Below are 72,089 nucleotides of genomic sequence, written 5' to 3' on the forward strand. Positions count from 1 at the left end.
ATATTACCAATTTGGGCTTTTTGTGCAGTAGATACCACAGAAATCGGCTTTTCCTCAGATGCTACTCATTGTGGGGAAATTCTTCAAGACATTTCTGTGTGACTGTGACATGTTTTGTTTCAGGCTAACTTTGTAAGGTTGTTTGCCTGTCAGTCTTACTAGTTGATGGAATATCCTTGGGGTAGAAGCCAGATTTGTTTCCTAATCAAGATGATAAATACTGTATTTCAAACTGGGACAAAGGTTGACTGTGTCAGTGAGCATCACACTTGATAAAATTGGGGGTTTCTTAAACTGTTGTTCATAAGCTATAACACAAACATCTACCTTGGCCCCTTTGCACTGTATCCATGGACCTGGGTGACAAAGAGGACCAGATGCAAATCTGGGCTGCCTCATCTATGAACAATACAGCCCTTTGTCCTTGACTTAGGAAATTTATGTCTTTAGCTAGCATGTATGAAACTGGCAAGTTAAGGTATCAGGGCCAGGAGGATTTTTGCTACCAGCCACCAGTTTTGGAAGTGGGAAGAAGCCAGACTTTAAAATATCCCGTTCCGGGCCTAGGATTTAGCTCAGTGGTTCCGGCGCCTGCCTTACAAGTGCAAGGTCCCAAGTTCAATCCCTGGCACCAAAAAACCCCCCAAACAAACAAAATATCCCGTTCCCGAATTCTAACGCAGTCACTTATGTGCCTGGAGATCTTAGACATGAATAACCTTGTTTCAGTTTCTCCTTTCATAAAACATACTAATGTTTTTTTTTTTCCATTTTAGGATCTTTTATTATACCATGATTACACACACGCACACACACACACACAAAACCCCCCAAAAAGGTATGATGGTGCTAACTTTCCTTATAAATATATATATTTTTTGTATTAAATTCTTTTATTGGTACATTGTAGGTATACAACACAATTACATTTCTCATTGGGAATTGTACCTTTACATAATGCATCTTGGTTCTTATTTTTTCTCCATTCCTAGCCCTCCCTTCACGCCCTCCACCCTTCCCTATTTACAAAGACTTTATTTCCATTTTTTCCATTTCTCAGCATTTTTTCCTTTCCCTTCTTTCCTTTCCCCTGCCCCTCCCGCTACCCCTACCCCTTTGGACCTTTTCTTCCTATTTTACATTATCGATTATTCATTCTAATAATTGGTCCATTTTAGGTATACAATATAATGACATTCATCATTGGAAATTTGCACCTTTACATAGTCTCTCTTGGTTCTTATTTTTCACCCTTGCCCAGCCCTCCCTTCAACCCCTCCAGTCCTCCCTATTTACAAAGATTTTGTTCCTATTTTTCCATTTTCTCATATTAATCCCATACTAATGTTGTTTTTGAGGGTTAGAAAAATGCAGGTATATACACCAGCATTGTGTATTTCCTGGATGTTTCAGATAAGGACAGAAGCCAGGATACCTGGTCTTCAAATTCATGTTCTTTCCATGGTGTCCTGTGGATCTGACAGGAAATACCATTCAATATACATGGTGTGGCCAAGTAACATAACGAATGTTTAAATTAAAAACAAACATATCTCTTCTCAGCCCTTTGGTTAAGATTAAGTGTAAAAAAAAAAAAAAAACTATGACAGAAAAGACGCTGCCCCCAGTCACCTTCAAAATACTCCCTCTCTCTTCGAACACATTCAGCCTATTATTTTTGCCACTCTGGGTAGCCGCTCTGGAAGCCCTCTCTCCGGAATGTCTTTAGTAGTGTTGTCATTGCTGCCTCGATGTCCTGAATTGATTCAGAACATTTCCCTTTTATGATCATTCTGACTTTAGGGAAGAGCCAGAAGTTTCATGGTGCCAGGTGCTATGAGTAAGGTGGATGAGCACACACTGTAATGTTTTTATTTCATAGAAATGATGTGTGTGGAAAACAGCCCATGAAATGGGCATTTGGTTTTATCCTACATCATGACAATGATCCATGTTGCACATCACCTCTGCTCAGAAAACTTCTGTCGAATAGAAACATTGCAGTGTGTCCTCATCCACCTAGTCACCAGAACTGGCACCACGCGACTTTCAACTGTTCCCCAAAGTGAAAATGACATTGAAAGGTAAAGGTTTTGAATTGATTTAGAACATCTAGCCAGTCACAATAGCACAACTAAAGACACTCAGGAAAGAGGACTTCCAGAGCTGCGTCAGAAAGCAACAAAAATAGTGGGAGAAGAATGCTCAAAGTGAGGGAAAGTATTCTGCAGGGGATTAAGGGCAATGTCTTTTGCTCTAAGGAATTTTTTGAATTTAAACATTCACTACATTTTTGATCATATCTCTCATACACACTCTCTCTTTTTTCCTATTCCATAAATTTCTGATGTAGTAAATAAGTAGTTATAACAAATAAATAAATAATTATAAATAAACTTTCAATGTCTCCAGTTAGTTTTCCATTTGACAGTTTTAGAGAAGAGAGGTATTTATATTAATTTGGAGTTCTTAGTTGAATTGAGAACCTTGCCTCCTGGACAATATGGCATTTTGCCTACATGATGTATTTATCCTTAAAATGTAAAGAAGTCTAATTCTTCAAAAATTTCTCCTCCTTTTCTTTTTTGCATATAGAAGATATTCAAATAGTTTTTGCATTTCATTTTTACTTTATGCAGTTCTTGAGGTAGATACAGTATGATTTTTGGCAAAAAAGTTTCCACTCTGCAATTATTCACTTAGCCCTAAAGCCTTCCTCAAATCTACAGAGAAGCTGAGCAAATACCTTGTGTGACTAATTTACCCTCTTAAACTATGGCGACTAGTGATTCCAGGGAGAACTGCTGTGTGCTTCCTGGAATCAGTGTTCCATGGAGGCACATCCCTCGTATATGCTCTTTTTAGAAAAACATTCACTACGCTTGTCATTCTACTCTGGGTTGCACCATGTCTACAATGAGTTCAAGTTGTAAAATGTTTATGTCATCTATTTTATTTTCATTGTTTTAATTTCATTTAGGGTTCTGTTCAGTTACTACCCTCCCTGCCTGAGTCTTCTCCCTGAAGGAAAGGTATGCAACTACACTTGCTGAACCTTAAATTATACAACTTTTTTCTATACAGTGAATAGTTTAAATCCTATTTTCTTGTATGGCTATGATTTGGGAAAATAAATAGAGCTTTCTGGATTTGCTCCTGAATATTTATGCAATTTCTATGACTTGTTATTTGACAATATGCATGTATTTCTGAAAATTGTGGATATGTTCACCTATCAATTCATCTGATGATGCTGGTACCAGAGTTTGTATGATACCTAGTTCTATTTTATCACTATTTTGTTTTATTTAATTATTCTTAAGTGGATGAAATAATGTTCATTTCATCTTTTCATTTATTTATTTGTAAGTTACCTTATACCAAAAAGGATTAACTTTATTGAAGTTACCAATGCTATAAAAATATCAAATTATAAATCAGGAAATTGTCACAAAGAGAAAAGAACCATATGTTTGCCTACAAGATTTAAATCATAAATGCCACATTTTCTTTACCCATTCATGTGCTGATGGACACATAGGTTGTTTCCAAGATTTAGCTATTATGAATTGTGCTGCTATAAACATAGGTATGCACACATCATTATGACATTATGTCTTTAACTCTTTGGGGAAAGATATCTAGAGGTGGAATAGCTGGGTCAAATGGAATTTCTACTTTTCATCTTTTGAGGAATCTCTGTACTAATTTCCATGGTGATTGTATCAGTTTATAGTTGCGCCAATAATGGAGAAGGGTTCCTTTCTCTCCATGGTCTCAGCAGCGTTTGTTATTGGTTGATTTCTTGATAGCAGCCATTCTTTCTGGAGTGAGATGGAATCTCAGAGTTGTTTTAATTTGCATCTCTCAAATGGTCCGTGCTGTTGAACATTTTTCCATGTATTTATTGGTCATTTGTATTTCCTTATCTGAGATGTGTCTATTCATCTCAGATGCCATTTTTTAATTGGGTCTTTACATTTGGGGGATCTAATTTTTTGAGTTCTTTATATATTCTAGATAGTCTTTTTTCTGAAGAGTATTAGCAAATTTTTTTCCCATTTTGTAGGTCACCTCTTTACTCTGTTAGTGATTTCTACTATGAAGAAGGTTTTAATTTGATGGGAATCCCATTTACTGATTCTTGCTATTATTTCTTGTGCAACTAGGGTTTTGTTCAGAAAGTCTTTGTCTATACTTGTGTCTTCAAGAGTTTTACCTATTTTGTCTTCCACCAGATTAAGTGTTTCTGTTCTTATGTTTAGATCTTTGGCCCATTGGTGGTATACAAAATGTAGTACTACTCTGCCATAAAAAAGGATAAACTTGAGTCATTTGTAGAAAAATGGATGCACCTTGAGACCATAAATATGTCATAGTTTCTCTTAGATTAAAAACTCAACACATATGTACATATATATGTATATATAGATGATGAAATAAAAGACTGATAATAGAAAAAAGAGAAAAAAACACAGTGTAATCCAGAGTAGACAATGCATCTGAAAGTGTACCTTGACTTAGTACAATTGTCTTACATGTTTTATATGTTCTTTAGCCTATCAGTCTGGTTTTCAATCTATATATATGATTGTTAACTGTATAAGGTCTTATATGATAAATAAATGAATCTGGTGCTGGAAAAATAAAAGGGAGATGGGAGGATAAGGGAATTGAAATATGTTATACACATGTACCAAACCCCTACAATGAATGTAATCATTATGCACTGCAAATATGTATCAATAAAAGTAAAAAAGCAAAACAGTAAAAGATTTCAAGCAAACAAAGGAAAGGACTTTAGTGATTTATAGCATCTACAAGAAAATAAAAAAGGTAATTTTGTCCTCATTTCATAAAGAAATTTTTATTCCCAAATGTAAACTGTGATGTAATTAGCAATATTCCTAATCAAATCATTGTGGCAAAATGTTTCATAGGGCTGTTTCTTATGAAACCCTTCTGGGTAGGAGCTGTGGTTTGGCTGAGTGTCCCTCAGACATCTGTGTGTGGGCCTTTAGGAGTCCAGGCCTCATGAAAGGCTGTGAGGATTTGCTGCAGAGGGGACTATGCAACCCCAGCACTGTTCTCTGTCCCTGGCTCATTGTGTGAGTAGTTTGCTCCATCATGTGTTTCCACTATCAAGTGCTGTCTTCCACAGGGGCCCAGAACAACAGTGCCAACCAGCCATGGACTGAGACCTCTGGAACCATGGGCCAAAATAAACCTTTTGTCTTTATAAATTCACTACCTCAGGTACTTCATTAAACTAATGTGAATTGAACTAATACAGAAAACCGTTACCAAAGAATGGGTCAGCTATTCCTATAATTATACCTGAAAATGTGGAGGAGCCTTTGGAATTACTTTATGGGAGGAGTTTGGAAGAACAAGCTGGACAAAGCTTAAAATACTGAGTAGAACTTGAGCTGATGATTCTGGGGGAGCTCAGATAACCCGAATGCTGATAGGAATGTGGACAGTAAAGGCCATTCAGATGAAGTTTCAGAGGAAAATGAGGACTTTATTGAGAATGCAGCTAGAGGCCATTTGTATATATTTTATCTGTTTTCTAGTACTCTGGGAGATGCTAAGCTTAACAGTAATGGATTAGTTTATCTGGCAGAGGCAACTTAAAGGCCACAAAGCACTTTGTAACATTGGGATTACTGCCTTCTTTTGGTTAGTTTTACAGTGAGAATAAGGAGAAAACTGGTGCAAAGTGGAAAGATTGGAAAAATGGTTTGGTCAGAAAAGAGGTGGTGTATAGGTGTCACAAAGAAGGTGTCCTCCCTACAGAGTTTAGCACTGAGAAAAAGAAGCCAAGTGCTGTGCCAAGCTGTCCTGGAAATCTGCAAGGGCCCTACAAAGGTCATGGCATGGAGTTGTGGTAATGCAAATTATCTTCAAACTTTTTCAGAGCACAAAAGTTTCAGAAAAGAGGATCGGCACCTGGCTCACCCAGAACCTCCTCAAGATTCTTTCACTGGGATTTGTTTCCCTACATGCTGCTGGTAACATGCTCCCAGGCTGCTACAGATGTGGTTTAAGTGGATGAGGCACAGCTCCTTCCAGCAGCAGACAACAGCATTATCCACCTGGTGCTGGCTTTGAAGACATGTAGAATGCAAAGATTGTGGGGTCTTGAAGGTTTTCCCCAAGTTCAAAGGAAGTCTTGGGGTCAGGAAGTGTGCTGTGGGTCAGAGCTCCTACATGCAGCTCCTGCCACAGGGTCTTTCCACAGGACAGCTGTGGGATGACACCGGAAGTGCAGTGGGGACTGCCGGAAGGCAGAGCTACTGGGAAGCTGCAAGACCTACCAAGGAACCCCCAGGCTGTGCGCAACAGCAGCTTGTAAACACAGCTGTGTGGACTGCAGTCCATGTTGCAGGTGGGGCTGGCCAAGCACCCGGGGGCACACACCCTGGTAAGTTTGCCTGAGATATAGAGTTTTCAGATGTCACTTTTGCACTACCAGCTTTCAGACTTGCCTTTGGTAGATCCTTCCTTTCTATTGTCATACTCCTCACTGTGCATTAGAAATGTTTACTCTGTGCCTGTCTCATGATTGCATCATGGAAGTATGTAGTTTGCCACTTAAAATTGTTTACTGGGGTTCACACTTGAGTTTGCCTTGAATCTAAGAGGACACTGGACTTGGATTTTTGAGCAATACTGGAAAGGTTGACCTTGGGGCTTCTGATGATAGAATGAATGCATTTTGCAATGTGATATGGACATGAACATTTAGAGGCCAAGGTCAGAGTGCTGCGGTTTGGAGGAATGTCCCTCAAAAGTTCATGTGTTTGGGCCAGGGATTTAGCTCAGTGGTTTCACCACCTGCTGCGCAAGCGCAAGGACCCGAGTTCAATCCCCGGTACCAAAAAAAAAAAACTAAACAAAACCAAAAAGTTCATGTGTTCAAGGCTTAGCACGGGCCTCCTGAATGCCCTATTGCAGGTGTGATGGACCTGTGAGAGATGAGCCCTATGTGAGGTCCTTCGGTCATTCCTGATGTGCCTTCAAGAGGGACTTTTGGACCCCAGCATCATTCTCTCTATTTCCTGGATTATGTGACTGACCTCTACTCTATACATGACAAGTAACCCTCACCAGAGGCTCAAAATCATGGTGCTGTCTGATCTTACAGTGGAATCTTCAGAATCATGAGCCAAAATAGCCATTTTGTCTCTGTAAGTTAATTGTTTCCAGTATTTCTCTGTAATAACACAAAGCTGACTAGTACAGTACTCAGTGGGACTGTATGGCATAATACAGGTAAGTGCATAATTGCTGTTTATATAAAAAGTATGCTTAAATTTGGAAATCATGTAAATATTTGCCAGTTAGGTATTTGCTAAAGAGATTATGATATTTTCATATGACAAGTATTTTATGTAAATATTAAGTATTTTTGTTCTCAAAATTTATTAAGGTACATGAATAATGAAATGAATATTAGTGAAAGAATAAATATAGAAATTATCTCTGTCTCACATTTCCAGTTGTACTAACACCATTTGTCTGTAGAGGAAACATAAGAAGAAAATATTAACAGTGAGCATTGCTGGGAAGGATAATTTAGAGTGATTTATTTTTTCCTCTGTAATTAAAAATCTTCTGCTTATACTACTTATATGTGATTTTTGTAATTACTTAGGAAAAACTCAGTAAATGTTAAAAAAAAACAAACCCAGACTCACTGCTGACTATGAAAGAAATACAACTTTTGGCTTCAGGACCTATTTCTCATCCTCTTTTCTGATTTCCCCTTCTTTTCATAAAGCTCGCGACCTGGCCACGCTGTCAGGTGAGCAGGTATTCTTGCTTCCTTACTATGCATTCACGCTCTTAGCTCTGCCCACTCCAGTAACCCTACCCTGCCACCTCCAATTTCATCCGGTGATGTGCTTCTTACACTCTGCCAACTTAGCAAAACTTCCCCAAATTCCCCCTGTACACATCCTTCTCACAAATTCCTAAGTCACTTTTGTCTTTTTGTAGAAATCATCTCTTACAAGGAATTATCAATCCTGAAAATGTATTTTTCTTCCTTGAATAGTTCCCTTAGATAAATCTTCTCAAACTTGCTTGAGGTCGTTTGTGGTAACTAGCATGGATACAGCAGGTTCTAGTTATAGTGGTTATCTGATGCTGGAAAACTGACCACCTAACACACAGCGATAGAACACAATAACTGGATTTAATGGTCCCTGAGTTCTGGTCCCTGAGATATTTGCTGGGATTATAGTTGGAGGTTCACTCGGGTTAGCACGCACAAGTTGGCGTGCTGCATCTGGGCCGTTGGTCCCAGCGCTTGGTGGGAAGCTCTGTGAGACCGGTTTGTCCAGGGAGCAGGAGCCTGTCTGAAGCTGGAAGAGGAAGTGGGCAGCACACGGCAGTCCTCGAGTAGGGAAATAAAAACTGAGTCCTCTGAGAGCCGAGGCCTGGGGCCGTCACAGGGACATTTCTGCCACCTTTGATGGGTCAAGTAGACAGCCAGATTCCAGGGAAGGAAAACTAAGTTCTACGCCGCAGTGAGGTGAGTGAACAAGTACTTGCTGCTCTATTAAATAACTGCAGCGGGTTTATCTATTCAGCCAGCACCGGGAAGGAGCTGTGAGCATTAGTGTAGGCGCTGGGAGAATGGCAAAGAAAAAGAATCACACAGCAGAGTCCTCTGCTTATCGTGAGGCTTTTATTGCTCCAGGAAAAGGAAGAAAATATGCACTGTATGAGGAGGAGAGGGCACTGCGAGCCAGGTGAGCACCGCCACAGTGGGCCCAGTCCCTGCTTGCCCGGATAGACGCTGACAAGATGCCCTTTCACTTCCGAAGGGCCTCGTTGTGAATGCACATTTATTTGGCCTTGCTACGGTGGCAGAGAATGCAGGAATGCGATGTGCAGAGGGCTACGTCTCTGAGAGCCTGCACAGTGAAAGACGGCTGCAAAAGGGATACATCACCGAAGGTCTAAGAGAGGAGGGGGATGTTGGGGTCCTATTTATGTGTTCAGACAGCTGAAAATTAGAAAGTGACACATGACAATGAGGAAAGATATTTTACCCTTTAGCGTATGTTACTTCGTGGATCAACTTGCAGGTGAGGCTGCTGCTGAAGTAGCATGTTGTGACACTGATTAATTCAAGATACCCAAGTCTCATATTTCTGATTTGTTTCCAGAAGTGGAATTTTCATCATACCTAAAAATAACTCTGGTACTGGAACTGTTTCTGTTATGAAGAAAATTCAACCTAGGCAGACACTTGAAAAATCAGATGCGTTACTTTGAACTTGTCAGTTGACTTTGTTTAAGTCAAGTCATTTCAACTGATCCATAAAAGCACAGAAAGAGAACATGTCGACAGGGTGACAGCCTCCTGACACTTGTAGACAGTGTGCACTGTTTAAGTCGGTTGAGCTTATCTGTCTCCTCACGTTTGTCATTTCTCAATGGTGAAATATTGGAAATCTTTTCCTAGCTGGTGAAATGCACAGGACGGTACTGTCTCCTACAGTCACTCTGTCATGTAGCAGCACACCAGAACTCAGGCCTCTCCTGGAACTTATACCTAGTGAGCCTGTCACCTGCATTATTCTGGAGATAATTGTGAAATACAAGTTTTACTCGCCAGAGGGAGCTGAAACCATCTGAAACGAAGTGGGCTGCATCACAGCCCAAATTTCAAGTACTGTGTAGTTTGGGCTTTTATTTTGGGATACTTAATTTTAAAAACAGTTTCCTTTTTCTTGTCTCCAGCAACTCCATCCAATATATATCATCTTAAGTCAACGAATATTAAATCCAGTTGAAATCAATTGAGCCATAAGTATGGATAGTGACCATGCACCAGGAACACAGGTAATTCCCAGAATGTACTGGCATGGTGAACGAATTCTGTATGCTAACATACATTGCTTGCCTTACATTTAGTTCTTGTTTTTGTCCCAAAAAGCACTGAATCTAGTTATTCTATAATATCCTCTGAGTGAATAATGTATTATTAAATATTAAATAGACTATAATAATATTCCATGTTTTTTTGCCCATGAGGTAAAGTTCAAAGTTTATATTCAAGTGAAGCAATAAAAATATCTTGGCACCATAAATTATGAGGAAGTCGGAACTGAAAAATTACTTCATTCCATAGAGCAAGGTCACCCCATAAGGCAAGATTTATACTATCTATAAATATAAATAATGTTAGTATCTCGCTCAGAGGGTTGCTGTTAGTCAGCTTTCGGTTTCTATGACTGTGACCAAGTACCTGAGAAAATCAAACAAGGGAGGAAAAGTTTATTTCAGCTCATGCTTTCGAGGCTTCAGTCTGTGACAGTTGGCTCCATTGTCTGGGTCAGTGGAGAAACAGAACTGCTGGTGGCAGGGTCGTTTGGACTTTGAGGAAGAGCCGCAAGCTACCCAGTGCAGGATCCAGTGAGTGGGGGGGCTGGGGACACAGTGTCCTGTTTTCACGAGCTGCCTTCCCTGGAGGGTACACAGTGCAGCATTCGCCATGGTAGTGATCACGACTTGTAAAGACGCCCACAGAAGAGGACTTCCAGAACTGCTTCAGAATGTGACAAGAACTCTAGGATAAGCCTGTGCAAGGTGAGGGGTGTATTCTGATGAGAATTCATGAATGTGTCTTTCACTACAATAATTCATAAATAATCTAAATAGTGACTGTATTTCTCATTGACCAAAGAGCATTTATTATGGCCCTTCTCAGCTGGTGCTTATGGGTGTTCACGGGATGGTTGTGCCATTGGGTCAGCTCTGTCAGTCTGTCAGTAGGTCCAAGATTTCTCTGGCTCCCTCTGAGATGCTCAGCCAGGTCCCGTTTGATTTCCCTCACGTTGGATTTTCTTTCCTGAGGTCTAGACTGGCTTGGCTGTGTTTGTTCCCTGTTAGGCTCTTTCCAACCAATGTCCCGAGACCTGGCCTGACCCATAGGTGTGGATTTTACCCAAATCCCTCTGGACAGATTATGAGTTGTCCTTCCATGTGCTCACTGAGGTGGCTTTATTTTACTGTGGTCTTTTTTCTCTACTTATCAAAGTAGTAATCTCCATTAGAGAATGATTTGGAAATCTCTCAGCTCGGTAACAGAGTGGGAGCAAGTTAAGCATTTATTGAAAGCGTAGACTGTGGCACTTGTTCACTCTGAGGCCATGTTCTTTTGAAAGCTTGGAACCCTCTGCAGGTCAGTTCCAGATCCAGCTTACTGCCTAGCAAAAGATGATTTGCGATTTTTTTAAATCCATCCAAGTTTCCACCCGTAGATGAATTCTGCATCTCTCCGAGTTTGCCCTAAGTTCCTTCTCTCACAGAGGAAGACTCTGCCCCACAGACGCTAAGTGAAGCCCCAAGGGTTTACTCTGGCAGATGTAATCCCAGGGTAGAATGTGGGGTTCTGATCTTCAAGCTTGCTGTGATTTCCTCCGCTGCATGCCTCTCTCTCCTATCCCCGTCCTCCTTTGCTGTTTTGACCCCATTTCCCTCAGAAGGAAAGAAAACAAATCTCCCTCTTTCTCTGAAGAAATAACTCAGCCCTCTTTAAACACTGAGTTTTCTATTTTACATTTCTTTCATTATTTAACTTTTCATGAATATTTTTCCATGTAAATGAAAACTTTGTGAATAACATTTTAATGACTACCTTTTATTCTACTTCATTGGAACAAATAACTTTCTTAATCAACAATGGTTTGAACATTTAAATTGTGTCCAGCTTTTTACTTTTCTAAATCGTATCTGAAATTAAACATTTCTTTGTGAATACGGTTTGTCTCACATCTCAGACAAGTGTTTGCTCAATAATAGCTTGATAAAAGCAATTGTTTCACTGAAAAAATTATCATGACTTAGTCCTATAAAAAAGAGTCACCATAAACTCGGACTATTTATTTCCGCACACCCCTTCATTTCTAAATCAGTTCTCACCTGTGCTGGTATTTTCTGAAGCATAGGCTCACGTTAGGTCTCACCTGTAGGAGCTTGTGCTACCTGAGTTGATAATAAAAATCAGGTAACATTAGCATTTACAATATTTGCACTGTTCATCTTCCTTTGGAAGCTTTCTCTGAATTTCTCTTCCAATACTTAATGGGCATGTTAGAAAAGTAGTAACCTTCACTACTAGGGGACTGTCCTATTAGCTAAAGTGTGAGCTACTGTTGAGAGCCAATAATGAGCTATGCATGAGGACTTTCTGGTGAAGACCAGGGGCTGATTGTCCATCTAGCTGTGGCCATGCCAGCACTCTTATTTACTACATCAGGATTGTGTATCTAGGACTTGGCAGAAGCTTCCTGAAACTTCTTACATTTAGAGTAAGAACACAGTAATAAAAATTCCAGAGCAATGAGTACTTACTCTATTGGGGAAAGTGCTAGGTTCTTGACATTCTGCAGTGTAACTAACAACATTATTCCTATTTTTTTTTTGCAGATGAAGAAACACAGAATTAAGCTTAAAAAATTATTGTGAATTATTTATTGAGAGGCAGAGGGAGGAATCCATGTTGTTTTTCATTTCAAAACATGCTTTCGCCCTCCACACTCCGCTCAGGTAGTAAGTGAAATTTGTGAAACTTCTTATGAGCTGTGGATCTAAAATTTTTGTCTCCATATTAATTCTCAAAAGTCCTGAAATACTTGCCTGAAGGTTAGCTTCTCCTGGTCCCATGTGCCACCATGTTCCAGGTCTCAGTGAGGGCACCAGGAGCCCAATGTCACCCTCAAACTGGATAATCAAATCTGAGAATAAGAGTGTCGATTATGTTTGGTTTGTAATGGTTTACAATTGTAATTCTAATAAAATGCAAGTGACCAAAATATCTTTCCAAGGATCCACAGCATTTTAAAGATAGCTGCTTTTAACAGTGAAATATATTTTGCTGGGTCATATAACTTTTCTCCTTGTTGTAATGAGTGCTTTTATGGTCACAGAAAGTACACGAAACTGGCACCTTCTGAGAGCAGAGACTGGTGTTGGCACGCTTTCACTTTAATGAAGCCCTTCTAAGAGTCCAGACTGCATATTATTTGCCTTCAATGGCTCACTAGCAAAGCACAACATGCAGGGCCTTAGTCCCTAGAGGGTCCCAAGGGTGCTGCTGAATTTCATTCTTAGACATTCAGCAAAACTTTATGGAAAGGATTTTCTAAAGGAAACAATGGATTCATGTGGAATTTCTTGTTCTCAGTGCCATTTACACTCTAAACATACTTTCTGCTGCCCAAGTATAGATGTTGTGGTTTGGATCTTAAATGTTCCCTAAGGGCACACATCCTCCAGCTCATGAACCATCGGGAGGTGCTGAAGTCTTTAGGGGGTGGGAACCAAAGGAGGAAGTGAGGTCTCTGTGGGTGTGGCCTTGGAGGGGTAGTGGAAAACCAGCTGTCCTCTCTCTCTATTTCCTTGCTATTGTGAAGTGCGAATCTTGCTCTACAACACACTCTTTGCCATGATCTTTGTCTTAACACAGCCCAAATGCAGTGGAGTCAGCCAACCATGGACTGACTCTTTTAAATCAATGAGCTAACATCAATCTTTCCTCCTTTAAGTTGATTTTCTGAGGTATTTTGTCACAGCAAAGGAAAGCTGACTAAAACAACTACCATTTTACTGATGAGGTTAGCTATCAAGACACTACGAATTTAAACAACAGAAAGTCAAATATTTGGATGTATGAAAAAGGAAAGCCTTCATCTCTCACTTTTTCTCCACCTATATTTTTAATTATTTAGACATTGCCAAGTATATTATTATATATAGAACAAGTCACCTACTGTCTTTCTTATGTTAAAATGCAAAAATAAATGCGGAACATTGACTTTGTATTGAATTAGGTTCAATAACCTTGTTGGCCTTTGTCTCTAAACCCTTTATTATTGGAAGTAATAAGCTTTTGCTATGTTGTAGCATGTTCTGTTGTCAAATAGCTTTTCATTATATGAGTGTATCATAATTAGCTGTCAAGTCTCCACTTGATGAATCCACAAAAAGTTAATAGAAATAATGAATAAGTTCAGCATTGCCACAAATGATATGTGAAAATTATTTGTTCTTCTATGTACTAATAATGAAGAATTCAAAATTGAAATTGAGTAAACAATGCTATTAGCTTAGGAAAAATTTAACAAAAGAAGGTTAAGACTTATACTCAAAAATACAGAACACTGTACAAAAAGAATAATGAAAACTACAGAAAAATATGGAAAGAAAATCCAAATTTATGGATTGTAAGTAGGTATAGTTAAAATGAAAATATTTGAAAATTAAATCTATAGATACAACACAATCTCTACAAAAATCTCAGAGGCCTTTATCTGGAAATTAACACACTCATCCTACAATTTATATAGAACTTTAAGAGAACCAAAATAACTGAGACAATCTAGAAAAAGAACTAATACTTTCCAATTTCTTCATTAACTCCCCCCCTCAAATAAACCCTCTACAGTAACCAAAACTAAGTGGTGTTGGAATAAAGACAAGCATTTACTCCAATAGAATAGAACTGAGAACCAGAAATAAACACATGAACAATAGATTTTGATCAAGGGTGCCAAGAGAATTCAATGTGGGGAGGAATAGCCTTCAAAAAATGTTTCTGAAACAACTGGCTATCCCAAGCAAAAGAATGAGGTTAGATCTCCCACTGTACACAAATATTAACTCAAAATGTATCATAGGCTTACGTGAGAGCTAAAACTGTAAACGTCTTAGGAAAAAATGAGTAAGTATTCATGACTTTTTGTTAGGCAATGATTTCTTTTATAGGACAAAAAAGGCACAAAAGGCAAAATAGATAATAGGTAAATTGGAATTAACTGAAATTAAAAATGTTTTGGCTTCAGAGGACACTACCAAGAATGCAAAACTATAATCCATAGAAGCATGAGGAAATATTTGGAAACTACATAGATATCATGAAAGACTTGTACCCAGAATAATACCCTAAAAATTCAATCATATAAAGATAAATAACCTAATTACAACATGGGCAAAGGGTTTGAATAGACATTCTACAAAGGAGATAGGCATATGAAAGGATGTGCATTATCATTAACCATAAATGAAACAGAAATCAAAAAATGAGATAAGCCTGCAAACACACTCTAGCTATAATAAAAGCTATAATATACATAAAATATGTTAGATATGATTTGTATATATACACATGTGTATACATATACATATGTATACATATATGTATAATATATAATATAATAAAAGCTATGAAAGAAAGTGTGAGGGAATTTGGAAAAATTTAAACTCTCATCCACTGCCTATGTGAAGATGAAATCATGCAGCTACTTTGGAAAACAGTTTGGCAATTTCTCAGAAAAGATAAGCAGAATCATTTTAGTATGTAGGAGTTTCATGCTTAAATATTTGCTCAAGAGAAATGAAACTTATACAATCAGAAAAACTTGTAGACAAATATTGGCAGCAGAATTATTAATAATAATGCATTAATGCAAAGAAGAAACATCCCAAATGTACATTAACAGAATAGGTTAATGCCATAGTCACACAGCAAAATATTTTTTGGCAATGAATGAGAATAAAGTACTGGCATGTTACCACACAGGTGAACCTAGAAAACTGTATGCATAGAGAGGGAAGCCAGGCGCAAAAGGCCACCTAGTATACAATTTCATTTTTAATCAAATATTCAAATATTCAAAGGCAAATCTAGAGATGGAGAGTGGATCTGTGCTCGCCTGGTGCTGTGGGGAGTTGAGGAGCGGGTAGTGCATCTTAAGGAGAGTAGGGGTTCTGAGGGTTTGATCGGAATGTTCTAATATTAGATGATGCTAATAATTGCACAGTTCCCTGAAGATGTTCAAAATCAGTGAACTATACACTTTAAGAGGAAAAATTTATTATTTTGTGAATGAAGTATATGCATATGAAGTATGCTGTGCATCAATTAAGCCATTATAAAAATCACCTGAATATGAAGATTTATTTTGGGCTTACAATTTGATCCACTGAAATAAATGCCTGTCTGTTTCAATACTACATTTATACAATTAGTGTAGCTTTGTAGTAAGTTTTATGGTAAGCTTGGAAGTTAAATAGTTTTCCAACGTTGTTCTTCTTTTTCAGCATTGTTTTGGGTACTTTGCTTCATTTGCATTCCTAAAAATGTTTCAGAACCACCATCAATTTCCACAAAAACGTCCACAGCCTCTTGCAGATGATTACCCTGTGACAGCAGTGAGTCGTGGAATCCACCAACGTGGCTTCTCCATTTATTCAGATCTTTAACTTATGTCAGCAATGTTGTATAGTTGTTAGTATACAAATATTGCAACTACTTCTGCCATATTCACTCCTAAGCATTTTATCTTTTTTGGTGGTTTTGTGAATGGTGTTGCCTTCTTATCTTAATTTTTAGATTTTTATTGATAGTGTATGAATACTGTTGTGGTCGGGGCTTGCAAGAGAACAGACTTAAAACAGGACACATAATTTATAGTATTATTTTATAATAGTCACCCAAAAAGTCAAATGCAGAGGAGTGCAAGAGATCTAACGGTCCACTGGAGACTGAGAGAATCCAGCCGAGGGCCTAGATCCCATGGCAATGTCCTGCACAAGTCCAGTCAGAGACCTAAGCCCACGGCAATGTCTCATGCAAATCTGTATCAAGGACCTGCACCAGGAAGGGCCGAGGGCCACTGGTGGAAGCTAGTGTGTTGGGAGGGTGAAGGATCTGTGCCACCAGGCTGGGCATCTGCACTGGAGCCAGGAAGTGATGCTCAAGGTGAGAACCAGAGCCCCCTGATGAGATCGGCACCCAGTTCCCAGTGACAGCGAGGACCTAGCTCCTCCAGCGGTGAGAGAACAGCCAAGTTCACATGAAGAAAACTACCCGCAGCAAGCTTCTCCAAGAAAATCAACAGCCAAAGATCTTCCCCTTCAGTTTTCTTTCTATGCCAGTGGCATCAATCCTCAGGTGAATCTTCCATGCCCAAACCATGCTGATTCAGTTCAGTTGGACTTTCCAAGTTGACCAATAGTTAATCCACCACAAATACCATTGGTTTTCATTCCATTAGCCTTGTATCTTGCAGTCTTCCTCAACATTTTTGCTAGTCTAGATTGTGTGTGTGTATTTTGGCATTTTCTACATAAAGTGCATGTTATGTGTGAATATGATAGTTTAATACTTTTTCTTTTCAAATCTAGGTCTCTTTAATTCCTTATCATCCTCATCACTACCCTCCTCCTCCTTATCTACATTTAGAACTTCCCATACAATGTTGATAGGAGCACCAAGAGCAGGCTTTCTTGCCTTATCCCCAATCTTTGGAAGAAAGCATCTGGTTTTTAGCAATAATGATGATGTTAGCTGTCAGATTTTTGTACATTCCCTTTATCAGGTAAGAAATTTCCTTTCTATATCCACTTTGTTATGAGTTTTTATTAGGACTGGATGTTCTGAGTTTTCAGATACATGTTCAGCCTCTGTTGTGATCATGTGGGTTTTGTCTTTTATTCTGTTACTGGCTTGTATTACATAACATGAATTTGGATGTTGAAGTCTCTTTGCCCTAGTAGGACAAATCCTTGGCTATGGCAGTTTGTAAGTATTGCCAATGTCTTACTAAAGAGTTTGCATCTTTGCTCATGAGTTGGCCTGTAGATCTCTTTTCCTGTGATGTCCTCGTCTTCTTTGGCTTCAGAGTAACTGGTATCAAGGTAACAAGCATGACCGAAATGTCATCTTGCTGCCTGCATTTTCTTAAGAAGAATTAACATTACTTATTTTTCAAAGGTTCATAGAATTCACTAGTGAAGCAGCTAAATGGTGTGCAGTGACTAATAAAGTCACAAGCATGGCCACTGCAGCCGTTCGGTCGACTCATCACGTATTTCCGTAGATCAGTTGTGCGAGGAGGAAACAAGTTCAGATGTTGTCAGATAATTTATTACTTGAAGCACAAAAGCAAGATCGGCGTGAGGTCAGCTCTCCCACCCTTCGTCCCACGAGCGCCATCACATCGGAGTCAAGCCGAGCAACGGCACAGGCTGTGGTCACTCTGTCACTGGGAAACAGTGTTGCAGACCTCCAGAGAAGCGCCCAGCTGTACCCTGCGGGAGCGGCAGTGCAAAAGCGACGCACCCACCTGGCTAGGAAGATGTCTGGGAAGCTGTGCCGTCTCTGCCTCCCATCGGACAGGCCCGAGAAACCCTCTCGAGGCAACTCCCGGCCAGGCTGGTCTCCCCTCACCGCCCACAGGGAGTCAGGTCACAGAGGAGTCCCGGCGAGCGACTGACCGGGCTGTGGGGTAGCCTGAGTGAGCCTTCCCTCCCTTCAGAGCCAGGGGTGGGCAGGGGCACTGGGGTGCGGGGCGGAGCCATTCTCCCCAAACCCTCCTCAGTTTGGGCTTCTCTTTGTGGGAAGATGTTCAATTTCTTTTCTGTTTTTTTCCCCATTAAGTTTATTGGTACATGTTAGGTATACAATACAGTCACATTCATCATTGGGATCTTGTGCCATTACATGAGTCTCTGGGTTCCCACTTTTTCCCCTTCCCCTGCCCTCCCTTCGCCCCTCCACCCTTCCCCATTTACAAAGACTTTGTTTCCATTTTTTTCCTCTTCTCATACTTTTTCTTTTCCCTTTTTTCCTTTCCCCTACCCCTCCCACTTCCCCTACTCCTTTAGGTCTTTTTTTCCTATTTCACAATATCAATTATACATTTTGATCCTTATCTACACTTTTAGTTTTTCACACCATCAATTTCTTTTCTTTTCTTTATTTGGTACTGGGGATCAAACTCAGGTCCTTGTGCTTTTGAGCAGGCAGCAGAACCACTGAACTACATCCCCAGCCCAATTTCTTTTCTAAACACAAATCTATGCAGATTTTTAAATTTTCTCCTCTGATAGAAAAAATTTCACAATCAACTTTGATAATTTATTTCTTTCTAGAAATGTATCTCTTTCTTTGAAGTTAGCTAATTTATTGGTATAGCACTAGCTTGTGATTGATTTTTCTCTAACAGTAGTATGAGTGCCCCCCTTTCATTCCTTACACTGGACAGCTTTATCTTCTCTCTCTTTTTTGTCTAATTCAGTCTAGCAAGTTTGTCAATTTTAGTAAACTTTTAAAATAATCAATTTTTTATTTCATTGAATGTTTTCAGCTTTTTAGTTTTCTGTTTCATTGATTTTTCTCTACTGTTTGTTGTTTCCTCTATATTGATTTGCTTAGGTTTGTTTTTGCTTCTTTTATCTTGATTTGAAATCTTGTTTTTCCTCTTTTAGCTACTGTCTATAAATTTTGATGTGTGGTATATTCATCTTTATTGAATCTTCACCATTTTCTCTAATGCATAAGATCTGATGTTGCTATTTATTTTCAAGACCAAGTGCATCTGAAGATGTATTTGTGAAGCTTAGAAGAGTCGAGTTCAGGGTTTGTGAGTGGTGAGGCTTTTGATGCTTCCAGCTTCATTCCCATTCTTTATCAGGTTTGCGACCAAAGCTAACAGAGTGGAATGTTTCATCATGCCAAAAGCAGAGGAGTTAACCAGAAATTCTCTCACTCCAGACAACTGGATTGGATTAACTGGCAGTTCAGTGAAACTGTCCTGAAAAGACACTTCTTTCCATTTTCGCTTACTGTCCCCATGGCTAAAGAATAAAAACTGTTCTAAGGCCACGAATAGCTGCATAAGACAGCATCACAATTACTAAATTCTGAAGCTCTTGCTTTTGCTAGTGAATGGTATCACACATTAAAATACACACATTGTTTTTGTCAGTATTCTTGTTTCTTTTGCATGAATAAAATTTGGAGTAGAGCTATAATTTTTATGACAAACGTAGGCCTGTGTGTGTCTTGAGTCTTTCGTGGTACATGTTTGAAGGAGTTGAAGATACTACTCTTGATTCCGGTAGCAAAGCTGAGAGTATTAGGGTTTGAACTATGGGGCCCACTCTATGGCACTAAACAGGAAATGGAAAGAGAGACACACAGATCAATAGTACATTTTTGAAGGCTTAATTTCTATTTTCAATATAAAATATTAGGAGATATATTTAATTTATTGCAAATTAATTTTCTCTTGATAACCCAGGAGAGTCAGGCAGCTAACTGTAGGGGTTTTTTTCATTACCAATGTTTTCATTGCCAAATAGTTAGGTTATGGTGTGGACCTGTTGCTAATACTTTAGGGCAAAGGTGAAAACCAAACCAACCAACCAGTACCATCTTTTGAGTGATCAGCATGGGTCAGGACAATCTCAAGTGGCAGTGTTGCCTCTTTGTTGACCTCCTCCAATGCCTACTGTTTATACTTGGGTAGTAGCACTTTTCTTGTTGAAATTCATATTTTAGTTCTACATGTAGTATTTTTTAACCATGACTTTCAATCCTTAATGACAAGGTTAATATTGTGTTCATTTTTGTCTCTCATTGTGTATATGACCAGTGTGTAGCTGTTAAATTCAAATGAACAAAAGATTATAAGGTTGAGAGGCACATTTTTGTTATAAAGAATGAAGCATAAAAAAATAACATTAAAAAAATTATCAAGTGGGGCTGGGGATTTAGCTCAGTGGTTTCGCCGCCTGCTGTGCAAGCACAAGGACCCAAGTTCGATCCCCGGTACCAAAAAAAAAAAAAAAAAATTACGAAGCAGTGTAGAGTGACATAAAATATGACACAAATGAACAAAAAGTACCTTAAAATGTGTTCAAGAAATGATGACAGCTTCACAAAGATGAAACTCATGTAGCTATAAATATTGTTTCAGTTGCAACTTTGTAGACTATTGCATCAGTCAGCTTTCTTGTTGTTGGGAAAGATACATCATAGGCACAATTTAAGGGAGGAGAGGTTTACTTTGGCTCACGGTTTCCAAGGTTTCAGTCCATGATGAGCTGGCTCCAAGGTAGAAACATCATGGGAGAAAGACGTGGTGGAGCAGAGCTGTTTACTTCATGACAGTCCAAGAAGCAGAGCTCAAGGGGAGAGCACCAGGGAGAGACAGACCTTCCGATGGGACAGCAGTCACCAGTGACCTCCTCCTCCAGCTGGGCCTCACCCCAATGGCACATTGGGCTATGAACAGCAGTGGACTAACCCACTGAGGAATAGTGCGCCACCAATGACCTCTCCAGGAACCTCTTAATCCACGGAAGATGATTAAGATTAGCTGGGACAACCATCACACAGAATACGATACACCTTAAACTGATGAGCAAAATCCTTTAACTTCTAAAATGAGGAGTCATATTCTTGTAGAAACTGAGGCTGCTTAGAAGATTGATTGAACAATAATATTTTGATAAGCAATTCCTGCCACCTAAACAAGGAAACATATGGACTTTACCATGGGGCTTCATATTAATTTCTCAAATAAAGATGCTGGAAATCCACACTAATAATATTTTTAGGAAATATTACTTCACTGGCAATACAATAATAGTATGTAAAACAATCATAATTGAAAACAACAAAAATGAATGGAAATTATCACCCCAAATTTAATAGTCTTGAAATTATCATCCTTAGCTTTAGGTGAGAATCAAATATTCAGGTTATTTACACATGTGTAATAATTCAAATATTTTATTCATGAAGTTATTTACACAGAAATAGGATATATAGGAATTTAAAGGGAATTTTTTGTTCAAGTATTTCTTCAGGGTGACCCCATGGTGATCTGGCATAGCTTCCTCATAACATTTAAAAAAGAAAGCAGAACTCAAGGGAAATATTACTACGAATCACATAAAGGGCAACATCTCAAGAGAAGCAGCAAGTTTGAACTCAAGTTCCATCACCTGTTGAACAAAGTCTGGCAAATCTTATATCTCTTCATCTCCAAAAGTTCAGTTTTCTTGTCTGTAAAATGAAGGGAGTTGAAGGCTCCTGTGGTTTAGTTTTTTGTATCTCTGAGTAGATATCTGAACTCATAATATATTTTACAAATAAGACAATGAGCCCCAGGAGGCTAGCAGACATTTAGCTTAAAATAAAAGTGCATGGTTTAGCAGTATTTATATAAAAATGAAGGGTACTTAGGTTTCAAACTGTGAGAGTTTTAAAGAAGACAATAGCAATCATCCATAAACTTAGAGGGACTCAGACATGATTTTTGTAATTGTTTATCCTTTCCAGTAATAAAAACTATGATTGTTCCTAGTATCTTCAGGGTATTCCGTGAAAAATAATTATGTATTCTATGAGGAGAACTTTGAAGATGAAAAGCATTCAAAGATGCAAGATTTTATTACTATCCTTTGACTTTCAACCATGCTTTTCCCAAGTGCTTTTCTGGATTTACAACATAGTTATTGCATTTCTGCTGTCCAATTCTCTTTGTAAACCCATTATTTTTGGCTGGCTAACAATTTTTTATTCTTTAGGGTAAAATACTTTAGTTCCTTGGCTCAGCCAAGGAAACTGTGAAAAAGCCAAGCATTTTCTAGTGTGTAGCTTGTCATCATCATAGCCCTTAATCCTTTCCAAGTTTTAGAGCTAGTATTTCACTGGTGATACAATAATGGTACATAAAAAATTTGAGCAAAATAGAAAGCAGCAAAGAACGGAGGAAAATATCACCCCCCAATACAATCGTGAAATAATCCTCATCACTTTTAGGTAAATACTTTTCCAGACATTTCATCTGTGCTGTGTGTCAACAGAGGCATACGCTCATTCAAAGTTATTATTTTATAAAATGTGATCATCTCATAAATGCCAGCTGGGCAGTAGTGAAATAAGTAAAAGGCTGTAAGTCCAAGTCTGTCTCATTCCTGCATAATGAGCTGAAGCACAGTTTGATGTTTTTTTAAAAAATGAAATTTAGGGCTGGGGATTTATTTCAGTGGTTCTGCCATCTGCCTCGCAAACACAAGGTCCCGAGTTCAATCCCCAGTACCAAAAAAGAAAAAAAAGTAGGAGCATAATAGACAGCTTATTTCCAGCCAATCACAAACAGCTAGGTTTCTGCCCACCACAGGTGGCCGGCTGCTCACATCAGACCCCAAGAATAAAGATACCTCTCTGTGTCCAATGGCGCGATCTCTCCACCATGTACCTGCGCCTGCCCCAACACTTGGCTGTTCGCATAGCTCAGTGTGCTGCCTCATTCATGAGTTATTCTTTGTCTGAGAAACTTTGCTAAAAGGAGTTTGTTTGAAGGCTTTCATTTAGCAGTCTGGCGCCAACAGTAGGATTGGAAGGAGCCCGCCAGCAGTGCCAGGAGCACCCAGGGACCATGGGCAGAAGTCCCTCCTGGGCCCACTGGGTCCACTGTCCTCTCTTAGCACCTGGGGGTGGTAGGCGAGTTGATCTCAGGCTCATCCATGTCAAACTTGCCCACTTTATTTGAGCAATTATTTTAATGGACAGGGGTCAGAGTTTGATGGGATAAAAAACTGGCCTGGGACTGGTTAGGTCTCAGGTAGTTTCCATTGAGTTAGGTTCCTTTGACTCTTAATTTTATGTATAAAAATTATGGATCCAAACTCATGTATTTTTGGAAAAATGGGTTAAGCTTACTAAAGACAATTTACCTTTAGAGTAGCCATTATGGGGCAGTTTTAACTTAAAGTTCTTCACTTGTGAGATGCATTAGTAAAGTAAAAGAAAACCTAAAAAGCAATGGAATGCAGTCTTTAATTGATGCACTGAAATTTTTAAATGATGAAATGCATAAAAGATTGTGTTTTTAAAAGATTCCTTACAGAAGGCACAAAATAGTCTTAATTTTTTCCACAAATATTAGGCAAAAGCTTTGGCTCTCTGGGCCAGGAATCTGGTTCCATTGGGCAGAAAATCAACTCAGCTCTGGATATTCTTTCATGAATCACAGGACACTTTGTCTTATTTTACCCAGAATATGGCTAAAATTTTGAAATGAAAGCTATATGATCTATTCTTGGTTATATGTTTATGTATATCTGTTTGTATACTTTCTGTGTGTAGTACTTTTCTACCTCTTTTAGTATTACCAAAATAAAATTGGTGAAGAGCTCTATGTAATTGACTTAGAGAAAAGTAAATGATTATATACATTAAATATTCACTAGACTCTTATTTTATTTTTTCTCTAAGAGCGAAAGGTAGACATTAACCAAAAATATTTTTCAAGTTAATGTATTCTGGGCAAATGATTAGCCCTCCCCAAAAGGCTAAGTAATGCCAGTTTGTTTAAAGCAGATGAATAAATGTAATATTTTTATGCAACTTTTCCTACCTAGGTTTATTATTCTGATAAACTCACATTATCGCTATATTACAAAATTTTTCAGGAAGCAGAATAACAAGACAATAGCTATTTAATGTCTTATTTTTATAAGTAATACTAGCAACATTGCTAATGAGTAAAATCATGTATGAAATAAGGTCAAAATTCTATGTGAAATACATCTTTCCTATACAAAAATGTTCCACCATTATTTATCACAAAGAAGTGAAAGTCAAGGCTGAGGGAAATCTGCACAAACAATTTAATTCTCAGACTTGGCTAAAAAATCCTAGAACTAAAGTCTTGTCTCTCTCCAGTTTCTCATTACTGGGAGACTGTTAGAAATCATGCTTTGTTCTACACTGACAGACTGTACCATGAGAAAGAAAAATATACATTATGATTCATAGATTTACCAGTCTATACTTTATTTGTGTGACAGACAGTTCACAATTTCTGGTTTCCTAGTGTTCAGTGAAAATTAAGGCCACTAAGTGTTAATTATTCTAATTATCATACAAAACTAAAAAACAAATCATGAGGAGAAAGCTCTGTCTGCAGGTATACAAGGAAGGCATGGTGTGTTTCTGAGAAGGAAAACCTAAGGTGTGAGAACATGTTTTGTGTTTAAGGAGAAATGCAAGGTAATTTTTGTCTCAAAGTAGAATGATTCGTGGTTCTAAAAAGAGAAAGAGGAAAAATATAGAACAGAACTGAATGGATATATGAAAGTACAGAAGGTACATGGAAGCAGAATCTTGGAAAAGGAATTTTACATGTGATCAAGATAAGGTTAGAAAGGGCCGGGGATTTAGCTCAGTGGTTTTGCTGCCTGCTGCGCAAGCGCAAGGACCCGAATTCGATCCCCGGTACCAAAAAAGAAAAAGATAAGATTAGAAGGAAATTATAAATTTTCCTTAAAATTGAGTACTAGTATGAAAAGTACACTGATGAGAATCTAGAGTTAGACTCTTTATATTAAAAGAGTAGTTTTTGGAGTATTTTTCTGGTATTAATAGGGAATTCAGAAAAATTTTCCTTTATATTTCAGCTAATCAGCCTTGTAAACAAATATTCTGTTTATGAAGATAATTTCCTGTGCTTCCTTCTGTCTCTGTTTGGTCTTTGATAACTTAAGAATTGAGCTGTCTTTGTTAAAACAACTAAGTGCTCTTTTTGTTTGTTTATCTACAACTATCATTCTCTGTATTTGAATTTACAGCGTTTTAATTCTCCTTCTGGCTAAATGAATGACAATTGTTTCACGGTGACCTGTGATCCTATTTTAATCAAGTGTTTTAAACTTTTTGAAAATTTTAGTAACTTCCAAAAATAATTTTAATGTAAGAAGTTTTGATAAGATGTTCTTGAAGTATTGGTTCCAAATAGGCCTCTGAAATATTTTAGAAGAATTTATTCCTTCTCTTTATAAAAAAGAGAGCTGTGAAACTAATTAGGATTATTTGACATATTAAACTGCCCGAGAAACATTATGAAATGACAAGAATATAAGTAATGCTTAACCTTCTTTAGGTTAAATCGAGCATGTGTTTGTTGAATATGTTACTAATATGTGTTACAAAAATTGCATGAATTTCTTAGAAATCTAATAATGCAGGTATAATGCTCTCAGTCATAGTTCTACTTATTATATTAAAGTACTATATCTTGGAGAAATAACAAAATCTCATTGTTAATTGCATTCTAATAAACTCTTATCAGATCTTTACCCATAGCCAGTTAAATACTTGTTACTTGCAAATGGTTAATTGTTTTATTTTCTTATTGTCCTGAAAGGTATCATATGCAACTCTAAACTTAAAGTGCTTCATCACTGAGATTTATGGAAAGAACTCAGACAAGTATGGGGTTCTGATACCCTTGCATTAAACTGGGTAAGAGTTCTTAGAATTTCACTGACAAAATGGGTTGGCTCATGAAACTTCTAACCTAACACTAGGCAATACAAGAATGAATTGCATACCAGGGAAGTGCTTTGGCAGGTTTTATGCCAAGGCATATAAGCTGTGCAAACTGAATGCAAGGTTGATGAGTGTCTAATACCATGATAAACTAGTCATAAACAGTGCAACACAACTGAGTTGGAGAAATGAAACTTTGTTTTGAAAATATCTAAGTTCAGTGTTAGGTGTAGATTCACTGAGAGGCTGGATATGGTCTGGTTCTTCCTGAATTGTTAAAACATCATTTTAAAAAGCTCTGAAATCTATGACTAATCAATACATAGCTACAATAATACAAATTATGAGAATTATCAGTAGGGTTACTGTTCTAAAATTGCTAAAGTGGTTTACAGCCAACATTGTGGTTTTTATAACTGTAATTCTGGTAGCACAATGAAAATCTCAGATAGAAGCTGGGTGGTGGTACATGCTTGTAATCCCAGCCCTTGGGAAGCTGAGGCAGGAGGATCACCATGAGTTAGATGAAAGCCTAGACTACATAGTGAGTTCAAGGCCAGTCTGGACTACATGGTGAGACCCAGTCTCAAGTAAGCAAGCAAGCAAGCAGACAAAGATCTCAGGCCGACTACTTCTGGTACTAGCTGGATCACTTCATTACCTACAATTGGATTTCATTCCACCACCGTCAATGCACATATTCTGATCATTTAGAATCTTTCTAATACAGAAAAGCTGATATGATAACAAAAGCTAAAATGCTCTTTGAGAATGCGTTTCATTCAGGAGGAGTTTCTGGGAAAGTGCCCAATAACAGGTATTGACTTGCTCGGACACGTTACTTAGCACTTATATAAAGTGCTTCAAACACAGTGGCATTAGGCACAGCCACCTGAGTTGACACCAGCGTCATCCACAAGTGGATGGCAGACAGATCCATGCCAAGCACAAAATGCAGATTCCTCCTTTGTGAAACACTTTCTGGAAAATCTGCCTCTAACAACAGTGCCTCATCAGCCTTCCGCCCATAAGCTCTACCATAACTCAGTGCTGCAAGGCCTCATGCATCACGCCGCGGTGTGTTTTCACAGGAAATCAAGCAACCCTCTGTGATCCACCAACAAATGAGAAGCAGATCTGTAATAACCTGGAACCTGGAGACGGGGAGCTTTGTCATTGACACCAGGGCACTGTCCTTGAGCCCCTCTGGAAGGAGCCACACATAGTAGTTTTTCACCACATGCACTGCATCCAGACTTCAGGGCATCCGGTGTTGGACTCTCATCTGTCAGCCTAAGCGAGACTGCAGACTTTTGGGACTGTGGCTCCCTGGGAGCACGGGAAGGTGACCAAGGAGGTGGCTCACAGCACTGATGGCGTCGCACGCAGAAGTGGACAGCCCGCCCAAGACGACTGTTCCGAGGTTACGGCATCTGCTCCTCCATACTTTTCTCCCTGTACTTCTTTGCTCTTCATGGCAAGATAGTTTAATAACCAAGATTTTATACTCACTGGTCGCTTAGGGAACTTTCCTAAATGTTGAGTGTGTCCTGTTAAATCTAAATTGTTTTGTGATCTAACAGAACTTGCAGCTCACCTGGAAGAAAATTTCACTGATATCCTAAGTGTGGTTATTTGTGCAGCTACATATCTGATCCTTTCTATCAGTTTAGGTTTTTAGATTATCATATTAGATTTCTTGTTTAAATCTGACAAGTCTGCAAAACCTAGAGTTAGGGTTTTACAGCTAAATTATATCAGAAATTGAATAAGAAAACCAAAGGGAGATATTTTAGAAGTTTGTAGGAAAATTTGTTTCTCTAATATAATTGTCGGTAGCTTCTAGATGGCAATAATTCAATAATGGAGTCGTGGATAAGTATTATTAGTGCTCCCCTGTTGGTGATGCCTCACACACAAGGGCTCCCACAGGGGACTCTTTTATCCCTCCAGAGTGCACTTTTATCTGTAAAGAATTTGATCAACAATGCATGGGCACCCAATGTCTTCATTAAGTAGGAAAAAAGCTCTGCGTGGGTGAGGGGGTCCTCACAATACCATTCGTCCCATTACCAATTGGAAACTGAGAATGTTCAGGTCTACATCTCTTAATTTTCACGATGGAATAAAGTGGAGATTTGCAGCTGGCACAAACCCCTCTGAAAGGGCGTCTTTTGTAGAATGTTCCATCCCTTCTTGGCACAAAGGTAAGTGAAGTTATGATTAAGAAGCCACTGCAAATATTAGTTACCATGGCTATGATAGTTACCCAGCAAACTTCTTTGTTTCTCTTGCTGATGATGTTTTTGGCAAGAGGATAGCTTTGGACTACTTACTGGCTGAAAAACAGTGTGGGGAGAGTTCGTATCTCTTGTTGTACCTGTGTAAATATGTCTGATGCGGTAAATACTCAGTTATACAAAATCAACAAACTGCTTGGTTACATCAAGTAGTTCTTTCTTCCATCTTCTGACTTATTGATTCTTTTACTTATCTGAGCTTAATTGTTTTGAGGCGTGGGCTCCAATTAAGGAGTATGCTTACCTCTTAGTATTATGCCCATAGCCATCAAACTAGTCTTCCTGTTGTGCTATATCCTTTCAGGAGTCGCAGACATTTGTGAGCAGCCATGCCTGGTGCATCAAATGACTGCTCTCTGTTTAGAGCAACAAAACATGAAGGCAGTATAAAGAACCATTTAAGTGACTTGGTGACATGACTTGGGAAACCACCGGTATTTTGTTATAGTAACGAAAGACGGATTAATCCGAAAGTTTGCATCAAGGAGTGGGGCATTGCTGTGACTACCCTGCACCTGTGGAGGTATGTTGGGAGTTGGGTGACACAGTTATTTTATTATGCCAAAGATGGACTGATATAGTATGTATCAAGAAACCATACAGGGAAACAACTAAGTTTAGGGCAGTCACGAGTACAGTTCCACTAATCAGGCAGCCAGTCCCTCACACTGGGTCTACATAAGGCAAATGCTTGGCTTTGATGGAGTGAGTGATTCTGTGCTCACTTCCATGTTTGTAACGGTTTCTGCTTAGCTCTCTCAACTGACTCAGGGCGCTCCTGGATTCATGAATTGTTCTTTGCTCAAATATAATCTACTAAAGTTAATTTGTCTAAAATTTTCCTTTTAGCAGCAGTTTTAAAATTAGCTATTTTAATAGAAAGAAAAAAAGTACACGTGTTGGTCAGTAATTTTTACCACAGAGTTTGTAAAGATCCTCCTAAAATTTGATGTCAAAAGTTTTTGATTTTATATAGCATTATATGATCTCCTAATTAGGTAGAAATAAGATGAAAGCTTCCAATTCCCTTATTTGACCTTCAGATTTTTTCCTAAATATGTTATTCAATTTCTTTTTTCAAATGCCCTAAACCATCTTCTTTTTTCAGTAACAAAAATCTTACTAATGTCTAGTTTTATACTTTTCTGCATTTATGTGGATGTGTCCCATTAACCACAGTCCTCTTAACCATTTTACTACTGTGACCTTTCTTTCGGTTTCCCTTTGGGTGGGTTTGCTGGAATGCTTCGATCTGAAATTTCATTTATTTTGTTACTCTAGGACATTTTTAGGGTATGCCTTTGTCAAGGGAACCATACCATGCGTCTTGGTTTCCTTGCCCCAAAATCTTTTCTTCTCACATGTGTCATAGCCCACTTGATTAAAACCCTTAGTCCATTTTATTCACAAGTACTTGATAATCTGATCTCTTTTTGTACATCTGTGGCTTGATGTTTATAATGTATTTATTGGATTTAAAATGGCATTTGTACTCTATGTTTGTTTATCTGGTCTGGAGTTTCTTCATTCATTTCATTTGGTTGTTTATCTTAGCTTGGGGCTCTTATAGTATTGAATTTATATTCTTCTTAAGTTCTTTTACAGCATGATGTGTTTTTTGGGAAATGATCTTCTTTTCACTGTATTTGTTTGCTTTTTTGTTTTTCTTAAAATAAATTCTTCATCTGGTTTCTGCACTCCATGATCTCCTCTGACAATTTTTTTCATTGATGTAGTGTGTGTCAGCATGTGTGTGTGTGTGTGTGCGTGTGTGTGTGTGTGTGCGTGTGTGTGGTTACTTCACTTGGCTTGAACAGGACCGGCTCTGAATGGCCTCACTGTCAGCCCCGACTCCCAACTCAGAGCGAGCGAGCGAGTGGTCTGCGTGCCTCGGACAGCCCGAGCAGAGCGGGCGTCTCCCCTCTCTGGGCTTCAGCGCTGAGCCGGCACGGCCTTTCTCACCACTATTTTTTCAGAGCCCTTCGGTGGAGAAGAGCCAGGCAGAGTGTGGTCTCGTTGCCTACTCTGGGGACGTGACCTGGCCTGTTCCCAGAGCTGTGTTCCACGTCTAGCTGGGGTTGCCCTTGTCCTGCAGCAGAGACTGGGCCTTCAGATCATTTTCTCAGCTCAGGCTAAAGCTCTACGAGATGGACTGGCAGTTCGGCTGCACGTATTGCAAGATCCAAACCCAGCCCCTAATAACACTCGTGAGGGCACCGGCCTGACCGGCCCTGGCTGCTTGCTTCTCTATGACTGCACAGTGTTGAGGATATCTGTCAGAGTGCGCTTTTCATTTTCTATCCCACAAAGCTCTGAGGGCCTGGTCCGCAGCCCTGCTTTACTAAACCAAATCCTGTTTATCTGTTTGGCCATAACTTCCGAGTTCATGGGACGAAGCGGGGTTTCCTTCTTCATACGCTTGCAAGTGGTGAATTGCTCGTGTTTGTTTTCCTGCTCTGCACTCCACCAATATTTGACAGATGGTCTCTAGTGGGCCCCAGTCTCCTGTCCATACCTCAGTGCCTCCTTTGTGTACATTTCAATCAACATGAAGTTTCTGAATGCTCTGATAAAAGCCAGTGACATTTTTGCCCATTTCTAGGCATAAAAGTTGGCTTTTGTGCAAACATGGAAGGATTGGGCTGTATTCCCGCCTTACCTCACCTTGAGGAGCTTCTGTTTCCCGGGCTCTGGTCCTTTTGTAAATTTTGTATTATGACGTTTGGCCATTGGAAAACACGCTAATATTTTATATATACTTTATTAATTTAGTTAATATTTAATGGATTTCACTCACCTAGGAGTTTATTGGGCCAGCCCTTGAATATTTATATATCAATTGCATAAAAAATCCTTCCAACGCTTGGTGTGAATGGCATTAGATTGAACACAAACTTAAAATTGAGATTTAATTTTCTATTTTAATTGTTATCTCCACTTACCGGTTTTTACCTGACTTCATATTTTAGAATGGTGGTATTCTCACTTTCAGCTTTTCAGTACTGGTTCCAGGCAGTGACGGTGGCATACAGCCTTTGACCTACCTACCCCTGAGGCTGAGGCCAGAAAATTACTTGAGTTTGTGACCAGCCTGGACAACACAGTAAGACCTTATCTCAAAAAATACGATAAAATACATATAAATTTAAAAAGAGCAGTGATAAATATGTCCTCTTTTCAGATGACATTTAGTTTACAAGGTCTAGTAGGGCTTGAAAGAAAATAATTCTTAAATTAAAAATAATTTTTATTCCATTTAGGAGGAGAAAGCGTGCCCTACAGTTATTGTTTAACTGGTGATTTTTAGCTGGGGCTCAATCTACACTTTTACTTTTGAGATTCTGTCACTGATACTCAGAATACAGAAGAAAACACAGTTATAACTCAAATACGTTTTGCATTTTTGTTTGCTTATTTGCAGCACTGAGAATACTAGGGCTTAGAGTTATCCACCTATTGATACATATCCAAAAAAAATAGATTATAAAGCCACATTCAGTTTGGGTCCAGTTGGTTGTATGGTAGAGAAAAAGATGGCTATCATGGTCTAATGAAATGTTTTCATGGCTTTGAAGAGGAGCATGTGTGTGGATAATATCACCTACCCACGAAGAATGCTGTATCTTAGGAGGCAACAGATAGCACACCTAACGTCTCTATTTCAGTAGTTCGTGCAGCTCATGAAAGCAAGTGTGCAGTCTCCTCCTTACTTCTGCTGGCACACAACCTATAAGCAGACGAAACGGAACAGTCTTCACCCATCAATGTCACACTCCCTTGAGCTATTAATATCTCTTCCCTGCTGTAACTGCATCTCTTCCTCTGAGATAATTTTTCCTTCTTTCTTAGTAATCAACACTCACTCTGTCCCTCATTGTTCTAGGTAACCCCCATTCTGGACTTTCTCCCATTATGTTCAAGAACACAATTTTCCTTTCTGTTATCACACATACTACCTTTTGTTGCCATCATCAGTATGTTTACACAGTAGTTGAGTTCTTTCAATTTCATTTTAAAAACATTGAAAGTCACTATTTGCCAAGTTGTCCCATGTCCTAGATGGGGATTCCATATTCAGTATGCGATTATGAACTTTTCATCTCTTTCCTTGATATCTTTGAAAGCCTGAGCAAATAAGAATGCTCCTCCTTTCAACCCTGTGTTACGTCAGATAACATGCACCTAAATAGTTATAGTTAACAACTTGCAGTAAAGCCACTGTTTTCTTCTTTAATCTTTTCCACTGCCCAGCAATTATATTTCAACAGTGAACTAATTCCTTGAGTTTCATCCTTAAACTTTATATTTCTTAGCACTGTTATGTAACAAGACTGGAAAGCAAACCGCAACAGTTATATAGGAGGAGGAAAAAGGAAAATAAAACCGTATGCATGAAAGCACATATGCAGCTTACATTAACGTCTGTTCGGATTTTAAAAGTAAGTATACCATAGATGCAATCTTAAATATTTAAATGTAAAGAAAGTGAGTTTCTTTCCATGTTAATGAAAGCCCTTTCTAATGTGGATGGGTATAGTGGGGGTATCACATTTTGGGATATATCTGCAACTTAGTATTTATGTTTGACTTTGGTATCTCATAAATATTAGCATGTTTTATTACAAATGATGGTATTTTTAATAAGGCTTGAAGTGCTTTGTATCAGATTCAAGAAATCTGATCTCTGCTGAGATAAGAGATAAAATAGGAAGGCAATGGTTACCTTTTAGTGAAATTCCAAGTGAGACTGGGGACAGTTAGGGACAAAGATGAAACAAAGAACAGGCATTCTACTTTCCTCCAGGCTCATTACATCCTCCTCCTGTCATGTTCTAAGTTTCCACGTTCTTTGGAGCAGAAATGTTTGTCTGTTACTGGTCAGAAGGATCTCATCCCTGGGCAAGGTGGAGGACAGACAGTCCTTGGTTCAATGCATGTTGATGGAGGGGAATTAATTAGCCTGTCCACTCTATTAGCCATTTGGAAATAGTAGCTCTGTGATGGACATGACTGATACTCCAGACAAACAACAAAGTAAGTCTGAAAGTAGAGAGCGATGATTTAACAGAAGCTAAAAATGAAAGTCAGACAACTCCCTTGGAAGCATCTAAAGAGATTATAATGACTCACAGTGAGACGGAAGAGTAAGCTTAAGGCTAGGACCAGGAATAAATTTTCAGAGTAACCGAGTGCCAGTGAGATCAAGTGTCCCAGAAAGCCAGTAGTTCTGGGGGCTGGAGAAACATATAGGAGGTCTGGGCTGATACCCTCACAAGTCTGGACAGGCAGGACTCCTGCACACCCCCTGCAGGCGCACTGGGCTCACTCTTAGGAGCCAGCTCTCCCTCCTTGCCTTTTTTTTGCAAGGTAACACGTGTCCGCCTTAGGATCTGCCCCTTCATCTCCTTGTAACTGGAAGACACATAACCAGAGCTGTTACAACAGCACCCGGCAAGGACACAGAGGGCTGACAATGGAACCAGGGGCTGTGGTCCCAGAACCTTACAAAACCTGCCCAGCATGTACCGGCTCGGAGTTTGCACACACATAGGACTCCTTTCAGAAGTGGTTGGTCAAAAAAGAGATAGGGGAGAACTTACCTATTTGTGATCAGCCTTTCAGGATAGAGCTAACACTCTGAAAATTGCCTTCTACTTGGATGATTTCTAGAAGCGTGGAGAAAGCAACGGGCTATTCTAGGACAATGCAAATCTCAGCTGCCAGGGACAGTTAGGGAATGTTTTACACTGTGTGGGTCAGATAGTTTCAGTTTTGTATTGTGGTAAGAGCAGCCGTAGACAATCTATCCTGAGGATGGCTGGGTGTAATTCAATAAAGCTTGATTTACAAACACAGGTAACAGACTGGCCACTGTTTTCTGACCTCTGGCCTAAATTAAGTGAGATTGAAATGCCACAATTTTCATAAAATGCACTGTAAAAGATTTAGAGAAGGATTCATGATAGAAGGGATGAACGTGTAAGCCCAGAGAACCCATGAGAGGACTATGTCCTGTCAGAAGACCCAAGGGAGACGCTGTCCACCTACGCCCTCAGGACTGTGCCAGTGAAAGGGACTCCTGTCTCGCTCAGTAGCTCAGAGGTGACTTCCTTCTGCAGCCCAGGAGTGGCGGCAGGAAACAGCTTTGTGAGTCTCACAGCACTGTGGACAAAGGGCAGACAGAGAAGGGGGGCAGGCAAAAGCCTTTGTGAGTCAGGAGCCAGGTACATTGGTTTGGTGCAGTGAGATGCAAGGCTGGAGAAACATCCTGGAAGCCTGATCACAAGCCTGATGGAGATGACTGGACATGCTGCCTCCAGCAGCAAAGTGAGTGGACGGCGGAGGGCTTGTTTCTCAGTCTGTAGAGAGAAGTTGGTGGCGATCCGGAGCCTTAGGGTGATGGACCCGATTAACAGCCATGACCCTTGACCTTGCTTCTCACCCTTAGCCAGGTTCCCAGCTGCACTCCACTGGCGGGGAGACAGATCATGTCTCTGGAGTGCCAGGATGATGGGAGTGGTGACATGTCCCCAGGTTTTTCCCCGAAGAGACTCACACACCTCGGGTAACTAGAACATGTACAAGGGGATGCTCACACATTTTGAGAACTGCAGGTGTGTTACTTACTTTTCTCTCGTTGCTGAGACCAAATACAGGACACCCAAAGCTGAAGGGAAAAGGTTTATTTAGCTCAAAGTTTGTAGAGGTTTCAGTCCATAACTGGCTGGCTCCAAGGCAGGGTGGAGGGGCCTCAAAGAGGAGAAACAGCTCATGGTGCCCATACGGTAGCAAAGGCAACAAGGGGCCTTAACAGCATCTTCCTGCTCCTTGTGTCTTATCAAGACTACTGGGATTAGGGCGGTGCCAAACCCATCAGTGGACTGGTTTAATAATCACACCCTCTTAAGCCCAGCATCACACACTCTAGATCCAGCCGCCTCTAAAAAAGCCCCCTATGATCCCAGGAGGCTTTGGGGGACGTCTAGACCCAAACCATAAGAGTAGGGTAGCAGGAATGTAGCTCAGTGGCACCACACCTGCCCGGCAAGCACAAAGTCCTGAGTTCGATCCCTGGTACTGGAGAAAAAAAGATTAAATAAAGACATTAAAAAAAAAGAGCAGAGTACAGGTTTCTGGTGGCCATCACTGTACCCTCTGGAGAACGGTGTATGGGAGCCAGCAGTCCTGGTTCCTAGCCTCACTCAGTGGCTGTTACACCAGTCTCTGTCTTTGGTGGGAGCCCACATGCTTGACGCTTGGCATGGTCCCCGTGTTGACCACTTGGCCCGTTGAGAAAGATCTACAGTAACAAGCATGAATGAATGAAAACATCCATTCCCCAACCAATGATCAATTAATCACAATACCAAATCCGGGCCAGAGTGGCAATCATTATCTTCATTGTTAAAGGCAATGAAATGCAAGATAGTTTTCCAATATATCACTGGTCAGTTGAACAGCCTCTCTCCTGCAGCACTCTGATGGGTCCTGGTGATGCTAACAGACTGCCACAACTCAAACAAGTAGGGTCCCCGATTGTAGCTGCTGTGCCAGAGGCGGTGTTGCCAGCACAGACCAACACAACCCCACATTCCGGCACACTGTGCCTACTGATCAGGGAGACGTATTTTTCCAGCACAATCAGTAAACCTCAGAAATGGTCAGCATTCACAGAATGCATTCACACTCTTGCCCGATGCTGTGGAGACTCCCCTGTGCTGGGCTGACCATGCAGCCTCTTCCACTCTTCATGCCCATTTTCAGCCTCCTGAATCTATGCTCGACCTCTTGGCACCATAACTTCTGCTACTTTCTAGCACTGGACTTTCTATATGATGTCCACAGTTCACCTAGGTTTTAGTTTCACTTATAAATGGGAATGATAATTATGCTCAGCATTGGTACGAATATCAAATAAATAACCTATAAATGTTATAGGTTAGGTCAGGACTTGGGCTCTGTGAAACGTAATCGAGGTCTCACAAGGTGTCTTACTTTGCTGTGGCAGGGGCCCAATACCCAACACCCACAAGTTAGAGGAGGAGGAGAGGTTTATTTTGGTTCTCATGGCCAGTCCACGGTGGGCAGGATCAAATGCTGAAGTGGCATCGCAGAAGGGCCATCTGCAGAGGAAAGCTGCTCACGACATGGCATGGAGAAAACAGATGGGAGGAGATGTGGGGGAGATGTACCCTTCCGGGCCAGGCCCAGGGACCCACCTCTTCCGGACAGACCCCAGCTGCCACTAGCACACGGAGCCACTATGCTCACCAATGGGCGAATCCACCACAAGTACACTGCCCAGGTCCAGTCGCCTCCCGACCACCCTGGCTCTGAACACATGAGCCTCTGGGGGGACATGCAGCTCTAAGCCATAGCACCAGGTAAACGGGGTAGACTGCAAGCGGCCGCAGCAGGGGAACTTAAAGCAGAGAACTGTTTGGGCAGGTTATGGTGCGGATGAGGGACAATGGAGATGCAGAAGCTAGCAGCCCAGAAGCTAGCCTCAACCAGCCTTGAAAGACCAGGGAATGAGATGAACTGGTGCCACTGAAATCCAGGGGCTGGGCTGATGTCATGGAAACTGGAACCATAGGGTTTGTCTGAAGCCAAAGAGGAAATGCAGCCTTTATGAAAAGAGCTGACCAAAGCTCAGGCTGGAGAAAGAAATACTGTGGTTACTCCCTTCCTCTGCCCTTGGACATCTTGCTTCTCAGCGGCCAGAAGCCAGCTGACTTGGAGTCAGAGCAACTCCACCCACCGAGGTCAGCCCAGAGCTCCGGAAGGCTTGGAACTGACAGTGTGCGTATCTCCAAGAGGTCACCACATCCAGCCGCATCTTTGTGGATGGGCTTCCATAGTGGGAATGTGCTTTCTCACCACCAGCTCTTCTGGACCAGGGTTGATCTTGATTTAGGAAATGAGGAAATGATGAGGTGAACTGGTGAACAGCAATCGGCCACAACACTAACAGAAAGAATGAATTATGGTCTCTTCCACCAACACGGACGCATCTCCAAAGTTGTATGAAGTGGACGACGCAGGGCACGAAAACACACCTATTGTATGATTACCATTTTTGTGCAAGTCTAGAAAAGGCAAAAGAATAGTGATAGAATGAAAAGTATTTTCCAGTACTTATGAAGGGAAGGGACGAAATTAGCTGCTGAAGGGCACAAGGAAATCTACATCATGATTATGGTGGCTATTACAGAATTGTGTATATTTCTCAAAACTTATCTAATGGCACATTCAAAATTAGTGAACTCTATTTTACTGTTGTTCAGTAAAGCTGACCAAAAATAATAAAATCAAATAGTCATATACATATACCCTTTCATTTTCTAAAAACAGGGTAATTATTTAAACATAAAAACTCTCCTATTATCCAAATGTGCAGTCATTCTGTTTTCAAAAACTCAGAAGATGAACTGGTATCATGCAGGAGACGAATTCTCTAACTTGCCATCTGGTAAAGTCAGAGAAATCAAAGCCTGGCTTCTTCAATGTTAACATTTAAAGCTTTGATCCTAACAACAGATACACATCTGGATGCTGAGCCTGATTTCCACATCTCATCCAGCTTTTCATCATGGAAACAGAGTGTGTGGTTCACAGAAGCCACACTTTTAGCAATGACATCAGGTGCATGAATGATTAATTTTCTTCAAGAACATCTCAATAGAAGGCAAGCGACAGGGCAAATGACTCTGTTAAGAACTCTGGACTCCACATGGAAAGGCTTGTTTGGGGGGATTATTTCCAGAATCAAGAAACCATAAAACTCCATGACCTCCCTGGAGAGAAAACTTGAAACACTTTTGCCTAAAATAGCAAGGCTGGACTTCTAAGTCACGGAAAATGACAAACACATTGGAAGTCTGGAAGATACTTCTCAAGAGATTAAAACAAACATCACCAAACGCAGTGCATAGAAGAGCGCTGATTTAATTCAACATCATTATGAAAAAGATGGGTGGTACAACTGCAAACCTAATGTCGTGGATCGACTGGAATTTGTGGAAACATTGCTTAATGGAATTTTGGCAAGACTGGTAGAGGAGTTGATTACAATTTAGTGTCACTTGAGACTTACTTTCAAATACTGGTGCTATAGATAAGATCTGTAGGGCAGGATCAAAGATACTGTGCAACCAGGGAAAATGATTATAAGGACGGATTTGAATTCCTGGGCTGGGGGCCTCTGTCTTGAGAAGGAATAACCCTTGCCTTCTTGGAACTGAGCCTAGGGATGCAGACTGGAAAGGGATGCTGCTAGAAATCTCAAAGAGCGACTAGTTTTGGTTTCCTGTCTAATTGTCGATAACACAAGGAGATCCACTTATCTCCTCTGACATATTGAAGGCACACAAAGGGCGGGAAGCCCTGATGCTATCGTGCAGACTCTGGTCCTGCCTCTGAAACAAATTCAATGAAGCTTTTCTGCTTGCTAGAACAGGGGAATTTATATGGAAGTGTGAGCCCAGCTGTATCCTCTGGGAGGCTTCATGTTCTTCATAACTTAATTTGGGTACAATGGGCAGAACTAACAGTTTAGGTAGCATAATTTTTGCTATTTAAAATAGATTATTAAATAGGAGAAAAATATGGTGAACTTTATGCACTAATAATGTTAAATAAAATATTTTCAGTTGCACCTGCATTTCTAGCGTTCTGCCATTGCTTTTCAGTGTCACTTTGAGGACCAAAGCTGTACTCAAGAGAGTGGGGCTTCAGCAAAGGAGTCTATAGAACTTTGTTACAGCATCAGGGTGGCAGCAGTTGAGGAGGGAGAATATCATGTCTCAAGCTGAAACTCGATAAGCATAAAATTTTACCATACTAAAATATGCATCTTTGGTAAATTAGACTAATTTTAATCTAAGTGCCACAGTAATGGAGCTTTAAATCAGTAAATTATTTATCACTCACATTAGGTCTTTTTCACTGGGGAAAACGTGAAAGGAATTTCATCATGAGGTTGTTTGAAAGTCTGTCATTGGACTGTGCTTTTGAGTGAATTCTGTTTTACGTTTTCATACTCCATGTAGCTGCCTTTCCTTTGAAGAGACGGAGGTTGTCAGTGAGGCTGTCAAACTGAAAGATAGCATGGATCTTGGGAGGTACTGGGGAAGAACCTGTGCCGGGAATCTGAACAGATGTACAGAATGTGTCCAATCCCTCTTGGCTCTTCACACGTCAGTTGGCTTATGTTTCTGGACACAAACTGTCAGATCACATTGAGCTGGATTGGTTTTATCTTCCTGGGGGTTGATTTCACTAACAAAGACCAGGGCAGAATTCAGACTCATCTGCAATGAAAGATGCCTCCATGAACACTTCTTAAATGGAGGAAACTAAAGCTTGGAGCTGTGGTGGGAGGGCTCACAGAGCAAGCTGAGAAAACAACTGGACACACTTCAGAACTTGCTGGCAAGTGTTTACAATCAACTGGAATTATTTCCGGGTATGTTAGGAGAGCAGGAGGCCTGGACTGCTGCTGTGAGAACTCAGAGAGCAGAGTTCTCATCTTACAGCAAGTAGATGCCAGACATTTCCCCGTCTATAGGGAGAGGGAGGCCAGGTTGCAGTGAGTGCTGAGAACAAAACATATGTGTTACAGAAATAGCAGTAGAGGATAGGACTAGGAAGTAGCAACACATTTTTATCTGGCTTGTGGATTGTGTGTTGATACCTCTTACTGTTCCTTACATCCAGGCACTCAGACTCTGAAGTCATCTATTCTATTAGAAATTAACTTGCAAGTATGTCCTTCAAAAATAAGTAGCTCATGTCAACTCTGTTTGGAAATCACTGCTTACTTAAACAGGCCCAGCATATTTAATATGTTGCCCAATGTCTAACTTTACCTGGATCACAACAGGTTAACTTGTAACTATTTTTCAGGGTTTTTTTCCGCTTTTTCTTTTTTAGCCCTTTAGCGTTTGGCCAGACTTTTCATTGGAACAATTTTGGTTAAGTGACCCTCTGTGGCTCGGTGTGCTGGGGAGAACCTTACAGACACTCCGAAACATCGAAATTCAGAAGGATGAAGTCCTGAAATGCATTTTCATAAATTATAATATATTGCTCTGATAAGAGCCACTACTCAGTATTTGTAATAAATGAGGATAAGCATTTCACAGAATGTAAAATAAGTCACAAGCTACTATTTGGCATTCCCAGGGAGGACGAAAATTCATTTTCATATTAGCTTTTGTAGTTTGTTTTTTTTCTTGTGTAACTCAAAGATATGTTATGTACTGCAAATATGGACTAATGAAAACTTTAAAAAGAGAGAAGTCTAAAAAATAAGAATCTGTTTACCTACCATATACACATGAATTCTAATGAGTTGCTACTTCTAAAGCTAACATTTTATGTAAATTGACCTACTGAATGGTTTTTTCCGAAACAATTCAGAACGAAACATACTTGCCAAAAGAAAAATTTAGATTCCAACTCTGTTGTACAGTTTGGAGTTTGGTTGCATTCTAATTTATAGAATGAACATATAAAACATCAAAACACCTTTCATGAGTGTAAAATACTTTATAAAACACCGCATTCTTAGTCATTATATATGTATATATGTATGTGTCTGTGTGTGTGAGACATCCATATTCATACATTAAATGTATTTGTTTAGTGAATAGTCTGAATTGGGGAAACCACCATGAGGCTTTCATTGGTTTCCAATCACTACCTTGTCCATTTTCTCATGTATGACTATTCTGGCAGATTCTATATCTTTATGGTCACTTTTAAGTATAAAAAGTTATCTGTCTTAAAACATCAATCTTGGCTTAATTTCTTAATACTCAAAGCTCTTGGTTCTTTCACTCTTTCTTCACTTTGTTTTCTGTTTGTTTTTTCCCTCTGTTAAACATGAGGAGGAGGAGCGGCTTCAGTTGTCTAACTTTTCCTGTAAGGAGCTTCGAAGTTGCTGCTTCACATCCTAAGTAAAGAACTGAACAGACTGAGAAGTCAGCTTCTCTTTGTAGATCCAGGGAAAATTTTTTTACGGGTACTATTGTGTGAGTAACAGTCTTGAACCCTCTTCTCTTCGAAATTAGAGCAGGAGAGGGAAGAAAAACAATCTTTCTCTCCAACTCCAACAGTTGGATTTCAATCCCCTTTTCCTTCCTTCCCTGCTTAATTTGAGAGTGGGACTTCAGCCAGCACTCATTAACCCCTACAATAAGGATTCAAATTGTTTACAATTCTTTTTAATTTGTTTAGTTTAGGGTATTTCTTGTACTCCAACTTCAGTCTTAGTCACCAATTTGAGAGCAAGCAAAATATATCATTCATTTGGCTACACTTATACATATACAATATACAATATACATACATATACAATATGGTTCAAACAACTTTAGCTCTCTATACGTAAGGCAACATAAGTATGTTCAGTTGTGGTTATATTCATTATGAACTTTTAAATATTATCCAAGGACATGATTTGATTTTTGCACTCTCAATTTGAAATCTTCTATACACCCGACACTGGTGGCTGTTAACCATGTTATCCATGAAATTCCTCCTGCTTTCATTTTTCTGGCCACCTAGACACAGTATCTTCCAAATTCTCTTTAAGTTGTTCTCATTTGTGCTATTGTACAAATTACCTGTACACCTTTACCTGCTTCTTTTAAAAAATGAGTATCTCTTTGTTCCTCACTACCGTAGCTTACAGCTACACAATATATATATCAGCCAGGTTAATTTTCAAAAGAACTTTCTGAAGAGCATTCGCCTACTTCAGAATGCTGCTATACTTCTGTATTTACCAGAAAGACAACCTCTGCCACAACTTTCACTGGCCTAGTGGTGCTTTACTTTAGGTATACCTGTATCTATGTTCAATATAAAGAAAATTACAGGAGTTGGATAGAAAGGGATTTCTGGTTTTCTATACTCAGAAGGTCAAGTTTCTTTTGTAAAAGGCACAGGGCCCAAGACTGAGCCAGCTGGATACCAAGAGAAGAGCATGAACACTAAATTAAGTGATAATTCAGACGATGCAGCAAGCTAAGGTTAGAAATGTAAAAGCAAACAAGAAAAAGGATAAAGAGTTAGGATAAGAATGGCAGCTAAGTCCTCTTCCTCCCAAGAAAGAAACTTCTTGTGCAGCTATACTAAGTTACTTAACAACTCCTTCCTACCTTCAAGATGGACTTGAGGAATGTAGAAATGCAGAATAACTGATTTCCTATGAACTGTGTTTCCTTTGAACTCCAGCTAAGTAACTGATTATCTTTAGAGTCCACATGACAAAGCCTAAACCCAGTTGGTCATTCTAAACCCATAGAGCCATCAGTGCTAGGTGATCACTGTATAACTAAGTTCCCTGCTTATGTATGCAAGACCAAAGCCACTTTTGGACTTCCCTCCTAGAAATTCACTACGAGATATTTTCTTTATGTTGTCAATAAACACTTCCCCTTTAGCCTCCTTTCTGTCCATGATTTCATTCTTTGACTTTGTGAGACAATGGTTTGTAGGATGATAGTTGTTTTGCACTCACCTTTTCAGTGGAAAAAACCTTCAGATTTGTTCGGGGGAAATAAATTTATTCATCAGTTTAGTAGGCAAAGAGATGAGATACATAGAACTGCAGAAATAGAAATATGTTATAAATAGTCTAATTATTGGTGGCCTGAATATCTATTAAGTATTCTATATCATTGGAAAATAAAGCATATAAAAAGTTGAAGAAAAAATAGTTTTGTTCTGTGGAATTTTGTACTTCATTAAGTATTTTGAAAACAGTAAGTTTTCTGAATTTAAAAATACATGATGTCCTTTGTAGCTTCAGTCACTGTGATTTGAAGAGAAAGAAGGTGTTGATGAGTAATATAAAATGAATGTCATGGTATTTCCTTCTAGAGTCTCACTGGGTTTCCATTATTTAAAGATCTCCAAAATTTACATTTGGGGAGATAAACTCCCCCATGTGCCTACTAGGTCTCTGCCTCTGTGAAAATTGAAATATTTGAAGGAAATTACATACATATTCTTCTCCTATGTGTAACAATTCAGCTTAACATGTGGAGAGCAGAACACACTCAGAAATGTACATAAATTAGATATTTTCTCAACATCTAGCCATGTTCTGTTCAGTTTTGTGATGTAATTCTCAACAGAGAAATAAACATATGCCAGTGAATCCAAACAGCATCAAATCAAAACGGAAAAGAATTTGCTTTATTTCACAAGAATTTGTAGCAGCAAAGCAACTTGTGACTGGAGTAAGGAAGTGGTGTCTGAGAATTTCCCCTTTCTGGGATTTTAGCAGCAATGCCATCAGCCCTCCCACACCCTTGCCAAGGAGAATTGCATTTATTTGGCATAAATACCTTAAGCACATTCTATTGCTAAATTAGTATTCACTTCTAGAGTCTTGAATGTTTTTACCACAAACACTTTGTTCCCTCCAGTTTAAATAATATGTTACTCCAGGGACTAATTCTGTGGCTTTGTATTTAGAAATATAGACCCATACATCAATTGTCGGCTCTAAATTTACTTGAATCCTGTCATGTTTTCCAAGTTCCTGCATTGTTCTCGGACCATGTTAATAATGAAGCTTTGTTGGGGGAGCACTGGAGAAGATCATTTTTTATTTTATTTATTTATTTATTTATTTATTTATTTATTTATTTTTTTGTATTAAATTCTTTTATTGGTACATTGTAGGTATACAACACAATTACATTTCTCATTGGGAATTGTACCTTTATATAATGCATCTTGGTTCTTATTTTTTCTCCATTCCTAGCCCTCCCTTCACGCCCGCCACCCTTCCCTATTTACAAAGACTTTATTTCCATTTTTTCTATTTCTCAGCATTTTTTCCTTTCCCTTCTTTCCTTTCCCCTGCCCTTCCCACTACCCCTACCCCTTTGGACCTTTTCTTCCTATTTTGCATTATTGATTATTCATTCTAATCATTGGTACATTTTAGGTATACAATATAATGACATTCATCATTGGAAATTTGCACCTTTACATAGTCTCTCTTGGTTCTTATTTTTCACCCTTGCCCAGCCCTCCCTTCAACCCCTCCATTCCTCCCTATTTACAAAGATTTTGTTCCTATTTTTCCATTTTCTCATATTAACCCCTTTCCCTTCTATCCTTTCCCCTAGCCCTCCCACTTCCTTCCCCTTTGGCCCTTTTCTTCCTATTTCACATTACCTATTATACATTTAGTCCTTATTTACACTTTCAGTTTCTCACACCAGAGAAACTATTCAGTATTTACACATGTGTGTCCTATTTATTTCACTTAAGAGTATTGCCTCAATGTGCATCCACTTAACTATAAATGTCTCTAATTTCTCATTTTTTATGGCTGAGTAGTACTCCATTTTATTAAAAAAACCACATTTTCTTTATCCAGTCCCCAGTTGATGGGCATTTTGGGCTATTTCCAAGTTTTAGCTATTACAAACTGTGCTGCTATAAACATAGGTGCACATATATCACTGTGGTATGATTCTTTTAATTCTTTGGGGAAGATCTCCAGCAGTGGAATAGTAGGGTCAAATGGGACTTCCAGTCCTAGTTCTTTGAGGTATCTCCATACTGATTTCCACAGTGATTGCACCAGTCTACACTCCCACCAGCAGTGGAGCAGGGTTCCTCTTTCTCCACAGCCCCGCCAGCATTTGTTATTGGTTGATTTCATGATAGCAGCCATTCTTTCTGGAGTGAAGTGGAATCTCAGAGTTGTTTTCATTCGCATCTCTCGAATGACCAGTGATGTTGAACATTTTTTCATGTATTTATTTGCTATTTCTACTTCTTTGTCTGAGAAATGTCTGTTCATTTCAGATGCCCATTTTTCGATTGGGTCTTTAAATTTGGGAGGTCTGGAGAAGATCATTTTTTAAAATTTCTGAAATGAGATTTAGAATTTAGTTCTTTAATTTCTGGATTCGTTTCCAAAATATCCTTCTCAATACTGTATAAACAGAAAAGAGTTTTGACAATGGCTGATTTAACTTTTTTTAATTGAGGAAAAAAATTAATGAATAACTTTCTGGATAATGATTTATTCTTCTTCTTTAATCTGAGTACTATGTTTTGTTAGCTAGCCCCGCTAAATCCTTAACAAGTTAGTTAAAAATACTTTCTACTTTGAAAAAATTATACCTTTATGAAGTCGCTGGTTGAATGGTGTTTGTGTTTTGTGTTTTACTATTCTCCACATGTATGCAAGACATTTTCTTCTCTGCAGCGCATTGCTTTGACTCACATTCTGTACACGTCCATCATTCTCTCCTCTCCACATTACCCTGACAGATGGTGTCATTGACTCTTTCCCATTAAATTTAATAAATGTTAAATCTGTAGTCTCATTTCTTTACAAGACATTAGTGATGAAGATTTGTACTCTTCATCATCTTTCCAGTTATCCTCCTTCTAGCACATGTTGGGGCTGCACCATCTGCACCATCTGCCCCAGTGTGAAAGTGAGATGTGATATTGTGACTTCCTGGTAGAAGCTCATCTGGGGAGTGATCAAGTCACCCTTACCCCCTGCCTGCTGTTGAGTGGTGGTCACCTGTGAAGGTTTTGCCAGCCAGGGACCTGAGTTAGGATAAAATGGAATGAAATCTCCCACTCCCTGTCTTCTTAGTTGGCTTCATCTCATGTTCCTTTACTTCTACCCAGCCCCTATCTACCAATATGACTTTCCTATGGCCCCTGAGAGACATATTGCCGTTTCCTCCTACAAATTTTATATTTACTCTTTCTTTGCCTGGAAGCTTCTTTCAGACAGCCTCTCGGCAGGCTCCTCTGCATCACCCATAGCTCCCCGGAAGACCAGCTTCTCCAAGAAGTCTCTCCTCACATGATGCTAAGATGGCAGCCTATGTCTTTGACCCTCTTTTCCCTCACCTTGTTATAGTTTTGGTCATAACTCTTAGATTACATAAAATTGTAATATTTGTTCTTTTAATTTAAAAAAATGTTTAGTGTGTTTCTCTCCCAATACAATCTAAATTTAATAATGGCAGGGATGTTGTATTGTTTATCCTGTATCTTCAGAATTTAATGGTACTTAGCATATATTGGGCTTTCAAAAAAATGCTTGTTTAACAAATTATTTAGTCAGTATTTATTATTATGGAAAATTATTGATTTTGATATATTTGTTAATATAATTAAGTATATTAATAGGTTTATTATTTGTTTATTCATGAAATAATTCCTTGTTGGTTATATCCCATTTAATTTGGTGTGAAAATTTCCAATATGGTTATTAATATTTCTGAGATTAACCTCTAGATTAACTTCAAAAGATAAACTGGAGCCATTTTCTAAGCCTTGGAATTTTCTACAGAAGAAAAATTATCTACTTGAAAATCTGAAAGAAATTACTGATAAAATTATTGAACCTGAGATAATTCTTTGAATAATTTTCCTAGGAATATTAATATCCTTTCATAATTAACAGTGTAGCCAGATACTTGATTTCCTCTTTTTCAATAATAATAATTCAATTTTTCCTAGAAAAATACCTATTTCATTAGGAGTTTCAAGTTTAATATCATTAGCATTTTACATTTTATAATAATTTTAATATTTTTGTAACCTTTTTCCATCTTTATTCCCATGTATGTGAATCTGTTTGTGTGTGTATGATTTGTTAAATTAGCCAAAAGTTACATCTTCCTAGAAAACCACAGATTTTTTTAAACTACTTCTTTTTTCCTCCTTGACTGGATACCTCCCACTCATTCTTAATGACCCTGATTAAGTAAAACTTCCCAGGGAAGTATCCTGATTACATCAGTTCAGCAAGGCTCCAATCTGCCGCACTGCACTGAATTGCAAAACTCTGTAGAACTTTCAAGAATTATTGAAAAAAAGAAGCAAAACAAATGTAATACATATGCATGTGTGCTGCTTACGAGGGGCTTGTGAGCAGTTTCTGTGGAGGCGGCAGTAATTTATTCCTTAATTTGATCATGTGAAATAGATTCTTTGTTATAATTATTCCACTGTGCTATTATGCTTATACCTAAAGTATTTTGATGTTCCATTTCACAATAAAGTGGATATATGAACTCAAATTACTATTCTTAGTTTTCCAATTTTGCTGGTGAACATTTTACCACAGGCCTTGCTACTTTCTAAAGATAGACATGTGAGCCCTATTTTGAGGCCATTGGGAACTACAAAAAATTTTAAGCAAGAATAGTATAATTACATTTAAGAAGGGTGAAGCTGGAAGTAAGGAAATATTTAGGAAGCTGGTTCAGTGGTTCCCCTGAGACTTTGCTTTCGGCTAAGATGAAGATATGGGGACCAGACTGACCAACAGGCCTGATTTAAATCAAATAATGAACAAAATGCATGAGACTGATTCCTAAGAGACTGGAAACAAATGAAGCGAGTCCTGAATTTCCCAACTAAGTTCCTTGGTAGAGATTGAGCCGCTGGCCTCATACAATAGAGAATTCAGGCAGAGCCCAGGAGACCCCAGAAGTGGATGAGATGGAGCTGACCGTTCAGGTAGACGGAGGCAGCTGGAGGTCGTAGGTAGAGAGGACTGCAGAGAAGCGGGCTGCTCCCATGGGAGCTGTGATCTGTACAGCATCGCCCCTGAGTATTCAGCTGAGGAGGGATCAGCTCACACATGCAGGCAAATGAACTGAGCAAAACAAAAGTATTAGGGAGAAGGGTGCCTAACAGGCCTGCAGGACCCACAGAAGTGCATTTTCTTACCAGCCAGACTGGAAAGGTCTATGATAGTTTGAGTAGAGCACCCTGAAAGCTCTTGGCTCAGTGGGGACCACTTAGCCCTAGCCTGCAGGCTAATCTGGCCCAGAAAAGCAGAGCTTAAAAACAAGACACAGGAGGATTTGTTTCTAAATAGCTGAAATGCAGAGGAAAAAAAATCAAGAATATTGATGGCAACATAAAAATATCTAGCATCAAACAAGGTAAGTTTATAATGTCTGAATCTAATAAGAAACTAACAGAAGTGGTTATCCATGATCCGTAATGACTAGGGAAATAATCACTTAAAATATACCCAGAAATAAAGTAAACGTGAAATTTGCAGGTAAAGATATTAAAAGTTATAACTTTATTCTGTATGTAAAAATGTTAGGTAGAGTCATAGAAAAATGATTCAATTAAGACTTCTAGAATAAAATCTACAATGTCAGAGAAAAACTACAGTGGACAGAATTAATAGCTGATTCGATATTGCAGAACGAAAGATTAAGAAAAGATTGCACTGGAAAAGATAGCAACGTAAACTATCTGGAGAGAAAAACAGTGGGCAGAACATCAGTGATCTGCAAAACTTCAAGGGATCCACTACATGTTACTGGAGTTCAAAAGGGAGGGAGAAGACAAGACACTCCCCACATATGAAGAGATGGTGGCTGAAAGAACTTCAAATTTCAAGAAAAATTATAATTTAGGGTTATAGCAAGGTAAATGACCTACAGATTATTCAAAACCAGTGATGAAACATCTTGAAACGTTTCTATTAAGAAAGATCAATTCTGTACAAAGGAACAAAGTTGAAGATGATGGCAGATTTTCCTTCAAAAAGAATGATACATAGTACACATTTAAAGTATTAACAAACTCAGACTAAAATTCTACGGAGAAATTACTTGTTTTAAAAGAAGGCAAAATATGCATTCAAGAGCTGAGAGAATTCAACCAGCAAACTTATACTAAAAGAAATATTTTAAAAACTTCTTCAAGCAGAAGAAAAATGCTGTCTGAAGAAATGTCATTTATTTAAGTATTCTTTGATTTTTAAATCAGTGTTGCATAATTTTAGCATACCAATATTTCATATATTTTATTAGTTTATATGTAATTATTCATTTTTTGGAGGCTACTATAAATCCCACCTGTTTTTAGATTTTAATTTCTAATTTACCATTGCTAGTATATAGGAATAAAATGATCTTTAAATATTGATTTATGTAATAAAATCTTGTGTGTGGATATCATAAATTACATTAACTGATTTTCAAATAGAATTGGAGCTTTTAAAACTTTCTGGTTTTGCTTCATGTTTTTGGGCTACTGCCCACAAATAATACTGAGACAGAGTCAGACCACATGTCTGACCCAAAGGATGACTCTGAGCTGAGGTTTCTTATATTTTATTTTTGTGCAGAATCAGGGAACAAACCATGTGAGAGGTGGATCTGACAGCAAGGACAACAACAGCAGAGGGAGGACACAGGCAGCCAACTGCACTGCAGCCCAGAACACACTCACTCAGTTGAGCAGACTCAGCGAATAGACTGGGGTGAGGACTCGTAACTACAGTGATTCCTACCTTTTGTGTCTTCATATCTTCGGAGTTGCTGGAGAGGGTACTGTTTCAGCCCACTTTGTTTCATCTGGTCCTGATGTCTCCACTGCAACCCATTTCTCTCACAACACATTTTCATACCTGGTTCATTCTGTGCTTCACTTCCTGATGCACAACTGAGACTAACTAAGGCTTCCGTACAGGCCTGATTGTGGCTTAGAACCGTGCAGTGAGCCCAGTGCCAACTACGTGCAAGGAAACTGCTGACCATACGAAGCGCAGCTGAGCAGCATTTCAGAAACATACTCTTTCTTGAGGAGCAAAGGAAAATCCATAATCACAAAAATTGTCACATACAATTAGAGTGATGTAAGATAAACAAAAATGGCTGATAAATGTAGAGAAGAAAAATTTTAATGATTGTCTTTATTGAAAGGATTGCTATACAGGGAAGAGACTAAACTAAATTTATTATATTTAATAGTGGGACTAAGACAGATGGCAGAATATTATAAAAAGCAGATGTTAAAAGCCTATGTAATAGGAATTTCAGAGAGATTAGAGCTGTTCAGAAATTGAATGACAGATTTTTAGATAATAAATTCCTCTTCACTAGTAGTGTAGGATGCAAACAGAAGGGACATACATCAGGGTGCTTTAGTAAAGAATCTGAACTGTTGGGTGCTTGTGGAAAAGGATTTCAAAGTTGCTCTCTCTTTCTTTCAAAGAGTTCTGCTGAAGTAGGTCATGAAAAATATTTTCAGGACAGGGAAAACACTACCATAGAAACAGAAAACCTTAAGCCTCTCTCAAAGAGGCATGAGAACTTCATATCCCAGTAAGTATTTTGAATGGTATCACCCCTACGCATGAAGTAAAATTTTCAGAGAACCCCACTTAATCAAAATATTGGGATCTGGCTATTGCTTCTTTGAGAATAATAGAAATGTACTCTCTCTTTCTGTCTCATCATAGTGTTCCAGAATGTTTGTCCAAAGAATAGCTGTTTACAAAAATTAGCATATTGTTTTTCTAACCCTTGTAAATTAGCATGCCTAGGTGGCTCAAAGATATTCTGGGCTTCCAAAAGCCTCTGCAGTGTTCATGAGAATAACTCAAGCTGAATACATTTTTTGCTTCCACAAATTTGTTGCTAAGCAGAAAATTTGGTACATCTAATTATATAGTGCTGCTTGTTCCTTTCCCTAGGAAACGCCCCAATTTTCATGATGCTAGTGAACCTAAAATCCTCCAAGGCGTGCTTTGTGCTTCCTTCTTGATACTGGGCAACAGGGTAGTCTGTGAGATGAATGTAAGACTCACTACTTCTGTCACTAGAACACTGAACCTAAATAAAAATCCTCTAAAACCTAGTAATGTCTTCCATGAAGTGTTTAATGGTGCCAGTTTACGGAAGTCTTTCTTTTAAACGACATGGATTGTATTTCCACTAATTTGGGTGCTGATACACCTCATGTTTCAGAAATGGAATATCGAACAAGATTCTTAAACTGCCACTGCACTGACTTGGCTACAGACGCAGGTCCTTTAAATTCTGGGACATGCTTAATGAGACCATATGCATTTGGGTCTGCGCCAGCAGCCCACGCGGCCTTGAGTCTGGACATGACCTGCAGGTGGACTTAGTTCATCTCTGAGAAGTCTCAGGCCATCTCCTCCTCACTGGCCCTCGGGGGTTAGAGACACTGCCCTTCCTTCCTATTGGTGTCCTTTCTTTCCACTCTGAAAGCTTCCCAGACAGCCAGCTGAAAAAGAATGGTTTCCATCTTTATTATTGACTATCAGTTGGTATTTCTCATTTGACATTTTCTTATTATGGAAGGGTCTGTGTGAATTTCTTGGAAGACACTTGAACTCTGTACTTTTGATCACTGGTGTTGTATTTCTCAGTCTCCTGAAGCATGTATTTAATATCTTCCTTTGTCATAAATTATTTTAATATTGTCATTTTTGCCTATACTTCTCTCACTAGCAGACATTTTGAGAATTCCCCCCACATTAATGTCAAAACTAAATTAATATTGTATGTCTGTGAACTCATGTTTGTCCAGTAAGTTCTTATCCAAGGTTTCTTATATTCTTTGACCTGAACACAGTTACTGAGCTGGGTAACTAACGTATTTTTGTGTGTGCTGAGGAGAAGGATAGGAGTGAGCATTTTTGCCCAATAATAGCAGCTATTACTTCATCAGCTCCACTATTAGATAGCATTAGGTGGATGTAAAATCCAAGAGTAGTAGCAAATCCTGGGTATTTTCAGACTTACAGCAGATCAACCAGACAGAACCCTCTATAACGTAAGAAACAGTATGGTTAGATGTATTCAAGTCAATGTCATAACGAGTCAATCAACCTTGGGCTGAATATTGGGAGAAAGATTGATTTTTGCAAAATGTATAAACTGAATAGAGGTAGAGTATAGCCTTTCTCTTTTTTCTTGTTCTTCTGGTGCCTGTCAAATGATTGATCTTTGAATTGTCAAAATATTCTCCACCAAAGTAGACCTTAGACTTTATCTTAAGACTCCATTTTGAGGAAGAGATATTTTTAAGGGACTTTTTCTTTTTTTATTGTGCTGGGACTTGAGTCCATGGCCTTGTGCACACTAGGCAAATGCTCTGCCACTGAGCTACATTCCCACCCCGAGGCTCCATCTTGAGTAGGAAAATCGTTGATTTCGAAGTCTCTTGTAAGAATTAAATCATTATCTTACTCTTTTTTTTTAATTTTTTGGTAACGGGGATCGAACTCAGGTCCTTGCGCTTGCACAGCAGGTGGTGAAACCACTGAGCTAAATCCCGGCCCTATCTTACTCTTTATACCAATATTCTTTTCCAAGTTATAAGAAATACAGGAAAAGTTGGCTCTTCCCTAATTCAAAACTTATTAAATATAGTTCTCTTTTATTTTCTCTGTAAAACAACAAAGAATAATTTTAGTATAGGTTATAACAAGGAGGCATTATTCAGTATTTAGAGTGGAATGAATGATACAGAATTTAAAATCTTGAAAAATTAGAATTCTTTTTCATTTTCTATTTTTGTCTTCATCAATGCTTGTCAGTCATATAATTAAGCAATTTTCAGGTTTTTCTTTCTTTATCCACTTTTGCGAGAAGTCATTTTTTTTTTTTTTTTTTTTGGTACCAGGCATTGAACTCGGGTCCTTGCGCTTGTGCAGCAGGCGGGGAAACCACTGAGCTAAATCCCCAGCCCTATCCACTTTTGGATTAAAGATATTGATCCAGTTTTTTATTTTCTAGTACTGAATTTTCCTATGTACAGATCCAAGGCCTTAGTACAAAAAAATTAAATGTTAAGTAAAAGCTAGTTGAAGACCATCTTGTCCTGTTTCATTATAGCAGAACCACAAAACATGACACTTGGTGAAATCTGACTTTCCATATAATTTTTTACCCAAGGATACAATTTCTTTATAATGTGCTTGTTTTCGGAGCCAATTTCTTTATTAGCAAAATGTCTATTTGGCAGTAATATATTTGTCCCTTTGAAAAATGTGGAAAAACTCCACAATTATCAGTGGATTTACTCCATAATATTTCATCAATGGCTGATGAATCTGCACTTTCGGTCTCTCTTTGACTCACCTACTATTTGTTCAACTGAGAGAACTTACCAGGTGTGGGGAAGTGCAGTAGGTGTTGAGGGACACACAGACAGAAAAAGGAAAAAATACCAAAGTCAAGGACAATGGGTGACAGTCACTTCAACTCCTCATCATGTGATTTACTACATCAGGAAATGCTGGCTGCTCAACTTTTCCCTTTCTTCGTGAAACTCATGAGTAGGTAACAGGACATTACTGGCCATAGTATGTAAAAAATGAGGTAAAACAGAAAATCATGAGACAAACATATTCATTTTCTATATGAAATAGCAAAGGAAGGTGAGTCTTCTTACCATGTCCATATGGTATTGTCCGTTATTTCCTCTGGGGAGTTTTTTCAAGAAACACTGAATTTCTTTGCTCTGGATTCCTTTGTATCAGAGCTACAGTTACAATTTTCAGTGGTTCCCAAGAATTATCACTATCAACAAGATTTGAGGACTGGAAACTACAGGAAGTAAATATTGAGAGGATATGATGAAAATTTGAAAAGTATAACAATTTTCACAAATGCAAATTATTATCGCATTCTCATTTTATCAATATTAAATAAAAATTGTCTTTTATAATTTACTTAAATGAAATGATTTATTTTTACTTTTTATGTTTTTAAGCTTTATGTTTATGAATTTCTGAGATGCTTAATCTTTCTTACATCCCATTAATTATTGCATTATACCCCTGGAATGTGTCTCCATTCTCTCTTAACTGGTTTTGTGCTGAGCTCAAAAGGTATGCTACTTTTGTGTCATTTGATAAACCTTTAAAACAGAAATTTGGCTTATGTCTTCTCAAAGAAAATTTTGTCCTTTAAATGCAGATTACCTGTGAATAGGAATAATAATAATAACAAAGAGGAGGGAAATAGAGACAAAATTAATGTTTGGTCTCAGATTATGCTTTGTGATTACAGTTTAACACCACTGTAATTGGTATTATAATTATTAAAGTTCTTCCAACAAAATAATGAGTGAGGGAGAGTAAATTTGTCTTAAGATCTTCTACAAACAGCGTAATTCCTGAAATTATTTACCACTTTATGGGAAATGTTTAAACTGTTGCCTTTGTCACTTTAATATGAAACATTGGACATTTGTTCCTGCTCATCTTACTATTCTATTGTGTTCCTCTAGAACTGGAAGAATAAAAAAATAAGTAAAAGATTTATAATTTTTAAAAGACACAGTTCAGCAACCGAACTGCTGCCTAAATGTAGAACATGTAAACGAATATGAGAATAAAGTGAAGAATAATCATTCCCAAGAGAAGAGGCAGAAAGAGAAAGCGTGGGATGTGTGGGCAAGAGAGCTGGATTAGTTCATTGGGTTACAACCAATCACTTATTTCTTCTCGTTCTAATTAGGCCCTCGGTCTGTTTTCTCATCTGAAAAACATGGCTTAAACTTTCTATCAGTTCAAATATCTTCAAAAGGAGGTGCAACATAAACTATTAGACAGCAGCCGTAGCAGCAGAACTGTCTTTCCCACAGGTGCCTTGCTCGGTTGCTGTGTTCATCAAGCCCAGTGAACCTTATGACCTGTGAAGCACCAAGTCGGTATGCAGTGTTTTTAATAGAACGATGACTGGGAAGTCGTGCGAATGCTCCTCCCCTCGGATTTGGAGGTGAAAAGAAGACACTGAGCTGTGTTTGGACTCAGGGAAGAGTCGTGATCATGAAGCTTGTTGTCATACTGGGCAGAGCGTGTGGCGAGAAGGCGGGACCACTCTTAGGAAAAGTCTGTGCAAAGCGGCTGACGTGGCTCGGTCAGGAGAGGGCTGGAATGATGTTCTGAAAAGACTATGCACAACTGGATGGATCCTGGGCGGCGTCTTCAGACTCTCACAGGTTCCCTTCTGTTTGCACGGGCTCTGACTCTGTCTTTGTCTAAGATACACAGCTTCCTCCTGCAGACCTGTGCTTTCAAATGCCCTGTGTGGGAGGCACGAAGGAGCGGCTGTGGCGGAGAAAGAGCCTGTCCCACACAGCTTGTGAATCGAGGCCTGGGCTGTGACGGCCAGAGGGAAGACACTGGTCTGGCAGCAGATCTTCTGGTGCTGGCGTGGGGTGGCCGCCTCCAGGGTCCTGTCTGGTGCCACCCAAGTGCTGATGAGCCCGAGGAACCTTTGGTGGGGGCCCGGATAACGTGCGTGATTGGCAATCACGAAGACGGATCTACTCCGGTCAACTGACCCAGAAAGCATCCAGTCTCCGAGCTCTGCTGCCTGTTTCTCATTTCCGGAAAGCACATGCTAACAAACAGAAATCGTGAGAGGTGTGTACAGTGTGGGAGAGGCAGTGGGGTGCTTCTGTTAAATCCGCTCTACCTGAATCACTCCTGCAATTCATTCAACACTGAAGACTCCTAGGACCAGTGCAGTTCCTGAACAAGAGAATCCCACGATTTTCTTCCATGTATTCAACTCAGTCAGCAAAGAACCCAAGGAGAAATGAGTTCAGGATTCAATTGGAATTGGACACTCAGGAATAACCTTTAATATTTGTTCTTATTTTCCCAAATTTAAATCATATCCATCCTAAAAATTTCAAACAGTATCTTAAAAACTGCAAACAGTTGATATAAACATGATTTAATTTTATTTGCCTTATTTTTGCTAGGTGGACCTATTTTAACTCAAATGGCAGAGGAAGAAGCAGAGACTCACTGACTAAATAAATGCCTTGGCCAAGGCCACAAAGCTGAGAGCGAGCCAGTATCGGAACCTTGGAAGTCAACTTCTAAGGACTGTGAAATTAAGAAACTGTGCTTTCCACCACAGTGTCAGTGATGGTTTGGATATGGCATGATAAAGTAATGAATATGGACACAAGATTTAAATCTCTGGATCAAATTTCTCTTGCTGGTATCCATCATTTTTTTTTTTTTTTTTTTTGGCCAGGAGAGCAGTAAAGCAAGGAAATTGTGTTCTCAGTGAGAATTATAGGAAGAAACCACTTGAATCTCATCTCAAACATTCAGCTCAATCAGAGCAACCTTCAAGAGCTGACGCATAACCACAGCTTTGAGAGTTGATGCAGGAAGGCCAATACACCATATGCATTAAATGTCCCACAAAAACAGCATTGAGACCTCGTATTTTGTCTACATGATTCCAAAGCTGTTAAACTTAAAGATAGTAACAAATAACAAAACACTTACAACTTGCACAAAAAAGAGATCTTTTTCCTTGAAAAACATTGTGATATATTTGTGTAGTTAAATCCTATTAGAAAAAAATATTACAAAAAAGTTCTTGAATACAGATAGAAATTTCAAGGTTCAAGAGAATATTTATATACTTTTAAAGAAAATATTTAGTGCCATGAAATCATGACTTAGCAGAATATGAACACTTTATTAGACAGGTAATAAAGATTTGACCTGCATATTAAAACATTTGAAGGGCTCAGGTGCATTTTTCCCTTTCTTTTTTTCATACGTATGTCTTTTGAACATTAACCGGCCATGGTTTAGTAACTATGATTACATTAATTTTTTACATTGAAGGTTTATACTTGATAACTATGTACGAAGATAATAAATTACTTATCTAGAGTAGAAAATAACTAATTTTATTGAAACGCAATTTTGAAATGAATGATGGCATCTGTATCCAAAGTAGGCTCTGCTTTTCATGCTACTAGATAGTAGACAGCCAACTCTTAGTGTTAATTTGAGTGATTGAATAAACAGGAATTATCTCTATGCCTTAGCTTCCTCATCTATAAAAGGAAAATAAGAGAACTTGTGATAACATTGATTTAATGAAGAAATTTATTTGTAGCCCCACTGCAGTGCTTGGAATGGAACGGTCACTTAAACTCAGTAGGTGTCAAACAAACACAAACTTCCTTTTCCACATCCTGCTTTTAAAAAATTTATTTTAGATGGAACTCTTTCTACAGCACTGTTCATACTTTTCTGTATCTAAAGTAATTTCAGTGTAGATGTGCACAGCCATGAGTAACATTATTGTAAGAACTTGGTGTATTCTAAGAACAAGAAGCTTTATGATTCCCTTCTTTATTATGGGGAAACCAAAGTACAGACAGGAAAAACAACATTTGGAAAGTTGTATAGTCCTGAGCTGGAGGAGCTGAGCTTTCAGTCTAAGCATTAGACCCCAGAATTCATATTTGTAACCACTGAATTGGTTATAGGTATCAGTTCTCACATTGGCCTTGAGTATACAGAAACACTTAGAAGTACTTATTTGTCCTGCACTGGATAGTCTGAATACTCATTCTGTTGTGCCTTTCAAGGTTCTGGATATTCTTCTTGATGATTTTTTCTCTTATTGACTGGCTGGCACCGTGAGTCACTTTTGTTTCCCAGCCCAAGAGAGAATGCACTAATTTCATGTCCTTCTGGAGGCTGAGAAATTACATAATGATATTCTAATAGAAGTCTGTGTAAAATAAAAGTAAATGTGCCCAAGAATTAATCTTTTCCTAAAAAATAATTAGGACCTGGGCTACTTAGGCAGATTCATTATTAATCCAACAAAGATGTACTGAGTGCTGGGCATCAGCAGCTCCACACCCAGGGGAAGCCGGGCCCTGACCATGGCTTCCCAGTCTATCCTACAAGGTGAAGTGTTACAGAGATGCTGAGCTGTGTGCTTTGTTCTCATTTTCGGGTAGAGAGGAGACAGTACAAAAAGTACAGCGCACACACGCCCTTTCAAAACAGATCTATGGCCCAAGCAGAGGAAACACCCATTTCTGAGTCACCAGCCTACTCGCTTCTTAAAGAAACATGTAGGGATCACCTGAAAAACAAAGCAGGGCCATCACATAGGCACAAGTGTGATTCTTCAACCTGGACAAGCTCAGGCCACGCTCGGCGAGGCGGCTGATGCTGACAGAGAGCTCAGCGAGGGAGGTTTCCCACATTTACACATCCTGAATGGGTTACTAAAATGATTTATAAAAGTAACAGGGAGGATGGTATGGAAATCATACAGAAGAATTACAGCCAGGCTCATTTTGATGCATCCAGAAGCGAGCAGAAGGCTGCCCTAGGAGACAGAGCACTGCTCTGTTTGTTATACCCTGAACTCACCGAGAAGGAGTTGTGAAAGAGGACCCAGCCAGTGAGCTCATCAGGGCGGTGTCACAACAAAGTAACAGAAATCGTCAGCCAGTGCATTGGAAACGCAGAGGCTGTGCGGAGCACTCGGCCTACATTATCTCATTTGATTCTCCTCAAGAACCCTCTGATGTCAGGGACATTAAATAACCAAAGTCACTGGGTGAGTACGCAGTAGAGCCAGGCTTCTGACCCAGTGTGATGTTACAAAGGGCCACATCACAGGGCAAGGAGAAATCAAGGCAATTTAAAGGAGGGGAGCAATAATCATTCCTGAAATATTTGCTCTGTCTAATCAAAATAACAGCATTGGCAGTTAAAAACAGCATCCTTCACTGTTCTAAAAATAAAATAGCAAATTATATGCTGAAACCACACAAAAAAAAGGTGACATAGGGTTCAATAGACTTGATAATGAATTTTATAAGATAAAAGTGATTTAATAAATCCTTTCCTTTAACAGCACAAAGTGATTCTAATGCCAGGGATTTAGCTCAGTGGTTCTGGCACCTGCCACGGAAGCCTAAGGTCCTGAGTTTGAGCCCCGGTACCAAAAAACAAAACAAAGCAAACAAGTGAACAATGCCTTTGCTATGTAGGATTTCTGTGATGAGAATAGTGTTTAATGCCTTTATTGAACTCTTTTTATGCATTTTGTGCTTGCTTATATTTTTCTTGCTTTTGTAGCCAAATTACTGACCAACATCCTTTAATAGACGAACAGTCTGCTTGGAACAGGATTTCCTTGGGAAATCTGTGAGGAGGTAACATTTGTGTATGAGGTCCTAAAATTCAAAGATGAATGGAAGCAATTAAAATTTTTAGAAGTCAAAGACTAATGTTTACCCCACAGGAAAAACAAAAGAATGTTCTACTTTCTTTATTTTTGCTTTTTAATACAATTTAGACCATTCTGTAAATCAGTTAGCTTCCTAAGACTCAAGTTATTTCTAGATATATATTTTACATGGAAATAATATTAATTTTTAGCTACCCTTTACCACACTCAACCATGCTTCCAAAAGTCAAAAGTGACAAATGTGGCTTACTTCCTAATAACCAGCTCCTTGGAATTTTCAATATATTATGAGACTTTTGTGTTGTAAGATCTGGCTTTATGATAATGTGCTACCTGTAGGAACAACGAAGGAGAATCTGGAAGCATTACCATCACACATTTATTACTAAACACTCCTCACTGTTGGTCACACAGGCTGAAGGCCAACACACGAGACTCAGCTCCTTGGGTAAAGGAGTGCCAAGAAATTAGGGCTGCCTGAGATTTCTCACAAAGATGCTTTCAGTTCGTCTTGAGAAATAAAATGTCTATAATATATGAAAGTCATATGGGTGATGATTAGAAATGATAATAATGTCATCCATGCCTGCACCCGAGCTTTTCTGAGGTCAAGAAGTGATGTTAAAAAATACTATGGCTGCAAACTGTAAGGAGTTGCTGCCATTTACATTTCTACTGTGAAATTCATTTGGCAAATGGCTTTATGACTGCCAAGAGCAGAGCACACCCATGGTGGGACCCGCCTTTCCTCTGCTGAATTCAGTCGTGAACCACACTTGGAGAGGGTGCTGCTTGGGTTTGGGAAAACTATGGGTAATTAGGACAACACAGTCCAGACGAGGAGGAGAAATGACAGCTCATTTCCGGTACTCAGCAGGAGAAGCTGAGTCGTTGAGTGCAATCTGGTTAACACTGAAGGGAAAAGAAGGTTTTGGCTTAATTTGAGGGTGTGTTCCCTATTAATCAGAGCTGATCAGCAGTGGGCTGTACTGCAGTGCTTCTTCAGAGAAGAAGTTTATCATAATGAATGTTCAGGGAGAGTCTCACTGATAATTCTGTAAAAGGCTCCAGCAGGAATGTTCTATCTGCAGAGGTTCGGCTGTGCCATGTGACTGGTAATGCCCTGCTGCTGTCCCATAGGGTGGCATAAAGGACCTGCCACAGGGGCTTTAACATCAGGGCATACTGGTGCTTTGACCCTCCAAGGGGAAGCACCCACCTATTTTCCAGGGAGATTCTTTCTGATAGTCAATAATTTGCTGATTGAATTTATATAAATTACAGGAAAAGTTAAAGCGTGACTTCTAATTCACTTCTTATTCACCGATTTGTCAGTGCAGCAGTGCTTTTGAGAGCTCATTCTGGATGACACTGTGATAAGGAAAGGCCTGAGAGGCTTCGGCTGCAGCATTACCACTCGGGGTGTCCAGAGAGATGGAGAAGGGGCACGGATGGGGCTCTGGGGTAAGAGAGCCGATAAGGGACCAGCATCCCCAGAAAATACCCTCTCCCCCTCCCTCTCCCTCTCTCCCTCCCTCTCTCTCCCTTCCTCCATCTCTCTCTCCCCCTCCCTCTCTCTCTCCCCCCTCCCTCCTTCCCTCTCTCCCCCCTCCCTCTCTCCCCCTCCCTCTCTCTCTTCCCCCTCCCTCCCCCTCCTTTCCTCTCTCTCCCCCCCCCTCTCTCTCCCCCTCCCTCCCTCTCTCTCTCCCCCTCCCTCCCTCCCTCTCTCTCTCTCCCTCTCTCCCTCCCTCTCTCTCTCTCTCCTCTTTCTCCTCCTTCCTTCCTTCTCTCCTCTCTCCCTCCTTTCTTCTTTTTGCTGGCCCTGTCCAGTTGGGAAGATTCTGGTGCCGTCAGTCTTTTCTTCTGGACCAGCCGGTAGAAGGTCCTCCTCCCCGTGAGCTCCAACTGAGCATCCGCTCTTAGAGACATTTATGCTAATATGCTCTCAAATGCCCTCCTGTTTCAGCCCCCCTTGCTCCACGTGCCTTTCTGCTGCCCCGTGGAACGAGAGTGGGCTAATAGCAGTCACTCGGGCCAACTAAAATTCCGCAGGTAAAAACACCTGGTAGCTCATTCTATAACCCTGACAGAAAGCAAAATAATTAATGCATCTTAAAATCACATAGATGATTCTACTGAATTTTAGTGAAATGCTTTTTAAAATACATCCTGCGGAGCTTTTCTGAGTCCATTTTCCTCACTTGTAAGGTTAGGACAGGTGGAACACGTGGTCCCCAAGGCCCTGCCCCGAGTTACTGCCTTGCTGGGAGCTGGAGTTGGTGTCTCCTCCAGCTGTTAGCAGCTCCTCCACACTCTGCTTAGTCGCGCTGGTTCCAGAGGCTTTTTCCCAGCACGAAATATTAATACCTGAAGGCTGAGGGAGACACCTTCCGAGACGCTTGCCTTGTTTTCATCTTCCTGTCGAAGGATGCTGATTTTGTTAAACACAGTTAGCGATTTGGGAGGATCTAGCTACTCCGCAGTCAGCTTCATACTGGCGCGTGATTTTCCTCAGGTGCTCGTGCTGCTCTCTGAGAAGTGGGTGGAAATTATATTCTCTTACTTGTATCTTCACACCTGTCACCTCGTGGCCGCAGACCTGCTGTTGATCCCTTGCCGACAGGAAGAATGGGCTGTGTCGGTGATAACCACGGGCCTGGTTCCAATCTGCGTTATCTCCTGGGTGCCGCCTCTTGTGCCTTCTTTAGCCTCGCCGGGCACACTTTGAAATGGCTGTTCTGTCAAGCTCTTCCCGTGCTGAGGACATCCAGACCACCATACTTGCCAAATACAGAAAAGAGCATCCGCACAGCCCGGGCACCTGGGCTCCGACCCAGCTGTGGCCGATGACAGACGAGAACACGTGAGATCGAGCGCTGCCGCTTATTCTGGGAAGAGACACACTTTCTAAAGAAGGAAAACTATTTCAGAACTTCTGGATGTGACAACCTTTCTTGTTCACACTCAGTAAACACATTAGTTGGAGTCTTTTGATTGCCAATTAATAACTCCTTTGCCAGGAATACAGACATTGATGCTGTTTTTAGCCCTGAAAAAATCCCCTGGGTACAAAGAGAAGTTCAGGCACTGTAGGTGTTATGATTCCCAAGTGCGACGGTGTCCTTGGGTCTAGTAAAATTCATGAACTTTACAATCAGAAAGCCCAGTGTTTTGTTGTTAGGTTGCAAGAGGAGGTGCTTTGGAAAACAGCAATGTAAAGGCTTGGATTTAACTGCTTTCTGAGGCGGGCCACTGGGGACACAGGGACAAGGTCAGGAGATCTCAGGCCTCTCAGCCAAGTAGTTACAATTATGACCCTGGTCGAGGGACAGTGTTCACCCCTTACTCCAGAGAGGCTAGCGAAGCAAGTGATCATGACGGAGAGGAAAGACCTTAGTGACTCTGAACTACAGTCAAGAGCTGGACTGAATGTGTGCTTGTGAGCTTCCTCTTTGTGCTAAGTTGATTCTCACAGAACTGCTATTTTTCTAATTTTGAAAGGTGATGCAGAAGGTTCCAAGTGAAATTTTTCCTGACTATAATACAGGAAGGAATTAGAGAGTTCTATTAGCTGAAACGATTCCTTTGCATGCAAATGAAACTTCTTCTAGTTAAACGATAAGATCTATAATAAATATAAGTTCATCTCAAATAAAATTTAAATAGAAAAACAACCAAGTTTAATAAATAAACCATTTCCTATTTAGGCCCAGTAAATGGTAGGAGTGGTATATGGTTATTACAGCTCCTGAAGCCAGGTACAAGAGTTAAATGAAAGCTCTGACATTTTACCTTCGCCTAGAACAGGGTGCTGACTCTGCCCGTGCTTCAGTTTCCTCACCACAAAATGGGAAGGATAATAGCACCAGTCATGAGGTCCTGGGGACTAAGTGAGTTAATCACATTAAAACAGTCAGCATCCGTCTCAGTAAATGTTAGCCATTATAAATATTATTACTATAATTACCCATCATCAAATGCAGGAACAGAAGCAAATGAATGACATTTGCAGATTTGTTTTTGAAACAGATCTTCGAGCCCAGTGCTTATTTTAAGGCATCTGTACTAAGCAAAGCTCACATGCACAGTGGGTGACAACGCTGTCAGCGACAACGTGGTGAACTGTAGGAGAGCCAAGAACTTCAGTGAGCTCCAAAGATAGGGCCTTGGCCCGCACAGAGTTTGTCTGGTGCTGCTTTGGAGCTCAGGCGTATGACACCAACAGTGAACCTGTGGAGGATAAGTAACAGGAGGAGGACATCACTGACTGTTGGTCATGATTTCTCGTTCTTATCCAATCTCCGGTGTCCGAAGCTTTGTCAAGCCGATCGCAGTCACTGGGACAAAGGGGCCCAGTTTGTCTCAGACTCCTCAGGGAAGGGGCTGGAATGGCATTAAGCTCAAGTGCATGACCTCCAGGCTTTCATTTGAGCAGGTGAGAGAGGTTTCCAGTGTCCTATAGCAGCACTCTCGGTCAGGCAGTTGCTGAGAATACAGCGCGGCAAGAGGCCAAGAGCTGAGCAGAGTTTTCAGGGCGGGGGCCACTACCATTCCCTTCCTCCACACGAACCTGGAGCTGTCGGGGACAGAGAGCCACAGCCCCACACAATGGCCCATTTCAAGCTGCTTGGAGCAGTGCACCCACAGAAAAAGTGCCTGGAACTCCCTTCCCTTTGGTGCTGTGAGGGGGAGCAGTGGTCTCAGTGCAAACACTTTAACCCTCGTGCTTCTCTCTCATGCTGCCGAGCTTGCTTGTTCTGACAGTTCCACGACCCTAATTAAGTACCCAGGTACCCCGAGTTAAAGGAAAGTTACTGAATATTGATGGAAAAGAAATATATATACAACTCAGCAGACAAAGCCACAATTCAGTGGAAGGTTTCCTCCCAGCATTTCTCACGTGGGCCCTGCAATCCTGTGACACTGCCTAGGACTGCTCCCTGGTTCTTCGCCTCCCCACTTCTCTTCTGTGTTTTCCTGCTGACTTTCTTCTGTGCTCATAGGGAACGGGAGCCTTCTGGCAGTCTGCTCTTCTCTTCGCACACCTTCCAGCTCCCTCTCAACCGCTCTGCTCTTCGCCTGTCTCTTCAGGGGCTTAGCTCACACACTGTGGCCATGTTCTCCTGCACCAGCCTAGTGTTCTTCCATATTGGATTCTCCTCACTGTCACTGTGATCCTTAAAAAATTCCATGGACCCTCACATCTACAATGTACCAATAAATTCCTTTCTTTCCCTTTATAGCCAATCGTCTTGAAAAAAGCTATGTTCTCTATCTTTGTGTTTTCCCCTCCATTCACTCCAAGAAGACATCCCTCCAGCCCTCTAAAACTGCTCTTGTCCAGGTCAAAGATGCCTTTTATCTACTAAATTCAACAGTGCCTGCCCTTTCAGTTAACATTTGATAGAAAAGGCCACTGTTTGATCTTGATACCCTCTCCTTGTTTCTCTATTACCTCAAGACACACACCAGGTCAGTTCCTTTGCCAGCTTAACTCTGCCCCGCTTCAATGCAGATGTACTTTGCTGTCAGTCATGTGGCTCCTTCTCCTCCTGGGCCACCTTTAGTCCCCAGGTACCATCAGTTATGGTTTCATACACTGATAAGCCCCACGTTTAGGGGTCTTGACCTTCAGTGCTCTGAAAACCTGTGCACTCATAAGTGACTGCAGACTTAGCATTGCCCACTTGGTGTGGCAAACGTTCAATGTACTGAACATTTTTACCCTCTTCTCTTCCCGTTTTTCTGTTCTTCCCCCCATCTTAGCAAATGTCTCAATTCATTTAGTTAGCACAAGCCCTACTGAGTACCAGCCTTGATTTATTCTTCTCACTTCCCACATCTAACCCAGCAGCAACATTGACAAGTGTTCTTTCTTTTTCCATCTCAGGAGAAAATTTATACAGGAGTAAGGATACTTCTTCATCAATACTTGATGGACTTTACCAATGAAATCAACAGGGCCTGAGCTTTTCTCCGTGGCAAGTTTTTGATAATTTCACTATTTAAGAGATTCTGTTTTACCTCTTGTCATTATGGAAAAGGGGTTTTAAAAATGTGTCCATTTCATTTCAGCTGTCAAATTTGTTCATTTAAAGTTGTCCACAATCCTTCTTCATTATGTCAAGAGTCTGGAGGATCTGTGATCAATCCCTTTCACTCTTGATTTTGTTTATGTTCTCTTTCTTTTCACCTATGCAGCCTGGCTAGAGGCTTATAAATTTTGTTGATGTCTTCAAAGAACTATGTTTTGTCTAAATAGACTTCTTTCTCATTAATTTTCTCTTGTCTATATTGTGGCCCTGTATCAACTTATTTTGGATTTTTCTTGCTCTTCATGGCTGCTTAAGGTGAAAGCCAGAAAAAAATCAACCAGCTCACTGACTTTTAGAGGTTCTCAAAACGTTTGATCTCAGGATCCATTTGCACTCCTAAAAATATGGGGATCCCAAAAAAGGTTTAATTTTGTAGGTTATATCTGTGACTATTTATGATTTTATACACTATGCTTGTGTCTACATTTAATCTATTGGAATCTGTTATTTTGACTTGAATACATAAGGGAAATTTAGCCACAAACAAATATGTAATTGGAAAAGCAAGGAGGTTTTTGATAACTTCAGATAACTGTGACGTTCTCCTTCAATACTATATTAAAACTACACAAGGTAGTTTTAAAAAGATTAATTACAATGTGGAATCTAAAACCATATCTAGGAATTTTTCATACTCTCACATATTAAAATTTGTTGGTCTATCATGAACCAATTGGTATTTTATTGATGTATTCTTTGAAAAATGTATTCTTTTCTGTATATCAGGGTATTCTTTTCATTTGGTAACATCATGCATTGATCATCTGAAGACTACCAGTTCACTGAGTTAAACAAATCTCCCAAAGATCGACACATTTCATTACTCAACATTTTAAAAATCCCATTTGTTAGTATCACTGATGTCATTAGGTAACTCTTTAAATATGTGATATTTAGAATTCAATGAGTTTGTGGTGGCAGATACAGGTTTTCCAAAATTCTAAATTTCCTATGAAAACTCCAGTTTTTTCCTTGAAGTGACAAGCTTATTTTGTTTTTAATAAAATGTCTTCCAAATCTGAGTCATTACTGTCAGGCAGACCCTATGTCAAGTAACAGAGTCCCTTGACACCCATGGCCTGTCCGCCTTGCACCCTAAGCCTCACCCAGTGTCTCCCCAGCCTCTTCCCTGAAATACAATTCTACCTTGGCACCTAGCTGAAGTGCCTTGGGTAGAGTCCCATTTTTTCATGCAGAACAGTAAGGAGATGTGCACATCAGAGAGCACATTTTTACAGTTACCATTTGTCCTGCTCAAGCCACGCTGTTCCTGAGTGAGCAGCACCTCCCTGTGACCCCGTGGTGGTCCAAAGCACAGTGACGACTATTTGTGGGCCTTGACTCGTGCAAAGGCACCAGCAGATGCACCCATCATGGCTTTTGCACTATCAGAAAAAATACCAGCACAATAATAAAAAAGACAAATGGTAGCTTAATATTATTATGAAAATGGTTTTCTCAAATATCTGGGTGATCCCCAGATTTCTATGCATTACAATTTGAGAACTCTTGGCTTAAATCAATGAGAACAGGGATACATACATACACATTTGACAATGGTTTTTCTATTAAAACTTTTTAATAAGTAGCATATTATTTTGTTTATGGAATATAAACATAGGGGAAATAATGCAAATAGGAATAAGGCAACAGAAATATCTACTTAGAATTTAACAACTTTTTTATACTGTTTATGCTTTAATCCCATATACCCTAACTCCTTGTTTTACATGTTTTGTATAATAGACCACAAAAACATAAGTTTTAGATTATATATTTTCATTCATTGTAATAATAGTAGCTGGTATGTTGAGCTATCAGTGCTCAGTGCTTTGCCACATACTTTATATTCATTAATTCGTTTCTTCTTCACAATAATGTTATGATTGGGGAACTATTGTCTGTAATGAACACATGAATGCCTGACAGCTACTGTCCAAAAGTGTGCTGAATGCATGAAGCTACTTCTTGTCTAAAGCTCCTCCCTCTTATGATCACATTCCTAGCACCACCCAGGGAACGGTGGGACTGAAACTCCAGCTGGCCATGTAGAAAGCCTGGTCCTGTGACAGAGAGCTGTTAAGTAAACCAATAGAGAAAGTGCATTACATTTGAACCCTTAACTTAGCTTATTAGTTCTTGAGGCTGATGTTTTCCTTTTTTCCAGGTGCAAGTAGACGGAATAGTTGTCACATAAAAAACTATTTCCTCTTCACAGACTCAAGACTTGGGTAGCCCTGCTCTGCTCCATGTAGAAAGCAGCTTCTCTTAGTAACTGCACCAGCTCCCTTCTAGTTTCTCTAATCATCCCAATTATTTATGTAGCTTAATTTCATATGTTTAATAACATGATTAATGGCTTTTCAAAGTAAACGTTTGTAGTGAAAGGGTCCCTTCCAAACCCTTTTTATTAATTTCCCCTTCTATCAGCTCTCCACACTCAGCACTGGCATTCGGACACCAAGAATACGACTGCAAATTTTCTAACACAAACTCAAAAATCTGTTTTCTTTTTCAAGGGCCTAGACACATTTGTTAATGTTGGGAGGAAAACTGCCATTAAAACTGCTTTGATTTGCAAAGTGCTTAGGGATCATGGGGGTAATTATTCAAAACATACAAATAAGAATAATGTTTCATCCTATAATATCTGAATTTTACAGTTAGTTTCTCTATTTTCCCATATGGGGAAAAATAAAACCTCTGCAGTAAATATTTTATCTTTTCTTCTTCTTGCTTCTGACTAAAGTTCAAGAGAGAGAAAAAAATTTTTTCTTATTAAAAAGGAGCAAACTTGTCAGAGAATATAAACCTGTTATCCTTATATCTTCCAGTACAGTGAACTTTATTTAAATATAATATGACAATTGACTGACTATTCTATATACGGACACTAGTGACACTAATATTCTAGAATGTCTAGCCCTGCTGTTTGCTGCTTGCGAACTCATCATTTCTGTAAAAAACCAAACTAGCTCAATTTCCATGTTGGAGGTTTCAATTAAACTTACGGTTTAAGTGTGTTTCCCACACATCTTTGCTAGGTATTTAACAAGCTAAAAGAGCAGTTCATTGTTGGGAACTAAACTAAGTCACGTAAAAAGTCTGAAAAAATGTACTGCTTTGGAGCCCATAAGATGAAAAGTGACTTTTTTTTTTACTGCTCCATGCAGACTTCTGGTGGTTTATGTCTGTTTCTCATTACTTTCCTCCCTATTACTTTTTAAGCATTTTCTCTTACTCCTCTTTTGCATTCTGAGACAGAAGTTGCCTGCTTCAGAAAGAGTCTGGCAATCCTCCTGCCCTTGGTGCCATTAAAGACGGAGTGGATCCTGAAGGTTATGCCACGGCTTGTTTCAAACATTCTTCCCCAAGAAAGCAATCGACCCTCAACATTTCCAATATGAGGAATTGTGTTTTCTTCTTTGTGATTGATCATCTTCCTATTTGCCATTGAAAAGGTATATTGTTTTCATTTGTCAGCCAAGAAATCCCTGATAGCTATGAAATTTATCACACAGTTGTCATCCTGTTGGAACATTTAAAACCTATAAATAAAACTAACAAGAACATACATTGAAGCCATGCATTTTAAACAGACCTTTTCAGAAGTGTTAGTTTTTTCTAACGCCATTAGTTTAAAGGTGAAATAACCCTTCCATTTGCAGAATTTGAGTCTGTCAGTCAAAATCACTCAGCCTGGGCCTGCACCATGTAAACTCTCCTGAGGCTGTCAGGGGATCTTGGTGAGACACTTTCTCTCATCACGAAGACTCACTACTTCACACAACTTTATTTCAACTTTTCCCTAGTGTGGAAACCAGGAAAACATTCTCATTCTGTGTTTCACTTTGGTGATTCAACACTGAGGGTCAATGTTGGCTCATCCATGAGAGCAAGTGAGTTTAAAATAAATGACAATAGAAGCTTTTATCCTGGAGATTATCTGGCTATTGGCATTCATGGAGTAGCATGGCTAAATGCAAATGGAGCTGAAGTTATCTTCATGGCTTTATTTTGTCTGAGAGAGGCACCCGTGGGGGAGCTCCTGCTCCTGTTTCACCGCTGCTCACTCTCACTGTGGACTAAGCCAGTCAGGAGGCCACACTGCCACCATGGCTTTTAAAGACACTGGAAAGACACGGTGGGACCTGACGTGGTGATTCTCCACATTGGGATCACCCTCACCAGGCGCAACGTGAAGGCCAGGAGAAGGTGTCTGCTGCCTTGATTAGAGCTGCAAAGGAAAAGAATCTCTAAGTGAAAGGACCCACTCGCATGCCCACGAAGACCTTGAGAATCACGACAGAAAAAAACGCCTTGTGGTGAAGGTTCTAAGACCTGGGATCGTTTCCAGATGAGAATCCACAAGCGCCTGACTGATTTGCACGGTCCTTCTGAGGCCGTTAGGCAGATTACTTCCATCAGTATTGAGCCAGGAGTAGAGGTCGAAGTCACCATGGCAGATGCCTAAGGCAACTGTTTTAATTGATAAACAACTGTTAAAAAAAATTGAAGATAAACAATAGGGACACAGTGGCCCTCTGATCTCTAAGAGATGTCAGTTAATGAGTCAAAACCAGCACGGTACAGAGCTCTTTCTTGCTTCAGAGAATGCATCAGAATTTTCAGTTTTATAAGACAGGGAGAACTCTGGATTTTTATCAAAAACAGTATATGTATTTCTAGTGCGAATAAAAATTAAATTAACATTAAAGGAAGCAGTGTGCTTATTTTATTTTATTTTTCTCTGAGGACTGACAGACGAGAGGGCTGAAATCTTAAGAGGTCTAGGGAGGAAAACGAGGCCATAGTAGTTCAGTTTTAGACGTGAACAGCCAATGACTTGATATCAAGGTTAGAGCACGGCCTCGGGGTGAGTAGTCCCTCTAACCACCCAGGGGCCACGTGGAAGCCCACAGCGGAGGAAACAGCAGGGTGGCTGCAGACATATTTCCACCTCTTACTGTTAGATTTCTGAGACATGTTATCTCCCAAGTAGCTTCTAAAAAAGATCCAGCGAAGAAAGCACTCCGTAAGACTGAGCTGACACTGACCTTCTAAACCAGGAGTCACCAAACATTTTGTGTGAAGACTCAGACAATGGCCACTTTAGAACTTAGGTGTTGTGCTGTTTCTGTCAAAACTACCAAGTTCTGCCATGGCGAGGGCCAATCGTGGAAAGCAAAGAAGTGAGTGTGGTGGTGTTCCCATAAAACTTCACTCACCAGGAGCAGGGGCAGGGAGGGCTTCGGTCCACAGGCCGTACTTTATTGGCTTCTGTTCTAAAACAACAAGATGGAAGGAATTAGGTAAAGTAGGCACAGTTATTTTGTCTTGTAAGTGTATGAAATTTTATAAATAACTTGCCTCTATTAGATATAAAATAGTTTAAGAGTTGAAGAGGAGAATATGCAGAGAGCTCTAAAACCTTAGAAGTGTATTTAATGTTATTTACAAGCATGAACAGATTACCAATTATTGAACACTTTGTTTTTAAAGTATATTTTCTTTCTTTTTCCTTCCTTCCCTCTTCCCTTCCTTTCTTCCTTCTTTACTTTTCCTTCATTTTATTTTCCTTGTTAACTTAGTTTATCAGTCCTTCCAAAAGAACTCATCTGGAATAGATAAACTGGTTCTAAATTCCACTCCTGCCTTTCAACATAGCTTCATAATATAAAATTATACAAGGGAAAAGTCTAAAATTCCAGGTACACTAACAACTGTAAGTTGTTATTCTTCTCAGGAGATTTTAAACATTAAATATTTTTATTTTTTGTACAGTACATATGGTAAAGAATATGAAATTACATTAGATAAACACATCTTGTGTAACAATACTTGAGAGCCCAAACTATCTTTTTAGAAGATGCACTGTCATCTATTTTTCTCTCAGGTAACACAGCTCACTGGCAGTCACTGCCTCGCCTCCTCTGGAAGGCGATGCAGTGGTTGGTGGCCATGATCTCAGCCCCTTGCTCCAGGCTGAGAAGGGAGAGCCCCTTCTCCACCGGGAAAGCTCCACCTGCCCCCAGAGGCCACTGTGCGTGTTAGTGGTTTGGATTTCCAACACTTCTGGGCAGCAGGGGAACACTTTGAATCCAATTGCTGCTTCTAGTCAACAGCTTCATGGTATGCATCTTTACGCCCAAGGCTATGTTATTGTCTCTCACCAGCTAAGAACCCAAGTTGAAGATCTTCAAACAGTGGAGTGGCACTTCATGATAACAATACTCCACGCTGAGGTCGTTGATAGCTTATAAAATGGTTACATTATGTTACTGAATTCAAGCTTCCTAACATCGATGAGGGGAAACAAAGGCTGTCATTCTTATTTTTTAATGGAGAAAATAAACTCTAAGTGAAGAAAATGCAGTCCACTGCTATTAAGAGAGAGGTGAATCAAAGACAGGATCCTGTTTCCTGAGACAGGCTCCCTGGTCTACTTCTCTGCATTAGGCTCAACACATTTTTACTCAAGTATCTCCAGAGTCCATGACCTGTTTCCACTTCCTGCTAAGAATTCTGAGGTGAACTTTACAATAGTTGCTGAGGAAAGAATCATCAAGAACCAAGTACCAAAAATTCAAATAGTAACTATATGGTGTCTCCCGTTACAAACATCTGATGAAGAGCCCAGAAACTGGAAATCCTTGGCCCTCTTACTCTGCATATGAATTACGGATCCTTAGAC

At 39.6% G+C, this 72,089-nt stretch overlaps 2 long non-coding RNA genes and 1 pseudogene across 2 annotated transcripts; 2 read left to right on the forward strand and 1 right to left on the reverse strand.

Moving 5' to 3' along the window:
• Positions 1 to 8,083: 8,083 nt before the first annotated feature.
• On the forward strand, positions 8,084 to 49,789 carry LOC147824266 (uncharacterized). Its single transcript, XR_015442586.1, has 4 exons — positions 8,084 to 10,608; positions 26,028 to 26,125; positions 27,244 to 32,891; positions 49,622 to 49,789. It is a non-coding gene; the product is annotated as an uncharacterized LOC147824266 (long non-coding RNA).
• LOC147824267 (uncharacterized) lies at positions 21,185 to 43,557 on the reverse strand. Its single transcript, XR_015442587.1, has 2 exons — positions 34,053 to 43,557; positions 21,185 to 32,179 (listed from the first exon to the last, which is right to left on the reverse strand). It is a non-coding gene; the product is annotated as an uncharacterized LOC147824267 (long non-coding RNA).
• Positions 49,790 to 69,510: 19,721 nt separating the features above from the next.
• LOC101725608 (small ribosomal subunit protein uS10 pseudogene) lies at positions 69,511 to 69,893 on the forward strand (annotated as a pseudogene).
• The last annotated feature ends 2,196 nt before the right edge of the window (positions 69,894 to 72,089 follow it).

Source organism: Heterocephalus glaber, unplaced genomic scaffold, assembly GCF_053883595.1.
Source record: "Heterocephalus glaber isolate CG9 unplaced genomic scaffold, H.glaber_assembly_v1.0 deba00001550, whole genome shotgun sequence".
Taxonomy (NCBI): Eukaryota; Metazoa; Chordata; class Mammalia; order Rodentia; family Bathyergidae; genus Heterocephalus; species Heterocephalus glaber.